The sequence below is a fragment of the Frieseomelitta varia genome, unplaced genomic scaffold (assembly GCF_011392965.1).
Source record: "Frieseomelitta varia isolate USP_RPSP 00005682 unplaced genomic scaffold, Fvar_1.2 scaffold_60, whole genome shotgun sequence".
In the NCBI taxonomy this organism is placed as follows: domain Eukaryota; kingdom Metazoa; phylum Arthropoda; class Insecta; order Hymenoptera; family Apidae; genus Frieseomelitta; species Frieseomelitta varia.
This window is the reverse complement of record NW_025110368.1, coordinates 273175-344824: the sequence shown is the minus strand read 5'-3', so window position 1 is coordinate 344824 and position 71650 is coordinate 273175. Positions and strand designations below refer to the sequence as shown.

The 71650-nt window shown below is 38.2% G+C and overlaps 4 protein-coding genes across 11 annotated transcripts in view; 2 read left to right on the top strand and 2 right to left on the bottom strand.

Annotated features, from left to right (window-relative positions):
* The window catches only part of LOC122534474, a 3622-nt gene extending 997 nt beyond the window's left edge, over nucleotides 1-2625 (bottom strand). Inside the window, exons 1-3 of the mRNA XM_043665134.1 lie at nucleotides 2415-2625; nucleotides 1604-1933; nucleotides 588-990 (exon numbers count right to left, since the gene is read on the bottom strand). Coding sequence (XP_043521069.1) covers nucleotides 588-990; nucleotides 1604-1933; nucleotides 2415-2625 — 944 coding nt within the window. The remainder of the gene's footprint in view (nucleotides 1-587; nucleotides 991-1603; nucleotides 1934-2414) is intronic.
* A 16393-nt stretch (nucleotides 2626-19018) lies between these two features.
* LOC122534473 (two pore potassium channel protein sup-9) lies at nucleotides 19019-26339 on the top strand. 2 transcript variants are annotated; one of them, XM_043665132.1, is made up of 5 exons: nucleotides 19019-19552; nucleotides 20842-20997; nucleotides 21466-21809; nucleotides 22085-22203; nucleotides 23008-26339. In XM_043665132.1, exons 1-5 carry the CDS (start codon nucleotides 19426-19428, stop codon nucleotides 23264-23266), a joined length of 1005 nt encoding a protein of 334 aa, XP_043521067.1. In that variant the 5' UTR covers nucleotides 19019-19425; the 3' UTR covers nucleotides 23267-26339. The 2 variants fall into 2 exon arrangements, with proteins under 2 accessions (XP_043521067.1, XP_043521068.1); XM_043665133.1 differs by lacking the exon at nucleotides 19019-19552 and adding an exon at nucleotides 20001-20182.
* On the top strand, nucleotides 26303-30614 carry LOC122534471 (potassium/sodium hyperpolarization-activated cyclic nucleotide-gated channel 1-like). The gene is made up of 7 exons (XM_043665123.1): nucleotides 26303-26484; nucleotides 26608-26830; nucleotides 27173-27397; nucleotides 27492-27626; nucleotides 27946-28405; nucleotides 28496-28719; nucleotides 30073-30614. Exons 1-7 carry the CDS (start codon nucleotides 26303-26305, stop codon nucleotides 30331-30333), a joined length of 1710 nt encoding a protein of 569 aa, XP_043521058.1. The 3' UTR covers nucleotides 30334-30614.
* LOC122534472 (papilin) lies at nucleotides 27450-70517 on the bottom strand. 7 transcript variants are annotated; one of them, XM_043665124.1, is made up of 37 exons: nucleotides 60328-60407; nucleotides 58581-58731; nucleotides 58120-58243; nucleotides 57823-57903; nucleotides 57537-57709; nucleotides 56297-56432; nucleotides 55300-55643; nucleotides 54631-54810; nucleotides 54216-54389; nucleotides 53367-53549; nucleotides 52917-53058; nucleotides 52619-52737; nucleotides 51677-52013; nucleotides 51054-51290; nucleotides 49913-50536; nucleotides 49231-49579; nucleotides 48655-48779; nucleotides 48456-48572; nucleotides 47814-48212; nucleotides 47010-47366; nucleotides 46506-46682; nucleotides 45986-46165; nucleotides 44860-45039; nucleotides 43585-43755; nucleotides 42662-42877; nucleotides 42231-42401; nucleotides 41399-41803; nucleotides 40563-40775; nucleotides 40111-40278; nucleotides 39133-39375; nucleotides 38341-38663; nucleotides 37726-37876; nucleotides 36710-37219; nucleotides 36003-36158; nucleotides 35808-35921; nucleotides 35311-35535; nucleotides 27450-27652 (listed from the first exon to the last, which is right to left on the bottom strand). In XM_043665124.1, exons 2-36 carry the CDS (start codon nucleotides 58683-58685, stop codon nucleotides 35333-35335), a joined length of 7887 nt encoding a protein of 2628 aa, XP_043521059.1. In that variant the 5' UTR covers nucleotides 58686-58731; nucleotides 60328-60407; the 3' UTR covers nucleotides 27450-27652; nucleotides 35311-35332. The 7 variants fall into 7 exon arrangements, with proteins under 7 accessions (XP_043521059.1, XP_043521062.1, XP_043521065.1 ...); XM_043665127.1 differs by lacking the exon at nucleotides 27450-27652 and adding an exon at nucleotides 70463-70517 and having other exon boundaries at nucleotides 30759-35535; nucleotides 60328-60410; XM_043665130.1 differs by lacking the exons at nucleotides 27450-27652; nucleotides 43585-43755 and adding an exon at nucleotides 70463-70517 and having other exon boundaries at nucleotides 30759-35535; nucleotides 60328-60410.
* Between the last annotated feature and the right edge of the window lie 1133 nt (nucleotides 70518-71650).

The window sequence follows — 71650 nt, the reverse complement described above, 5'->3', positions numbered from 1 at the left end:
AATACTTTATCTTTCCTATCGCATTGTTGAATCACGTACCATCTGTTCTGATCTATTAAAGGTGCTCCATAAGTAATGTCTTTTTTTTCAAGTTTAATAAACATTGCCATCTACTGACAATTTAAACAAAATAATTTAAATTAAATAAAATTTCTGTACTTAAAATAAAGTAAAATAAAATAAAATAGAATAAAATAGAATAAAATAAAATAAAATAAAATAGAATAAAATAAAATAGAATAAAATAGAATAAAATAGAATAAAATAAAATAAAATAGAATAAAATAAAATAAAATAAAATAAAATAAAATAAAATAAATTTCTGTCAAAAAACGACATTACTCATGGGGTACCTCTTTTATTATCTCCCTCCGGAAGCTTCGTAATCGTTCCCAAAATTTCTGCAGTTTACATGCAAATCACGAAAGAAACTTTACAGGGGGGACCTCCGATATAGATTGATAACTGATAATCTGTCGAGGAAGAACATCTCGAAAAATTAACTCAGTTCCCAGAGCTTCCGTAAATCTACACGAAACAACGAGGGACACAACACGAGAGGCACGTGTGACGTCTAAATCACTAACTTGTTTCTTCTCCTCGTGTTCCTCTTTTTACCATCTCGCGGAACACGTTCCGTGGGACCCCTCTTTCTGGAATTCTTTTTCGCTTGGCTCGAATTCTTCGTGGTCTTCCTCCTCTTTCGCGGAGGAGTTTCCGGCCTCGGTGTGTCCTCGCGGCGCGTGATCTTCTTCCGTTCCGAGTTCCACGGCGGGGTCGGTTGATGATCGTTGGTATCGGGCATCGGATCCTCTTCACCTCTCCTCGCTCTTTTCCGCCTCTTGCGCGACTCCACGTCGCTCCTCTTCGATTTTATCAACGTCGGGGATACCCGTATCACTTGCCCCTGGGGATCGGTTGGAATTAGGTAGCCGGACTTCACGCCGAACGAGAGCGCCTTGCGGATGTACTTTTTCGCTTGCCGTTTCCCTGGGTGAAGCGTGAGAAAATGTTTTTCTTATAGCGGCGGGACTTTCCGTCGAGAAAGTGATAGAAGAAGCGAGGGAGGGGAACCGTGGATGGAATAATAGAATTCTGTAGACTTGAGAATAGATGTAACTAAATATTTAATCTAAGGATTTAGATTTAAATTTTAAGTTCCAGTTTCAATTCAAATACTTTTCGAGTTTGCGAAAGAATTAAAATTTCATTTATATTCTGAATTTTGTTTCCTTAGTTCAATCAGAATTTAGAATTGCAATGAAAACCTATGCTTGTGTCAAAAGGACTTTTGACAATAATCTTGCAACTATTATTATATCATAACTATTATATATGTTATATTATATTATATTATAGCTATTAATACATGAAATCAACATAGAACTATTTCTACCAGAAATCTTCATGTAACATCCAAAGAGATAAATTAATTCAAAATTTAAATTGAATTGATAGGTTAACAATTTAATTTAACAACAAAATTCCAAAAAAAATTCCATTTCCAGGTAAAGGTACCAAATATGTTATAGAAGTCTGTTGTTACCCTGGCTCGCAGCGTATTTTAACAAATATCCGGACTAAAAGGTCGTCCAGATGATACCTTCCTCGATCCCAGCCTTGATGTAGTTGTTAATGACTTGGACGAGGGACTTTTTCTTCAGCAAAGCTCTAGTGTTATCGATCGACTTGGCGAGAACAATCGGCTCCACGGAGACATTCGATACGCTGCTGTTCTCGGAGCTGCTGGCTGCCGAGCTATTAGCGACGTCCATCGACAAGTTCTCCACGGACGTTGCCACGGATTTCGTGTACTCGGAGTCGTCAATGGTGGGCGAGCTATCGTACGAGTACTCTCGTGTATTTCGATATTTCCGCCTTCTCCCGTGGTATCGATCCCCCTTGTACCTCGAGACTCTGTTCTGCACTTTCGCTGAGGGAAGATTTCTTTTTTTTTTTCCTTGATATGCTTTGGTACGTTTCATTTTAAATAATTATGTTTGCAAAAGTATGAAACTTGAAATATGAAAATTTGTTCTGCATAATACATGGAAGATGGAGAATTTGAGGGATGTTAGAAATTAAAAAGGAATTGGTTATATTTGTCACAGAAGCTTCTCTTTTATTATAATTTCTGTAATAGTAAAATAAAAGTTTATTGTTTTATTATTCTAAATTTTATTACTCAGAAATTGACAATTCTCCTTCCACTTTAATTATTACAAAATGTCGGAGTTAATTTAACGTCGACAAAGATAAACTATCAAAAGAAAAAACCAAGAAATTAAATTATTATTATTAGAAATAATCGTTAGACTGTGATAAATTGTATTATTATTATTGTTATTAAAAGAGTAAACGTAATATTGCCTCTTCGGTAGTTCGGTAGTTTCCGAAAGATCGTAATTGAGAACCCGCTTTCTGCAGGAATAAAAGAGGAATGGCATTATCCAGAGAACTCGTTATGACAATAGCACCTTGGTTATGTTTGTCGTTGAGCAGTCTGTAGACCATTTCTCGGCGTGCAATGTCCGGTCGTTTGCGATATTGCCGATTGATATAACGCCGTTTTGTTATCCGTTGTTTCCGGGGCTGGCCTCCTGCCTTCTTTTTCGGCGGTGCCATTATTCGGTAATGGCACTTCTTTCGTCGCCCCGAAGATTGCTGCTCGCTGAAACAGCGGAGTCGCGGTTGGCACCGAAAAAGACGCTCGTTCATCTGCCTGTCATCGATTAGTAGCTACGTCACGTAGCCGGTATAAAGTCACGTCGTTTGCCATTTTCGTTCAGTTTGCTAATTCATTCCCGAACGTTGTGAAACCATTTGTATTTACGGCGGGTTCTCCTCCTCCGAGTAATTGTTAGAACGAACTATCAGAACCAACTATCTACGTAGATGGGCCACGTAGATGTTTATCGCAGTCAGATTTCCTAATACGAAGGCGAAGACGTCAACCCTTGGCTTGCTCAACCACACATTACCGAAGCTAAGTTTAGCAATCCGCCGTGAATCGTCTCTGTAAGGTTTCCCCGTTGCGGAATTAACGATATCCTGTCCTGTAATTTCGTGCTGTTTCGCAACGTTGAACTCGTTGTCTGAAACGCTGTTGTCTGACGTTCCTTCTGCAACTGTTTCTCGAATCAATTTATCAAATTCAAATTATGAAATTCCGCTTCTTAACACTTTCGGCAACGTAGTCCTACGTCATTTCAAATTTGGCGCCACTTCTAGCCACAATGCTTATATATGTCGCATCAGACGGTAAAATATATACTGTTGTATTAAAATTCAGTATTATTAAATATTGAATGATATTGTCAAACTTGTTAAATTGTTATTATGTTTTCATTCATAATAAATATCAGTACACGTATACGTTTAAATACTATATATTTATGTATAGTACATTTATAATAAACATTAATACATTTATTTCAATAAACTCAACTGTCAATAAATTAAAAAATTTTTATAAAGTAATTAAATCTATATTAATTTTAAAAATTAAATATATATATTTATTAAATTATATTATTTATTATTAAATAAGTAAAATAATACAATTTAATTCTTCTTTATATATCTATGCTTTATAATATTAATAATAATTGATAATTTTGATAATGAAACGAATTATTTATGAATTTTCAATAATTTTATTAATTAGTCTTTTAAATATTATACGGAGGAACTTTCGAGCCTTGTTCTTGAAACCGTTGTGAATTCAATTCAGTTCTTCGCGCTCGACCAATCACGGCTCCGATCGGTTGAGATCATCAGCAGATTGCGTCTCGTTGCTATAACGAAGAAGAACGCTCGATGGCGAAAGATCGCGCATCAGCTTTGATTCGCTCTTTGAGGAAACGCTTGTCGGCAACGAGCGCGTTGAATTATGGCCAAAGAAAGTTTTTCTTTTTTTTTTTTTTTTTTTTTTTTTTTTGTTCGATGAACGATCGCGCACCGGCGCCGGATGAAAAGTTCGAGGGTGTCAGGTGGTGAGAATGCAAAAGAGATTGGAAAGTAATGGGTCGAGCGTGTAGAGTGCAATTCGAGGTGTATCAAGGTGTTAGGAAGTCGAAGATTTATCGCCCGAGTGGAGCGGTTCTATTGCTTCGATTAGACACCGATGTAAAATTGCTAACTAACTTCAAAGAAGTTTTTTTTTTTAGAAAATCGGCCGATGCTCTTTGTCGATTTGATCAATCAATGCACGCTGCTCGAAAAATTACGACGCCCAGAAAATCTGGAGATTCCTTTGATATTGAACTATTGAAATTTGGTTGAAAGACAAAGAGAAATATTAATGATAATTATTAATCGTTTAACTTTTCATTCGAGTTTCGAGATTTATTTATTTTCTTAGCGAGTGACTAATCAAAGAATTGCGCGATTTCATTTTTTCTAAGCACAATATGTCCTTATGTCTTAGAAAATTTGAAAATCATGTTTCATGTGTTGGGGTTTCGATTGTTGGGGATTGTGAAGCGAGTGGTCATTCTGGTGATCGAAGAAGTGGCAAGTTAATCGTTCGAAATTGGGATGATTTCACGATCGTGACGAATCATCACGAATCGTCGATTTATCTTGGCATTATCAAATGTAATTTTACTTTTATTAACACAAGTGCAAGGCACATCATTCTTACCACGGACACGTACAACGTCCGAACATTTCTCGAAGGAATAGCTCCTCTTGTATCTTTCCCGTGAAACCAGCAAACCAGGATATTCCATTTCCGTATCACCGGAGAGCAATAACGTTCGAAGGTTTAAGAAACGTTAGCAAATACAAAGAAATGTTACATCCTTACGTATGCAGTACAGGTATTACAGGTATTACGAAACCGAAGGGCAGCAGTACAGAACAAAGTCGAAATTATTCGAAAGAGGGCTCAGCTTTTGGAAAAAAAATTCTTCTAAAAATTCGTGAATGCTTGCGATTCGTTCGTAGGTGCATTCACGATTTTTTTTCTACGTATTTTCCACCAAAGGAAATTTACATTGGCGGACATTAAATGAATATTTGCCAACACTTAATGCAGCCAGTTACTGAACAATCCGTGAAGGATGGCGAGCGCATTAAGGAGAATGGCTGTTCATTTGCGTTCTTGCACGTTTGGTTGGAGATAAATGACCATTTGCACCATTCCCGCAACAAATACTCAGGAACGTTCGCTTTTGTTCAGCAACGTTATTTCGCGAAGATATTCAACCAAAAACTTAACACCTACTCTGAAAATCCAATTTTTTAATTTATATAAAAAATTAAACAATTATCGAACACTCATGTGAATGTCTACAATCACTCGTTTTCTTGAGAACACATTTGTTTCGTGGATGCTCAATTAGAACCACGAATAGGACTAATTTTTATCAGAGAAATAAACCGATAATAAATTAATAATGCAACAAGGGACACGAGCTGTACGAAAAATCGTTTAGAGCTCTGAAAAATTACAAATTACAAAGTTAAAGAAGCAGAATTATCTGTAATCAGTTTGATCAGTTTGTTTAGAATTCTAAGCATCGTTGAAAAACGAAAAAAGAATTACAAATTACAAAGCTAAAGTAGCAAAATTATCTGTAATCAGTTTGATCAGTTTATAATTCCAAACATGCATCGTTGGAAATTGAAAAAAGAATTACAAATTACAAAGGTAAAGTAGCAAAATTATCTGTAGTCAGTTTGATCAGTTTGTTTAGAATTCTAAGCATCGTTGAAAATCGAAAAAAGAATTACAAATTACAAAGTAGCAAAATTATCTGTAATCAGTTTAAAATTCCAAACATGCATCGTTGAAACTGCAAAAAAAAAATTACAAGTTACAAAGTTAAAGTAGCAAAATTATCTGTAATCAGTTTGATCAGTTTGTTTAAAATTCTAAGCATGCATCGTTGAAAATGCAAAAAAAAAAAAAATTGCAAGTTATAAAGTTAAAGTAGCAAAATTATCTGTAATCAGCTTGATCAGTTTGTTTAGAATTCTAAGCATGCGTCGTTGAAAATTCAAAAAAAAAAAAAAGAAAATTACAAATTACAAAGCTAAAATAGCAAAATTCTGTAATCTGTAATCAGTGTGGCTAATATATTTTAGTCTATTAGTTCACATCGTTTTAAAAATTTCCAAATATCGTACCACTCGCGTTGGCAAACGACCGGTGATATTCGCGGACATTCCGAGCAGATATTTAGCCTGTTACGCTCCATTTTAGAAGCCATACGATCCCGTCTGTTCGCCGTAAAATGCGTTCTAAAGGACGCGCGCGATCCACAGACGAAAGTTCACCGTGATGGCTAGAGCAATGTCCCGTGAAAATGTCCTGCTCTCCTCGCTCCTCGAGCACACGATATATCGTAAGCCGGTGGCTGCGGGTGAATGACGAGGAGAGCAAGGAGAAACACGGCGTAAAAATCCTTCTGGGAGGCTTTTCTTCCCTTCGCGCGGAGGCATTAGGGGGGGTGTCTCGCGTTACTTCTCACCTCTTAAGGTCGACGTTTCACAGAGGTGAGGTCGCATCGGAAAGTAGGTCGAGCATCGAACGATCGTCCGATCCAACGTTTCGCGTCGTTAACGGCTTGATACAAACGTCGTCGCGCCTCGTTTGCGAGCGCGTACACGGCTCAATTCGAATCGTGGGACAATGAAAATGAATTCGAGAGTCAAGGATGGACCCGAAGGTTGCAAGCGCGTTCGAAAATGTGGTGAAATTCGAAAAGAGAAAAGTTTGAGAATGGACAATTTGGAGAAAGATGAGTGAATATTTGAAAAATGGATGTTTTATTATTATTGTAGTATCGTTGGTTATTATCGTAGGCTGTTGTTAAGTTATAACTTGTAGCTGTAGTTATTATATCTTTAGTTGCGTTTAATTATACTATAGATGTAATGTGATGTTTGCTGATCGTAGAAATGCATGAAAAAAAAAAAAAAAAAAATATATATATGAATGTAGTGGGAGAAGGCGTTTTTCTTTTTAAAAAAGGAGAGTGTCGAGCGAGTGTTGTTCAAAAAGAGCTTATTTGACCGCGTATATTAGTTGTTGATCTAATTCATTACCTTGTTTCATCACCTGTTGCTTAATCCCCAACAGTGTTGTTAAGTGAATATTATTTATATTTAATCTTTGCAATATATTCTGAAAAGTTTCGCAATTTGGAAGATCCGTGATCTTTTTGATAAAATTTTGCGAAAATATATACGCGATATGAATTTTCTGAATAAATAAAAAAGAAGTAAGTAAGTAATTAGTCGGAATTTTGAAGAAAAAGAGAAAAATTAGAGGAAGTAATTTGTCGGAATTTTGAAGAAAAAGAGAAAAAATGACATTTATCTTTGTGTTGTCTGTATAGATACGGCTGTTTTGAATAGAGTACGTGAAATATAATTGCAGATAGATATAGTTACAGCGATTCTTATATAAAGGAACCTTTAGGATCTTTGATGGGAATATTGGATTTGTGGCAGTCTCTTCTCTGTGTGTAAAGACACCAAGGCGAACGTTTAGGATCTTTGATGGGAATCGAGTTTGCGTAGTCTTCTGTGTGTGAAGATACTGTGGAGTGAGCGTTTAGGATCTTTGATAGAAATTGAATTTTACTGGCTCTCCTCTGTGTGTAATGGAAGGACGAACGTAATTGCTGAATTTATTTGTCTCACGTATCGAAGAAAGAAGAACATCCCCCCAGCGATATTTTATTTGCCGAGCCTTTTTCGTTAATCGAGATTTATCTTAATCAGAAACTTCCACGCGAAGTGGAAATTTAGTGATTTCAGTGACCAATTTAATATCTATTTATTCAACGATTCTTCTTTCACAATCATTTCTTTCCACGCAAGCTCACACACGAAGCACTGACATTGTAAATTTACAATTTTTCAACGTGTGCAAATTCATATTTGAAAATTAACAGTATCCTTTGTTTTAAATGTACGTGAGTACGTACAAGGAAATCTCGATGACTTTTAAATAGAGAAAAAATTACGAAAGTATAACAGAATTCATCTCAATTTTTCTCTTCGTCGCCAGGCTACTCGATCGATTTAAATTCTGCAGTCCTGTTGTAATTCCGCCAGAGACTGCAAAGATCGGCCACAGACTCGACCGATCTCGATTTTCCCTCTTCATACATCTCATACATCTGATAAACGAAACGCGTGACGATATTTTCAGTCAGCTCGACGCGCTGCTTACGCTCTCGCCGAGTCGATAAAGCCATCAGGTGCCACTGGTGGCACGTTGGTTTCCTCGACTATGGTCGTTGAAGCAGATGGAAGAGTAATTGAACTTGACTCCTCGCCCGTGTGTCGAGGCCTGTCCTTGAATCTTACGGCAAGTTCGTGTCGCGGGCGTGTAATAAATCACCGTTGGCTCGATAGGACAGGCAGCCGCGTCATGAATTAACCGCGAGAGCTTCATTTCATCCGCCTGCATTTCCCAGCGAGGAACGAGTGCTGTGCCCCGTCTCGTTTCTCACAGACAGAATCCCATCGTTCGATGAAAATTCAATGTCGATCGCTGCAGTGATTACACGTTCCGCGTGAAATCCACTGGCTGGGTGTTCGATAGTTTTTTTAACGCCAGTCTCGCGAGAATCGTTGATTAACGTTAGAACCGCTCGACGATCAAAGCGTAGCGTTGCCAGCTTCCATCGAGGAATCGAGGTTTTTTTTTTTTTTACGTTCGTTACATTTTACGCGTACAAAATGCATCGCTGGGAATTTTCGTGACAAATTTTGCATAGGTAAATTTTACAAAAGAAAAACCAAAAAAAGAAGAAAAAAGAAATAAAAGACACGTACACGTCGATGTTGAAACGACCGATAATTAGAGTGGTAAAGTTAACAAAAGTGAAATGAAATTCGATTCGAAACGAAGTTGATTAATAAAAAGTGAATGAAAAATATGGCGAGAATTTTGTAAAACGAATTGTCCAAAGTTTGTAAAATTGCGAATTCGTCAGTCCCGATGCAGCAACGATGAATTTCTCGTTTCTGCGATATTTTAATCGCACCAGAACGTCGAAACGCTTTGGATAACAGCCGAGACACGATTACGCGGCGAAATATCATTATCCCGGAACAATCGAAATTACAAATGTAATAACATCCGAAAATTATATTACAACCGGCGGAAATTCCAGTCATAACAACGTACCAAAAATTAACTGCGGGTGTGTTTGCTTCCACCTACGCTTCGACAAAGTCCAATTAACAAATTAAACAACTTAGAAACGCCCGATAATGTACGCCGATGAACGTAATCCTTCGTTCAAATACGCGAATTTCACCGGGGCTCGAAATATATTTTTAAAAGAACTTCTAAAAAAGAAAAAAAAAAAAAAAAGGAAAGCGCCACGCCAAAGAAACAGTGGTCGCGAGACGAAGGAAAGATTTTGAGGCCGGATATTCGCGTTACGTGATTGTAACAAAACTCGGCGAGCCTGTTAGGTTGGTGGAAAAGTGAGCGTAATGACAGGAATGTCGTTAACCGACGATCGCAATTAGAGTCTCCCCCATTTAATTACATGGAGGATGTCTGCAAGTGTCGCGAACTCGCGGCATTCTGTCTCGTTACGCTCCACCCGGGAACAGGAACCGTAAACCAATGCCTAAATTACACGCCTGACTGCTCCTAGCCCCCCACGCTATTTCTTCATTAGCTAATTTTATTTCGACGAATAACGTGACGTGCGTCTGGAGATATCCATCTGGCGGACTTGTGATAAATGTCAAGTGAATATCGCCAATCAATTATTCGGGGCGATGAAAATAAAATATACGCAACTGCGGATTTTTATGTATTTGTGGGAAATTCACGTTTGACGTAAAATGCATGGAATATGTAAAATACCGAAAGCAGAATATTTATAATATTTGGCATTGGGAACTTTGCTTCAGCTAAACTTGAAACTTCTTTGATACTTGAAGTTGCAGAAGTGAAAAATTTTTAAAATTTGTAATTCTGTTTTATAATTATGGTATATTATTCGTGACATGTTGTGGTAATACTTGTACTAGTATTACTTTTTAAACACTAATATATTTCTGTACTAGTAATTATATAACTGATGAAAGAACATAAAAATATAGTACACATTTATATTCCGTACTAGTTATATTCACACATATATAGTACACATTTATATTTCGTACTAGTTATATTCACACATATATAGTATACATTTATATTCCGTACTAGTTATATTCACACATATACAGTGCACATTTATATTCTGTACTAGTTATATTCACACATACATAGTACACATTTATATTCTTCACTAGTAATTCACACATATATAGTACACATTTATATTCTGTACTAGTAATTCTGTACTAGTTATATTCACACATATATAGTACGCATTCATATTCTGTACTAGTAATTATATAACTGATGAAAGAACATAAAGATATAGTACACATTTATAATATATATTTACTGCAAATTTTAATATACTTTTGTCACCAACGTCGTTAATTGTTCTTTCCCAAAATGATCGTTTGCAGATGTTCGCGTGAATTGTAATTTCCAAATTTACCTTTCAAAAATCATCATTCATCGCTCTCACACACGGCACTGTATCGGCGCCGGATTCGAAACGTTCGATTGTTATTTCGAAATTCCTGCTCGTCAGTTAACCTATTATCATTCGAGTTTAGCGATGCGCGACGATTTACTCGGTTTCTATTTTTGACGACTCCCACGATGTTAATTGAACGACCGACCGGAAGAACAATTCGTAACGGATGGTCCTATGGGTTGCAAGCGGCGCGATATTTTGGAACCGTGCCACGTGGCGGCGCAGCAAATATCGATGGATTGAATTTATTTGAATAATTTTTCAATAAAATCCTACACGGGAGGATCAGTGGGCGTTTAAGCTCGGTGTGTATCGCGTATAAGGAACCGGTGAAACGTAAAAATCTGGTTTACCCTGCCGAGCGTAAGGAACGCTGAATTCTCGATAACAAACACCAACCTTTTTTATTTTTTTCTGCCGGGATTTCACGGTTCTTAAATTAATTTTGTCGATTGTATGTAATTCCTTTCGTCTCGTTTTTCTTTTTCCATTTTTCATTTAACCGGATTGAGGGAGGTCCAGAAATTTTCATCGTGGTGAATTAACGTTATAAAATTAATTACAGACTGATCGTTTCGGATCTGCTCGTGATACCTGCTACAGTTGTTGGATTTAATTTTTCGTCTGTCAGTGAAAACTTCCAATTGCAGAATAAGCTACTTGATATCTGTAGGAGACTGCGGGCAAAAAATTCAAACGTAAACGAAAAATATATGAAACGCGTATAATACTAAAAATGTACATATTCGAACTTCAATAACCGTTGGAATATTTAATAAAGTTGAAATAAACGTAAAATTGAAATGTATTAACAGGCTTCACTTTGTTCGTCGTACAAGTAGAAACATGAATTTGCACGAATATCGGTATTAACGACTTAGATTTCCTCTTCCACTCCAATTGCTCAAAAGGTACGAGCATTTTCTTCAAATCAAAATCAACGTCGACTTTCGTGTTTCGACAAAAAGATAATTGTCTTTTAATTGTGTTTATTTAAATTACAACGATTTGTATCCAGAATATTATTCCCAGTGTTGAGAGAGCACAAAGAGAGCAGGTAAATTCTCTCTCCGTTTCTGAAAGTGGCTCGAGATATATATACGGTAAACGGTAAGATAAATTCATCGCGGGGGAAGAGAGAAGAGACGTACTTTTCAACGTCCCAAATTGCCGGAGCATGGCAAGTCGCCGAGTATAGCCCGTTTCTCATCGTCGCGGCTGCATCATCAATGTCAAGCTTTTGTACGGTGCAAAAAGGGTGTGGCTGGTCCCGGCAAATGCACTCTCAGCCCGCCAAGAGTCGAGAGACCCAACGGTGAATTTATCTGGTGAATTGATCAGATCACCCAAACACGTCACCGACGTGCAAACGAACTTTTTTCGTTTAGGTCAGTGGTTCCCAACCACTTTCTTTCGGCCGTGTGCCACCTAAGCTCTCTAAAATCCTGACACGTAATTCTTAAAAATCTTACTATTGTACGGATGAAGTATAAATAATATTTATTCAACAACAATGCTGGTAAACAATAGACAATTAATTTACGCGATCACAACTGAAATAAACTTTGCTTTCTTGCAACTCGAATCGACTCCTGTTCTTCATTCGCTGGATTCTCTTCTTTTTTGAGAAAAAGAAATGCTTTCTTTTCATGCATTGCTACAGGCCATCTAGTGTAATTAAACGCAACTAAAGATATAATAACCACAACTGCAGGTTATCAACGACAGTGAATTTTTCACTTTTGTGAAGAAAGCCTGAAAGGCCATTGACTTCAAGAACATGAAAGAGAAAAATTAGAGTGGTAAATTTTGATTTAAAGAAATGTAAAAAATTCACTGTTAATAACTCAATTTCTCGAATTATCTCTCCCCTAGAAAATCAAATTGCCCCTATTGGGTCTCTTCCACACGTGCGATTATTCCTTCAGTCGCGTTAATTCTTCGCGTAGTCGATTTTCAATTGTCGATTTACATTCCGCGAGTGTAAAATTTGTTCTTACTCATTCACTCTGTATTATACATTTGTGTTTGTTATACACCGAATAATAGAACATTTATCGGTGATTTCATCCGATTTTTCGAGGATTTGTTAGCCAAAGATTGTTCGATCCACTCTGAAAGCATAGAACTGGGCAGTATTTAATTACCTCGAAGTGTAAAATTCGAAAACATTAGAACAACTTGAAACATTCGAGCCGCGTGGAAGCATATGACTGAATAATTAAGCTTCGAAGGCATTAAAGTTTCAAACACCGCCGTTTAAACTGGCTACTGTTGTTTATAAATAACAAATAATTGAATTTAATAACGAATAATTGAATTTAGCGTTGAACAATTTCTCCATAAGATAATTATACAAATATTAAACGTGTTGAGTGTTGCGAAATGAAAATATTGAATATTCAAATCGCTGTTCATGCTCACCGGGAGAATCGAATTCCAGATCCACAGAAAATCATCGAAACAATTTCAATTCAAATCGTCAATGCGCGGGATTGAATGATTCGGCGTTACGAAAACGCGAAAACGCGGAAACACGGCCATCGGAACTATTTATAACTGGTGATCGATCGCGCTTTGAAACACAGAACGAAAGCGTATCAATGGCCAAATACAACGAACCCGGTGTAAAAGTGGGCTGTTACATCAACGTTTATCGAACACGGGGCAAACAAAGCCGCGGCGGATGTTATTAGTTCCCAGGCTTTCACCGAGAAGCGATTTCGATTATTGTCGTTATTGGCGTGTTGCACCGTTCGCCGTTTCCTCCACCTTTTGTGTCTCGTTTCTGTCCGTTTGCTGCGACGACAAGAGCCAAGTTCTATCATGTTTCGGGTGCCACTCGTCAGTCCTCCCCTTGAGAGTTCTGCCTTTCGCTCGATGCACTTCTAGCTGAGGAATAGACCTCTCTCCACGGTCATTTGTTTGCCACCTTTGCTACGCCGAGTGTCGATGTTGTAGAAACTTGCGTTTCTTTTTCATCGACAGTTTGTTCTCTGTGCCAGACCTCGTTAAATTTTGTCATTCAACAACGAGCCCTCGATTTTTTTTTTCACATCGAAGTCGAAGGCTCTCCCTTTCACGATCGAGGAAAAAGGCTCTCGACGATGAACCTGAAAAGTTCCTCGCGATGAAATTGGAATGCGAATCTCGCGTGTCTGGTATCGCGTACAATTGAATTATTTCTTCACCGTTTCGACTTGATTACCGATACGACCTACGTTTTATGCACAAAGAGGAAGAGTTCGTTCTTTTGTTTCAACCCCTTCGTAAATTTTTCTGGGGAAGCAAATGTGTATATTTCGATGTTGGAAGGTATTGTATATTGTTCGATTGTTTTGCAACAGCAGCTAGCCATATGTATTGTATGTGTATGTTTTATCACATGCATGGAGGTAACATAATTGCCATCACTATTATCAATTCTTAGTCTTAATTAATAAATCTGAAAAAAAAGGTGTCTTTTCTAACGACAAGTTCGTTCGTTCGTTCCAATTTAGGCAAATATTAAAATACAACTTCGTTATGTTATTGTCAACCGTGCACACGCGAGCAATAAAAATACAATTCCCGAAAAGTTCGCTACGTATCCCCCCCCCCCCATCGATTAATTGAATATCGATTTGTCCAGAGTCAGAGTTCTCGGTTAACCAGCCAATATCAAACTTTTAATCACCCTTCCCGCCGTTTCACCATCGCTGCACAGAATTATTCTACGCTTTTTTGCTCATTGTTCATTCGTTGAAAAAAAGAAGAGAGAGAGAGAGAGAGAGAGAGAGAAAAAAAAGAAGGACGAAAAGAACAAAAAAAAAAGAAGAAAAAAAAAGAAAAAAGGGAAATAAAAGATTCTATATAACTTTTTCACGTTCCATGCCACGGAACATTCGGAGCGTGTCGCGTTCAAGGCGAGCACCCACGCACAAGAAGGCTGCAATTTCCTTGACAAATAAGGCGATAGCTTTAACGATCGACGAAACGTACGGTAATTTTCTTGCTGCTTCACCTTGCAAGGCAGCCCCGTGTGGCGTTCGTTATTAGCGATGTAGCGAGGATCGTTCGTTAACGGGCCGCTCGTGCAAACAGGATCACTCGTCCCGGATGGTATCTGCATGCAAATAGTGCAACAATCGAGATCAAAGCGTTGTTCCGTACGAATGTCTTCGATTAACCGGCTCCCTGCTGAGATCAGCGGGCAATTTTCCTGAAAATATCGCCCTCGAAGGACAAGACGGGACGTCGTTTCCTTGCGAGAGCAAAAAGTTACGATCGTCGGCCACTGGAATTAGGATCGCGAGCGAGTGTACCACTGTTTTAAATTGCAAATTGTTCCTAGTCTAAGTTAAACCAGCAGCGATTGCGAACGGAGAATTGGATTTTGAGAATTTAGACTTTTCGGCGAGTTTCCTTGAAGGCTAAATAATTTCGTTTCGTTGATCCGATGGAGATTTCGAATCAGATAATCCACGTGGTAGACGCCACCGCGTTATTTCTATTTTGTAATCATGTTTCTTACAAATTTTTGTTACTACGTATCTGTAGCAATTGCGAAACGAGAATGTAATTCAGATTTAGATTTTTAGTGAATTTTTATCAGATAATTGACTGGAGATTATGTCAGATTATTTTTTTCAGATGGTTTCTACTAATCTTTACTGTGTATTTTATGTCGTCATCTCAAACACAGAATTTCGACTGATAAAACTGCTCATATAATAATTTTCTTATAATAACTCTCACGAACAACTTTTGGGAATTTTTATCGTATACTTTAGACATTTAGTTATTTAATAACAATAAAAATTAATTTCACTAATTAATTATTAAATTATTAGTTATTTAATTATCCGATACGTAGTCGTTTCTTAATTTTACTGAAAGTTTATTAATCGAATGATCGAATTCTTTAAACATTCCCGGTGGTTGTTATTCCATTTTAACTCGTTCCATTAGTTTGTTCGAAATGTTTCCTTCCGTTGCAACACATTTGTCACGATGAAAGGAAAATAATTGCACACCAAAGATTCGCAACCCCGAGTGAAATACCGATGGGAATTTCAGTATGTAAAATGCGTGGGACGAGATGCAAAAGCAAAAGTCGAACGTGAACTTCACTCACTCGACACGAACGTCGTCGTTGTGTTCTAAACACGTTTTCGAAATTGGAATCACGTTTTACCAGTTCATTTCTGCACGTGTCTCTTGCTTTCTTCGCGCTTACGTACGAGTCTTGTATAACTTAATATAATTTAATTAAGTCGGGTCATTGCTTGGTACAGATGCCTCCATGATCGTCGAGTCAGAAATTAGTGAAGCAAATCAATTTAGTTAGCCACGTTTCTAGAAACGAATGAAACGTTTATGAACGAGAAATTTATGGAATAAATAATTAGAAACCTGAATCATCTTCAAATTATATCCGCGTGGTATTGTTAGGGAAAAGTTCTCGAATTCTCGAGCTCGCTGATTTAAAAGCATGGAAAGCTCGAAGTTCCGTTGATGCTTCCTTCACATTCTGTCGAATCAAAAAATTAAAAGCAAGACGAGAGAATCGTTCCAAGAAAAATTGGCAGAAATTGCTAGCAAGCGAAAGGGTGTTGTTCCACTTTGCCAAATTTTCAGCCTTTTATTGTTCTTTCATTGAACTCCGTGGTAACTCGAGTGTTACCACCAATGAAGAATGAACAGACGATAAATTTTTCGAAATATTCAACTCGAGCTCCGAGCATCGTAATTCCGCGATAATATGGAGTTTCCGAGTATTAAAGGACTATTTATCGCTGTACGCGAGGCCTTTCTGTTCTCCTCAGCTCGTAAACGTCTTCCTTTAAGACGTGTAACTGGAATGAAACAATAAAACGCGCGAGCCTGGGATCGTTGCGCGATTTGTCTAACAACCTTGAGAAATTTGGAACGAGTTGTGATTTAATATAAATTTAATACACGGTGGCTACAGCGGATATTAACACTCCATTATGTATATTTATTGCAGCACTTACGAAGCAATTAATTAGGTACAAGTATGATTCGCTAGAGTGATCGATTTATATAATCGTGTAAAATTGTTCAGAATTTGGCGAGCTGTTAAATTACATTTATTGGACGTCGATTATTGGAGCTTAAATCTTGTTGAATTTAACATGATCGTGAGGGAGATGAATTACGAATCGAAATGAAACGCGAATGATGATTGAATTCGGATTATAAGAATTGAAATTTCGATTCGATGAATAAAAATTGTTTGCATTACCAGCGAAGAGTTTTAAAAAGTTACATCAACAGAATAGATAATCTAACATTCAAGTGAAAAATTTAGAACAAACGAGCCAATATTTAATTAAAGACTTTTACTATGATAATTGTAAAATTGTTTCACAATCACCGAATCGTGATCGAACGATGTGACGTGAGTCGACAAATTTGTTTCAACGTTATTTTCAAAAAAATTATAAACGTCGAGACTTGTGATTACAAAATTTGGCCCCCAACAGTTTAATACTTCGCACGTGACTATAATATTTAATACTGTGAGACTACCTTTTACATTTACAAGAAATTGCTCGCGATTTAATATTGTCAAATATTGAAGAATTTTAGAAAACTTTTATAAATTCGATTCAACAATGTGTGGTTAACGTGGAATTCTTTTATACATAGAATTTCATTCGCATGCTTGAACGCTCGATAAAACGTACCTACGCTTTCATGGTTTTTTCACCTTTAACCCAGATTCAAAGTCACCGCTGTACATTTTTTTTTTTTTTCCTCGACTCCCACGGGTCTTGTTTCTGTCTTTCTCTTCACTGGCTTGAAGGGAATTCCGTGCCGGTCTTGAATATCATATAACATTCTCTGTTTAAACGATCCATTGGTTTTTCGAACAGACAGTAAGGGATTACAACTGAAAAAAATTTTTTTAAAAAACGTGTACAATTGAAATGATCGACAAAAGTATCTACGACTTTAGCGACATGATTTTTTTTTTTATCTTTGATGATCTAGGCGCCGTGGAAGTTGGAACTTTGAAGGAAACAATCACGGTTTATGAGCAGGAAATAATTGTATAAGCAACAACGAAGCTTAACTTGCGCCAGTAGAGCGTCAGTAATTCGATTATACGTGTGCCAGTTCGAGAAGTTAAACTGGAAACTCCGAGTTAAGTGGCAAGTTTCTTTTAATTGACACGATCTCCTCGAGAAGAAGTAATATAAATATCTTTATTAATCCTTTCGATCGGTAAAGATGCACCTGAATTATCTGTCGTTGAATTATCTGTGGAAGTTAAACTGAAAACTCTGGGTTAAGTGGCAAGTCTTTTAATCGGCACTTTCTCCTCAAGAAAAAGTAACCTAAGTGTCTTTATTAACACCTCCCGACCGATAAAGATATTCCTGAATTATTCATGAAAGTTGAACTGTAAACTCCGAGTTAAGTGGCAAATTTCTTTTAATTGGCACGTTCTCCTCGAGAAGAAGTAATGTAAATATCTTTACTAATCCTCTCGATCGGTAAAGAACCTTCTGAATTATCTATAGCAGCTGAGATATAGTAGCTTTTCCATCGACAATCCACTGGCGAGTTCGTAAGCTTCACTAAGTCTGACCAATGGTCAGCTCGTACTACTGAAAATTGAGATATTTATCGATAACAGGTACTTCTCAATGGATAATTTTTTAACGAATTGTCGTGACGATTATTTGCTAGATGTTGATGTTATTTACTGACGATAATATGATTCAGTTAATTATACGAAGAGTTTTTAAGTGATCTGTTTCATTAACGAGAGTCACGTTCTCGTGATTCAAAATCCGAGTTTTCAGCGAGATGTAACTTCTGGTTCTCGAGATATTTAATTGTAAATAACGGAATGTAATTGTTATAAATGTGTGGAAAAATCAGGGAGTTCAATTACTGTCCCTTCACATTTCTGTATTGAATGTGAAACAACACTAATGGGTTTCGAAAACCATATTCCTGGCGCATTCATTACTTGACCAACTTCTATCTAGTTTTACTTGATGTAATTCCCCAATTCGCCTTTGTTTAAACGTAGAGCGCGCTAAAAAGCCAGTGATTCTTTACCATGCCGGTATTTCAGGAGCCAGAACAAAAGCCGAATAAAAAATGTACAAAATAAATGTAAAAAATACAGGCCACGAAATCTAAGATGCTGGGTCTATTCATGTATCTCGTCTATTCATATACCTCGTCTTATCATTAAATCTACTTTACCAGTCGCCAAAATCAACCCATCCGCAGAAACGAGTTATACGATCAGAGTTATACGACAAATATACTTCATCTGTGATCCACTTTACGAGCCGTTCCGCCTGACTATTAGTCGACTCGTTCTACTGGAAAACCGCTTTTACCGATAGCCAATCACGTCGTAACGACGCTGGCCACGTTTCCATGGAGCTCATCCGCGGATCAATACTCTCCCCTAGGCCGTGTGTCGAGCGTCGTCGAAGTGGAGTCTGGCGTCCGGTGTTGTCCTTCGCCTACGCGTATTTTCTCTCTACGTTTTCCTCCTCGAATCTCCCAGTCCGTGACATGTCGTCGAAGAATCGATAGCGTTGCGCGAACAAAAAAGAAGAGAGAGAAAAAAAAAAGAAAAGGAAAGGAAGGGAAGGATACAATGTTGCTTCTTGTTCGTGCGGATCTGCAAGAAGCATGAGCGACGTGTGGCGCGTGTTCGTGCGGCCGAGTGCGTAGAAACGGGGAAAGGGGGGAAAAAAGAAGAAGAAAACGCGACGACACACGGATCGGTGGCGAGGTGTGTGCCGGATTTCGCGGCTCTTCGACGCGAGCCGATCGGTTCTCGTGATTGACCGACTGCGTGAAGATGAAGAGGCAGAATGTCAGGACTCTGTCGTTGGTAGTGTGCACGTTCACTTATTTGCTGATCGGCGCCGCGGTTTTCGACGCGTTGGAGTCGAACACGGAGAGAAAGCGCTGGGAGTTTCTGTCAGGTGAGCACTGTTTCGACGCTTTCACGTGTGGATAGACGAGCGTACGATTGATAGAAAAGTGTATTGAACTTTGACGATGATAAAAATGTGAATAGGAGGGAGGGGATCGATTTCGTAGAAGGCTGAGAGTATGATTCGTTGCTTTCACGTGCGAATATAGTAGATAGAGAATAATTGATGAACGAATGACGACGAATAGGGTGAGGATATACATAGTATACATATAGAACATTTTTGAAAAGTTCTTATTGGCTGAATATTATATGTGAGTATTTGAATCGTGGAAAAGTGGATGTGTGTAAACGTGCAGACTATGGATATTTATAGAAACTCATATTTTCATTAACACGATTGAAAACATTAAAGCCAGGTAGCAGATTCTTTTGTTTACTAATTATCATGACGACTGCGGTATTTTTTAATATCGTATTGAGCGGAAGCTCACGCAGAATTTTCATTAACGCATAAAAATCCGCATTAACGAGATTAATCTTGTCTAACGAGATAGATAAAGAAGAAGATCGAATGTCTCTATTCATTGTTCTCACGTGTGCACATCAGAGTGAGCGATTGCTAGGAAGTGAATAGACAAATGAACGATATGTGGAACGTTCACGATAAGAGATGAAGGTGAGAATACATAGAGGAGTACATACATACGTACACATATTCATACACACGCATATATCAGATGCATTGACTTTGATATTTTCATGTGTGGATGTTTAAGCGTGGGACTAAGGTAAACTAAGAGCATAATGTTAGGGGTTGAAACTAAAGAGGAAGGATATGATATTTAGATTTGATATTTTTATAAGATGATTAATTTAACCGTGTGATCCAGTATAATGATAAGATGATGAACTTGATCGTATGATATACTAAGCATAACGATAAGATGGTTAATTTAATTTAATTGTGCGACTAAGTATAATGTTAAGAATTAAGTACGGTGACGTAAACGAGGAGGCATAATTATTCTTAATTAACAGGAAGGTCTGTGTAGCCGTGGATAGTAAAAGATTTGCGGTATTAAAAAATAATAAAGTAAACTGAATATTTAAGTAGAAAGTCAACAGAGTCAGACTGTTGTAAATAATTTCAGAGTAAATGTTAGAGATGACAATAGAGAGAGAGAGAGAGAGAGAGAGAGAGAGAGAGAGAGAGAGAGAGAGAGAGAAAATACAGCGTGAGTTTGATTTAAAAATTATAGTTAAGTGTAAAGCAAATAGAGAATAGAATCTTTGCACAGTCGTATGCCTATGTATATTTATGTACAATGATTTTAGAGGTTCGTCGGAACATGATGAAGAAGTACAATATCACGCAGGAGGATTACAGAATGCTGGAGATTGTTATAATAGAGAACAAGCCGCACAAGGCAGGCCCTCAATGGAAATTCGCTGGTGCCTTTTATTTCGCCACCCTGGTGCTTGCTATGATAGGTGAGTGATCAGCAACAGTTAAATATGTGTCGTAGGTAATCGATATTGAACGCTTCAATCTTCATGTTATTTATAAAATAAGACGTTAGTTTTTTCGAGAGAGAAATGAAATTACAAGCATTGCAAGCATTGAAAATAAATACACATCGCATATTCATTACAACAATTAAAAACCGAGTCTTCTGCTTTTAATTCTGTTGTTAATTCAAAATTAATACGTAATTAATCGCTCTCATAAATTTTTGAGTAGAATATTAAACTAACTTCTTTTTAAATTTTTATATTTTAAATTGTACAATACCTTGCTGAGTACCTGTTTATATTTTCTTTGTTATTTTAGGATGTTAGAATTCTCTACATTACTCAAAAAGAATCATTATCGAGCGATTTTGTAATCAGTTCTCGTTTCGTTGTTTAGCACTGTTAAATTATTCAATTTCGTCTAACGATTGTTTCAAAAATTATCAGGATACGGACACTCGACGCCAGTCACCATAGGAGGTAAAGCGTTCTGCATGGCGTACGCCATGGTAGGCATCCCTCTGGGTTTGGTGATGTTCCAGAGTATCGGTGAACGTTTGAACAAGTTCGCCTCCGTAGTGATCAAGCGGGCGAAAAGCTATTTAAGGTGTCAGAAAACAGAAGCAACCGAGATGAATCTAATGCTCGCGACTGGTTTACTCTCGAGTATAATTATCACGACCGGGGCCGCTGTGTTCTCGCGTTACGAAGGCTGGAGCTACTTTGATAGCTTCTACTACTGTTTCGTCACGCTGACTACCATCGGTTTTGGGGATTACGTTGCCTTGCAGGTAAATTCGTATTGCCTGATAAATTTATTATTTCGTCAAACCTTTACCAACACGTTGGAACTTACTGAAATCTTATCAGAAAGAAGTTGGAATTCGTTGATATTTTCAGTGAATTAGTGTAAGATTCGTGGAAATTTCACTTTCATTGTTTCTTTTTTGTTGCTTCACTGTTGTAAATCTTCGATGAAAAATTAATTAATGTCCGATTTCCTCGTGTAATTAATAATTCTACACAGTTAATAATTTCTACAGAATTACTAACATACATATTGCAGAACGACCATGCGCTTTCCAATAAACCTGGATACGTGGCCTTAAGCTTAGTCTTTATACTATTCGGTCTGGCCGTCGTCGCTGCCAGCATAAACTTACTTGTCCTCCGCTTCATGACCATGTGAGTACATGCTTCATCGTCTCAAAGCGTGCGCATATATCTCACGTGTCCTCTTTCACTTATCGCCACTCTGTCTTTTAAGACTGCGCTGTACATATAGGTCACGTCGAAGATGTCACTCTCCGACAATTTTATTCACATCTCATGAATTGTTGCAATTGTAATTATTTTATAATTATTTTTCAAGACGAGTTGAGTTCGAAATTTGATTGATATTATTCTCAAGAAAGCTGTGAATATTGAGAAAATTTCTCCATTTCGTCTGCGACAAAACAAGAATTATTTTACAATTATTTTTCATGATGAGTTAAGTCGAAATTTGATTGATTGATTATTCTCAAGAAAACTGTAAACATTGAGACTTTTATTTTGTCCATTTCGTCTGCAACAAAATTATTTTACAATTACTTTTCAAGACGAGTTGAGTCGAAATTTGATTGATATTATTCTCAAGAAAGCTGTGAAATACTGAGAAAATTTCTCCATTTCGTCTGCGACAAAACAAGAATTATTTTACAATTATTTTTCATGATGAGTTGAGTCGAAATTTGATTGATTGATTATTCTCAAGAAAACTGTAAACATTGACACTTTTATTTTGTCCATTTCGTCTGCAACAAAATTATTTTTACAATTACTTTTCAAGACGAGTTGAGTCGAAATTTGATTGATATTATTTTCGAGAAAACTGTAAGCCTTGAGAAAATTTCCATTTCGTCTGTAACAAAACAAGATTCCAATTCCATGATATCGAGCTGTATAAAAAGCACGGTTCTGTAATTAAACGTTGAACAAATTAAACAGGAACACGGGTGACGCTCGTCGCGACGACGAGCTTCAGCCAGCTTCGCATCACGTTCTAACGTTAGACGGCGAGGTGGTCGCCGTAAATGGGAAACTGTTGGCTGGCCACGTTCCGATAGTTCACGACACCGACGACTGCGTGAGCGTGTGCTCGTGCACGTGCCTCGGGCCACCCAATTCCGAGCTTCTGGACCAAGGCTACCAAGGATACAGGCCACCTTCGACCTCGAGCCTTCGCGTGAAACGCGCATCCGTCTGATGGAAGGAGTTCCGCCGTCGCAGTTTACGTCGTCGATTGTCGAGAGCCGACAGCAGAGAGCTACTTGGCATCGACGTGTAAGAAAATAATCCGACCCCGAGATAAACCAGTATAAACCAGAGAAAGAGATTGAACGACGAAGATATTCCGGAAAAGTTCGCGTGTCGATGGGAGAGATGGCGAAATTGAAAGTAATTTCATCGACACACCCCCGATGGAATTGTTCGAGGCGACTCAGATTGGACGAACTGAGTTGGAAACTGTGTTCTTACAAAGATCTACCTTAACTCGCTCGAGGACCCCCCGTTCGCGCACGTTCATCGATTTTTGAAGATGTATTTTGATGGGAGCCAGTGACGTTCGAAGGTGATTTCAAAGTTGAATAATTACGAGTAGCCGTAGAGAGGATGAAGCCGGGAGGATGGTGTTTGATCGTTTGTAGACGATTTTGTAACGATTTCGTACGTTTTCATATGTCGTTCCACGGAACATTGTCCCAAACACGGTGAATTTTGAACGCAATTGAAATTCGCAGCGCGGCGTTCGTGCCGCGTTACGTTCATTGGACGATTATATTGGAAATATTGAGACTCGTAGAGTAGTCGTGACAATTTGTATTTGTATCGGTATTGCGAGTTGAAATCGAAGAGGGTTGCTTCGTTCTGGAGATGAATTGAATTTCTTTGAACCAAATTTCGAATTAATTCTTTCGATTTTCGCCATGTGTGTTCTACGTTAGTAAAAATTTTTTCTATGCTGTAGAAAATAACGTAAATTACAGCAAAACGATGCAATTGCTTAATTTTTTAAGCATAAAATCCTGCTTATTCATTATGTCGTTCATTAAGTTCTGCGAAAAGATTATTGAAACTTTTTAAAAAATTTTTAATTTTTTGATTCACATACGAAAGTGTTTCTTTTCTTCTATGTATCAAAATTTGTTAAACGAGTCAAGCTAGTCAAGAGGAGTATGTTTCTAAATTTCAATATTTGAAAATATTCTAAGGACAAAGCAATCCTCGTAAAAGGGAAGATAATCTCGTTTTGATGAAAGTCGATCAAGTAGAGATATCGATCTCGGTTATTTATATGCATACCGAATATATAAAGTATAAACAGAACAATACCCAGGCCTCGTTAGCGTGATTGTTAAATACGTATTATACAACTCGATGTTTGTACCAAAATAGATGTAAAAGCTGAAAAACGACGATTGTAAATCGTCGATCGGCGAGAAGAAGAAGAAGAAGAAGAAAAAAAGAAAATCGAATTTAGAAGGTAGCGTGATTTTGTAGCTACGAAAATTGCGATCGTACAATTTTCTAGAATCGTAAAATGATAAAAATTGAATAACAATTTTACCGTACTCACGACGCGATTCACCAAGAAACATATACGTACGTACGTTCGGGCGTTATATTTTTTAAAGCTAAGACTAGAGAGTACACCAAACGACAAACAGTAGTATCCGGGAAGACTGATAGTTGAATTAACTGGCTAGTTGGTACTTTTTTAACAAACGTTTCTCCAGCCGCCTGTTTTAACCCTCCAGAGGTTAGAAAGCGAAGTATACCTGTAATTTCAATACTTGTATCTTTATGTTATTTGCGAATTGAAATTTGTCAAAATTATATGTTAAATAACATGGCAATTAACATAGTGGTTCCTAGGTATTTTAGGTGTTCAAGATACCGTTGAAGTTTTGAATATTAAAGAAAATTTAGGCATCTTAGGCATTAATTTTGAATAATTTCTATAGCGAGTAGGAGAAATTTAAATTCTCAGAAGACTCGAAAGTTTCGATATTCTAAATATCTGGAGGAATGTTGAAATATTTAGTTGAGGAAAGCATGTTCAAATATTCCAATATAGAAGTCAGACTGATCAATGCCAGTTTCTGAATTTCAGTATCAGAATACGCGATTTAAATGTTTCTGTTTTCACAGCCATTGGTAAAAGATTGAAGCCTTGAAAATAAAGTAATAACATAACTATATTTTACTCGGGACTTATTTTTCTGAACTTCGGACAATTATTATTTAATTAAATTCAAAGAGATAAAAAAGCAAAATTGATTTCCACGAAGTGAAATGTTGATTAGTCTGACTTCAGGCGAAAAATTGTGATGGCGAGAAACGTGCTCAAGAATCAAAGTGCATTAAACATAATAACCAAACTGGATTGGAGGGTTAAAACATTTTATGTCCCATTGTCTCTTTTGAATTCGAACTTGGAGTTGCCATCGATTACAATATCGAACGCTTCCTTTTCTTCCCAGTGACGTTCTGTTTTCGTCGATTATCGAGATTCGATCGAAGCGATCGACACACGCACAAGAAAAGCAGAAAGCAGAAGCATTCTGTTCGTTCGGCAAAATCAGGATCGATCGTTATTGAAAAATCGCCACAGCATGCACACAGAGTAAACGATAGCGCGCACTCGTTTGTATACATGTACCTTAGTTCATAGGTGCTCGCCGTATTCTAGCGATAGCACAGAATTGGGTATATTTTTTATCATCGACAGTTTTTTAATAAACGACCGTTCACTACCTTGTTCCTCACGCTAATTTGTTCTCTGCCTGTTTTCAGTTGCGTCCAGTGGAAATTGACGAGCTTCGCGTCGCTATTTTGACAACTGCTCTTTGGCAAAACGTTTTAGTCTGTGAATTTTTGAGCCGAGAGTTGAGAAAGAGCTGCTTGTTGTGAAAATAAGACAATATCGAAGTAAAATTCTCAGAGATTTTAGATTGTATAAAAATTATCAAGTTCAAAATTTGAAAATTACGATTTGAAGTTGAATGTTCAACCTTCGTGGGTTAAGATTAAGTCAAAGTGTTAAAAATTATAGTTCAGTGAATCGTAATTCAAAAGTATAAGGGATTCAGTGTCTAAAGTTATAACTGGGAATTGAATTTGAAGTCTAAAATTGCAAATTACAAATTACAAATTTCAGCTCTCGAATTAAAAAGAATTTATATCCCCATAATAAAACTTACTAGACAGATTAAAGGAAGCAGTTGGAGGAATTTTAATCATGGAGGAGCATATATGTGGCTTGCAGAACGGTGAAAGGAAAAAGACGTTTACACACATTTTTCAAATCGGTGGAAACACGCCGAGAACGAAGATGCACTTCGACAGTATGGCGCAAGTGTCTGCCGAGAGAGAAAGACACGCCGCTTACTGGTGTATCATTCATCCTTTTAGCAATTGGAGGTATCTGTGTGAAATAATTAAAAGAAAGAAAGAAAAAAAAAAGAGAAACAAATAGAAAGAAATTGCCTTTTTAAAAAAGCGATTAAATAGATACCGTTTTCGCATTCTTGAGAAATTTTTTAGATTTTTCTGGGACTTGATAATGACGGTGATATACCTAATCGCATTTCTGACAATCCCATTCTCAGTTTGCTTCATCATAATGAGCCACGATGAGGTTCTAATGGATAAATTCAATATTTCAATTTATACTTTCTGCTGGCTCGACATAGTATTCAACTGCTTCACTGGATATTACGATAAGAACAGCATGCAGGTGGAATTGAATCCCTCGAAGATATTCCTGTAATTTGTTTATGTTTTAATACTGTAGAATTCTTGTTAAGTTTTAATCGATTTGAATCGAATCTCATGATGGTGCAAAATATTTTGGACGAAGGTTTAAAAGTTCAGAAATTCGAGATGAATGATATTTGGAATGACTTTTTCATAAAAAGATACATTTGATTTAAAGTTAATTACAGTTTTGCGAAACGTCGTTCAGAAACAAATCACTTTGTGAGCCAATTTCCAGTTTCCATTGAAATAACGTTTTATTTTGATTTTTGATCCAGAAATTTTAGAACTACACAATTGAAAATTTAAAAATAACAGGAAATCGTTCGATTTTCGTACGAATTTTTAATCGAGAAAAATTTTTTCTCCACACAGAAACTATCTTAAAACTTTTCTCATATTGGACGTCGTCTCGTCATTGCCATGGGATCATATAACTTTGCCTTGGCGAACTGTTCCCGGAAGAGAATCTAATCACTTAGTCGCTTTACTCAATCTCCTACCTTGTTTGAAGCTGTCGCGTTATGGCTACGTCAATAAACAAATTTCCGAGCTTTTCATAGTAACTATCCTTCTTTAAACTCGAATGAAATTCAAAAGACATTCAGACAAATATTTAGATACAGGTATACACCATTGTTACAAATAACTTTGTTTCTCGAACATTTTAGTATTTCGAAATTATGCACTTCTATTATGAAATGTTCGCCACCCTCATGATGGGATTTTACATAATGTACTGGTCCTCGTGTCTGTGTTATTTGATCCCAGTGTTGGTTTTGCACTTCAGCAACTCCTCGCACGACGTAAGTGATCAGAATAGTGACAGAACCTGCCGTATTAAGTTCAATTTGTGTACAATGATTTTGCAATTGATCTTGAAATACTATCGTTAATGAAAATTCACCGGAGTACGGCTTTTTAAATTTAAAAATTAACGAAGTCAAACAAAATATTATATATTAGAAATGATAGGAAAATTATATTATATTTTTACACAAAGCAGAACAATAATATTGCTACAAGTGAAATTTCATTCGAGGCAGCCTTAACAAATTAAACAGAAAATTTGGAGAAATTATGATACATTAAAACTTTGTGCTAAATCAATGAACGTTACGTTAGGAATGTCCCGAATGTTGGATGACAGGATTAGACAGTGACAGCATAGCCTTCAGGTTCCAATACGCGCTGTTCATCGTCGTGGAAAAATTGTCAGCGAGTGGTTACGGTGGCTACGTGCCAGACACCGACGGGCACATAGTACTGAGCTGCGCCCTTATGCTCATTGGCAGGGTGCTCGAGTGTTATATCGCAGGCATGGACATTTTTATCACTTTTCTCGAATCGCAATCACAAACCTCCATGATAACGAGACTGATTAAATTTCAAGTGATGCTGATTCAAATAAAGGCGGGAAGGATGGCGTCGAAATTGAAGTTCCAAGAAATAATCAATCAGTTAGGCGCGTACACGTGCCAGAAGCAACTGCCGGCGCACATGAAGATTCGTCTTCTAGCTTATTATTATTGCCGCTTTAGAAATAGCTATTTCCGCGAGAAGAATATTCTGTCCCAACTGTCAGGTAACGAGATCTCCAATTGTTGGAATGTTGCTACGTTGTTAAGTTGTTAATTTGGCGAGGTTCAGGCGAGTTTGAATCGTTGCGATTTAGAGAGGCTACGTCAGGAGATTGCTTTCCAATCGAGTCACCGTTTGATTGAGAACGTAGCGATATTCAAGGAATTGCCCAAGTCCGTTTTGCGATTGATCGTGAAGCATTTGAAGTTCGAGCTTTATCTGCCGAACGACGTGATCGTGAAAGCTGGAGCTGTCGGCGATTGTATGTTCTTTCTGTCTGCCGGAACCGTGGCTGTTCTAACACCCACTGGGAAAGAGGTATTGCTCCAATTACTCGAATGTATTTTTAACAATATTATTAACAACTCGAATGGTGCGTTAATTCCATTAGTTATCAAAATTGACCTTCTGAAGAGTAACGTCACGTCGATTTCATCTAGCGAAAATCAAACCTCATGCGTTCGATTTTCCTTTCTGTATGAACCTCTGATCTCTTCTTGCTTAAATTATACACGCATTAATGCAGAAAATATTTAGAAAAACCACTTGCTTTTATTAATACCACTTTCTTGTCTTCAAAATCAAATTCCTTCTTATTTACATTTCCAATGTCTCCTCCTGCTCCAATTACACTCCAATTATGATAATAAAAAAAAACTATCGAGGAAATATATCTGCTTTTAATTTTATTATCAAATTGACACCATGAAACTTCATTCTATGTGCATCATATTTCTTCTTAAATAGGAGCACTTTCCCGGTTCGGATTTTACTCGTACTCGGTATAAGAAAAAAGTTCGAATCTCCCCCTTTAAAATGCCTTTTGGTTTATGGTTCTATGATTTTTCGTTCCCGAGATATGCCAGTTTGAAGTGAACGATAATTTGGAGCGCTCGGTTGTTGCTGTCCTTTTCGCACATTTCGGACCTCTCTCTCTCTCTCTCTCTCTCTCTCTCTCTCGCACGCCCCCTCCCTGACCTACCGCATGCGCGCAGGTCAGTTACGCGTGGGGGTAGCGTACTACGCGCGTACGCACGCTAGAAACTATGTCACACCGTTTCCGGGAATTTCGGTCATTCATAAAATTTTTGCCAATTCGCACGGATCGCTTTAAATCGCCATATCTCCGGAACCACACGAGCTATCGACGTGAAACGAACAGCATTTTAAAGAGCATGCTCCCCGCTACATTTCTGACCCATTGGCAATTAAATTGAGCTATCGGCGCGGGTGTAATCTTTTGTTAGATTTTCAAACTGCATTGTTGATAGATTGGACGAATTTTATGACAATCAAAAAAAAATGAATTTAATGTTTAACAGTGGAGAGCGTGCAATGTCTTTCTGAGGTTGCCAACGATTATAGTTTCTTAAATTTATTAATAAAGATTTAATTGGAGCAAATCACGTGGCAATTGAACAATAAATTTAGAAAGGAACCAATCAAGATTAGTTATTCGGGACTGAAATGAAATGATCGTTGCAATTTGTTTAATTTTCTTATCATATTTCGCCAGCAATCTCTGTAGCAATTGATGCACCAATCATTTACGTAAGACAGAATGTTCTTTTGACTCATTTTCTTATTTCCGTTTCATAAAATTTAATTGCTCGAGGGAGACAACGAGTGTTTGAAGTAGATCTTGCGATTTTATTGTCGATCGTTTTCTAGATCTGTCACCTGAATGACGGAGCCCATTTCGGAGAGATAGCGCTTCTAGTTCCTGATCAGAGGAGGGTCGCGAGCGTGATCGCGATCGAGGTGTGCGAGGTGTACCGTTTGGATCGTAAAAACTTTCGGAAATGCATCGCCGTGCACACGGAGTTATTCGCCAAGATCGAGAAAATCGCGAGCGAGAGGATCGAGAAAGCTATGGTCGTCGAAGAACAGCATAAACGTCATGCCAGTGTTATGCAAAAGACAGTGTTATGAAAAAAAAAAACTCTTCGAATGAAGAAACGAAACACATTACTGCAAAAGAAAATTAATTCAGATAACGTATATACGTAACAGTGTGTTCAACAATAGCATGCGTAATGATATGTTCGATAATAATAAGTTAATGTAGCAATTAAGTTAGCAATAACGTTTGTGCTTGTTAAATATACAATATGATGACGAGGATTTATGTGCAATAAAACGTCGTTGAAAAAATTCGCGTGTCTGTTAATTACGAGGAGGATTGAACTCTTTTGGCAAATTGTTTTGTATATTTTTTTCTTCTGATTGCAATATTGCACGATTTAATGTTAAAAGTAATAATAGTCTGACTGAGTAAGAGGAAAAAGAAAGTGATTTTCGTGAAATCGTCGCAGTTGACAGAAGCAAAAGTTCCTCGACAAGAAAAGTAATCATGCTAATCGTTTAACCATATATTTAAGGATCTTATATATTATTATTGTCCATACAATGTTTGTATAGTGGTATTCCTTTACATCTACCTTTATTTTATATATAATTATATATTTATATTTATATTATATTTTAATCGTTACCTAAGGTATAACTTAGAGTTACAAATACACTCACTAAAATCTTTAGCGCTGTCGCGATGTGTGTGTTTGTATGAGCTATATGCATGTATAGATAATACACTGGGAACACGTATATACGATCAATTCGATCTCTTTTTCGCCCCTTTTGTTTCTGACAAAGTTCCTCTTGCTTTTCTTCTGGTAATTTATGCTTAAATCCGTCGTCGGTGGCACTCGTAGCGACAATCGTAGACACGATCGACTCGTCGACGATTTTCCTTGAAAATTGCTTCTCTTTAGTCTACATAAGAACGCGCCGGAGAAAAAATTTTCGTCGGAATGATCTCTGTCGATTCTACGCGAGGTACGTTCCACACACTGTTTGCTTAGCAGTTATCCTACAGAAATTGAAAAAAAAAAAAAAGAGAGAACTTCTTACCTTTCGAAAATCGTGAAACACGGGGAATATAGTTAAAGAAATAGAAAATTATTCGGTTAAAATGGTTTCTACTTGCGCTTGCGTCTCTCTCTACGAAAATGAAATCCACGAGGTCCAAGCTCCAAGTAATGTAATTAAACTAGGATTGATTAGTCGCGTTATATTATCTTAGTATGCTTCGATTATCTGCGTATATAATTACAATATCGTTACAACTATCATAGCCATTCTAAACATCACTATAGGGTTAGTTATCGTTACGTATCGTGACTACCTTTGCGAGGAGATTACCGAAATATGCAGAAAACGCAACGGATATACCGGAGGATATTCTTTCGATGACGTGATCGACGAATCAACCGGTCACGATCGTTCCTACGAGTCTTACAAAACTGTCTCACACACCCGAGCAGTATGCCCGGTATGATAGATCGATTACACGAGTGTAGCACGTAATACAGGGGTATAATTATATACATGTCTAGCGTGTAACGTGTGTAAGTGAATGCGTGGCCATTGTACAGACTTAAAAATCACACGGTAGAAATATAAATTATTTACTATTAGAATATAGAGAGAATCTACCAAACGTTACCGAACACCTTTTCCTCTTTCCTTTCGACGTCACTTCTCGATAAAGACGATACACTCTTTTCTACGTTCCTTTTTGTTTCCTTTTTTTATATATATATATATATATATTTTTTTTTTCTGTTATGATATGCGATCGGTAAGATATATACCTATATGTAAACTAGGAGAATTTATGCTATTTATACATTTACTAAACGATGTCGTGTTGCTACGTTATTACGATCGTGTGTCGTGTGTCCTAGTTTGGTCACCATCTAAAGGAGCACGGAGGAGAAGAGTACTCAATATCTTTTCATCTTTGCATTTTCATTTTCTTCACTACGATCCCTCCGAACGAGGAAAAACTCCGAAATTCCGTGATATTTGCAAGAATCAATTGCACTGCGTTTCTCGTTTCTCTTCGAGGCAACGCCGCAACAATTTTCGACGATTTTCACCGTTTCGAATTTTTCGCTGGATAAGGAAACTCAATGTATCGGAGGGATAGTTTTTATCTAGGCTATTATAAATTCCTGCGATTGAAAAATCATCCGAGACGCTACTGTTCCGCTTATTTTACACTAACGTGGTAAAGTCTGTATGTAAAGTTTTATTTAGCACTCCTTCCTCGAGACACTTTACGAAGGGCTTCTAATAAGGCACTGTCATTTACTGTGACTGAAACGATCAGACGAAAGAAGAATGTCTTTTCCATTGTTTTCCCTACGGTTCCGTGGATTCTTTCCATCATCGAGTGAAACTTACGCTTATATACGCATATATGTATATAATATTTATAATATAGTTGTATAAATGCTTTTGGTACATTTCCCTTCGGAAATAATTTTGACAAGCTACGAGCTACTGATATTTCTGCCACGTGTTTCAAGATTAAGAGAATAAGCCGTCTGTCGTGCAAGATTCGTCAACGACACGTGTATCATGCATTTTTTCCCCCCCTATTTTATACGTGCATATGTCAATTATTGGAAACACAATTTTTTCTTACATTAACCTTGTAAAGAAATTTAGATCAATTTTGCCGATGAGAGATACGTTTGTAACTTGTTAAAATTACACGCAAGCATCGGTGCAGGGAGAATAATTTTAATTTCGAAACAATCAAATAATGAATTCAGAGAAATTACGTTGACATATCTTCAAACACATACAACAAGCTTCAGACTAATTTTCAGGCGAGTTCAGAACCGACAGAACTTACGCTCTTATTCCGATAAACAACGAGGACCCACGATAGATGATACAGCATACATAGTAACAGTGTGTAGTTAACATTATACGATTAAAATGCTCAGGAACAAATATATAAATGCAACACGTTAATATGGTGAAAAAAGGTGCGTATCGTGATCGAATAATCGATGAATTTGTCATTAAACTCGACACTCTTTCAATAAGCTCCGCAATCGAAGTTCGCAACTAGATGGAAACTTGCAACACTTTCGTGCTCTTCTCCTAATTTCATCGTTATGTTCTAACCGACGGTGTCTGTCGAGTACAGTTTCGCAAACGAAACTACGTGGAATTGTCGGAGAATCGAGACGATCGAAATTTCTTCTTGCTCGTTCTTCGCGAGACGAGTTTTATCGTCGTTTACGATGTTGCACCCTCGCGTTATCGACGATCGTCAAACGTCGTTCGATCAATGATAGAGGGCTAATAATTCGTGCTATGGCAATAATATCGGTAAGGAATATAAGTAATAACAATATCATAGAGTATATAAATGGCGTACTGCGTAATAAACTATTTATATTGTACAACGTAACGTGCGTATATGCTTCGTACAAATAGGTACAAGTTCCCCGTCCCGCCGATTCCCTGTCTCTTTGTTTCTTTTCTTTTCTTTTCTTTTTTTTTCGTATTACTCGATCGGTTTGGCTTTAGATGTTGATCCGACTTGAAAGAAAAGAAAGAAAGGAAGACATAGGGATCTCAACTCGTTCACTCGCGACACTTTCTTTGTTCGATTGAAGCTCTTCCATCCGCGTTCATCCGCGTCGGTCAAATTGATCGATAGATCGCGTGGACCCTCTCTTAAAAATCCTCTCTTCTCTTTCTCTTTCGGGAATGAAACATTTGTCAAAAATTTAAGAGAAACGCGTGAAGAATTTCGGAAGAATTTGCGAGACTGAGAGGGAAGATTTTGCTTCTTCTCGATTTAAAATCTCTTAAATTGAATTAAATGGAGACAGTAGTAGGTTCCATTCGAATCGTTTACGTTAGAGGAAAATAAGTAGATAGAATGTCGATGTATCTTAGAACACCGATGAATACACAGATTTCTAAATCTACTCCAACTTTCGGCTTCTAATATAATATTTCGTCGCGTGATTCCAGGCTTCGTTCCGAGATATCCAACGTGACAGTAACGCGAACGAAATAGAGGGTTAAGTGAAAAGAAAAGCAAATACCGATCGATCGATCGATCTGTTGCGGCTTCGACCGACTAGGATTCTAGCGTCAGATCGTATATACATACATAAAACGAACAACGACGAACGACGACGACGTTGAAACAAAATTGAAGAAAGAAAAAAAGAGACAGCAGCGATTAAAAAGAGAGAGAGAGAGAGAGAGAGAGAGAGAGAGAGAGAGAGAGAGAGAGAGAGAGAAAATAAGTCATCTTTTGCGTCTCGTCGTGCGACTCGTCCTCTTCGCGCACCTCCGTCTCGCTGTTGCTTAATTATATATTAAAGGTATCTATGTATAGACGTTCTAAGGCTTTGGCAGTGAATTAACGTCACGTTCACGCGGCACACGCTCGAGACGTTGAATCGAATCGAATCGAATCGAATCGAACGATCACACGGTCTCGTCGTCGTTTTCCTCCGTTTCTCTACCAACGATACGTTCAAGAGCCGGTTCTCTCCCTCTTTTCTTCACGCGTCCAGGTCCTCTTTTGCACAATAACTTACTTTAATTAATAACATTATCGAATCAAGACAAGTTACAATTTTGCATTTCGTGCACTTTCTTTCCCTCTGTATACGCGTGTATATGTAATGTTACCGCACAATCCTGTTTTCAATTCTTAATAATCTCACGATCTCATCTCTTTTCATTGGACTGATCGCAAAATTTCAGAATTTGACAATCTCTCGTATCGTGAAAGCTTTAAACCTTTTGATCTTGCAATTTCTTAGCAAACTGACAACACACGCGACATCCAAGGTGTTTCAAATAAACTCTTCGTTATCGATTTGAAAACCGGACAGAAATCTCGTATCAAAACTTAAAATTCGCCATGCCTAAAAATCCGCAGTATATAAATCCTTGTTTGCTTGTTGGCGCAACGTCGATGACTTGTAACTTGTCGAATTTCACTAACGATAGTAATCAAATTATGCAAGAGAGAGCTGTTAATCGTTAATTGTTCTTCGTTTTGCTCGTCGGTCTCACCGGATATGAACGAAGAGCTGTCTTAGACGAGGGTCTTCAGGATGTACCTTCGCCTCCTTCTCAACGTGTTCAGATGAGGCCCTCTGGAAGGAAGTTGGCCAGCCTCGGTGCACGATCGACAGCAGAACTTCGCGTAGTATTTGTGCGTGCAGTATCTCGCTTCCACGATCAGGTCGCACTTCGCGAAGAACGAGTTGTCCTGGCAATTCGGGTGAATGAAGATTCCTAGTAAGAGAAATTGAAATTGATTTCTTGAGAATTCGCGCCCTTTTAGAGGTAATAAATTTGAGAGAACAATCCGAAGAATAATCTTTCACGCGTGAACGCTTGAAATTTGAAAAATTCTGTGACGACTTCGAATCGATGTCAATTAACAGATTCATTCGAATAATTTTAAGATTAATTTTAATTTTACAGATTTATCTGAATAATTTTTAAGATTAATTTTAATTTTAAATCTCGAATATACGCAGAATACGGATGACATAAGAATTTACCAGCAACTTGTATGTCGACTGTAGAAGTGGCGGACGAATAATCGTTGTTCGCTTCGCAACGATATCGGCCGGAGTCTTCTCGATTCGCCACGCTGATCACAAGTCTGTTCAAATCTGTAAGTGAGCGTTCCAGAAATTTCGCAGTGAGTTGTTTCACAATTTCCTTTTATTCTCTCGGATGGTGTTGCTACTCACCGGTAATTTGAATCCGATTGTTCGGATGAATCAATTCGTTGTCCTTGTACCAAGACACTCGAGGAATCGGATATCCATCGACGTTGCAAGCGATGGTGATGTCGCTGCCTTCCGGGAATTGATTCTGTCCTATCGATATGTTGGCTGTGACAGGCACTGTGAAACAATCGATCACGTTACGTTAAGAAACATTTGCGAAAAAACATAAAAATCAACTTGAGCAAGTTGACTGTGAACTTACCTTCTTCATTAGACTTCGTTCGATCGATGTAATTAACTATTGTTAACAACGTGCATGCAAGTGTTACGGTGCAGCGTAGCATACAGTATAAGCGAAGCATATCGAATTGCTTTCAGAATTGTTAAATTCTGAAGAGAAAAGAAATAAGAGAAAGAGAAACCCCAGTTGCACTGTAATGTCGAAAAATAGACGTCAAGATTCGGAATTCATCGTAACGTGAAAGTGAACAAACATAGTTTTACAATAGAAATAGCAAACTTGAAACCTAGGAGGAGTCCCAACGTCAAATGAACAATACTACAAATTTTTCTCTTCTCTATCTTAATCTTAAACTATTTTAATTTGCAAAGTAACAGAGAAACAGATTGATCCTCTCCTCTTTAAACTTTCAGAGAAACTTCAGATCCCGACAGTGCAACGAGGAAACTCTGAAGAAGAAAGAAACCGCCATAGATCACTCTCTCACCTCTAAACTTGGTACCATAGTCCAAAGTAGTGTATCCAATGGGACTGGCCGTAGGAACGTGAAATTGTCTGGTGGTGTACGCGGGTCCGTACGTATGGGAGTCGGAAGTTTGAGTTCTGTTAGGTCTGTGGGGATACTGAGGTCTCTCGTGCTTTCTAGGCGGATCGACCAAGTACTTGAGATACTTCTCGTACTCTGGCTTCACATTGTACACCGGGCCGACAGCTTGCAACGTCACCGACCAGGACGCAGCTCTGCCGATCGCGTTGAACGCTTGACAGGTGTACACGCCCAAGGTTGGCAGTGTGACAGACCGTATCAAAAGCGTGTACTCAGAGTCTTGCTCGTAAAGCTCCGAGGTAAGTGGCAGCATGCGATCACCTTGCCACCAAGTGACGAAAGGCCTCGGCCAGCCCCATGCGTAGCAGTGCAGAGATATAGGCGAGTTCATGGTGACCGTTACGTGAGTGTTAGGCTCTCCGACGATGGCCGCGGCCAGTTCTTTCGGTTCTGCATAGTACGTGAGAGAAAACAGCATGCAGAAGTGTGAAACATTGGTTGGTTGTCAAGAAGAGGACAGATCTGAGTAGTTCTTTTCTTTTTAACACCGAATTTTTCTTTAACCTCTGGTGAAATTGTATCGACGATGAAGATACTTTTTTTTTTTTTTTTTTTCAAGAGTCAGTTTGAGAAACAGAATTTGGTTATTTTTAGTAGAGAATTAGTATTTTTAAGCTCTGTCTTTTTTCTTCTTCTCGAAGTTAGCTAGTGAAGTGGAAGATAACGTGTAAACTATGTGTAAACTACGGTACAAGAAGAAGCACAAGTGTGGAAATATATTAAAAATAACATTTAGAATCAGTGATTTCGCAATCCTCTGGAACGAAAAGATTCTATCACTACGTTATTAAACACAGGAAGAGGAAATTCGTTAGACTAGCTACTGAGCTCATGATGCAGAACACATCTACCAAACACCATCAAGAGAGTATTTACTTCAAATAATGGGTACGTACCTGTGACCACCAATTGGTATTCCGCTCTTACCGGTGGCCCTAAGCCATTGTCAGCTGTGCAGACGTAAGTCCCGCCGTCGTATCGGTCTAAATTGATGATCTGAAGAGAACCGTCCAGCAATATGCGACGCCTGCTCTCTGAAGCTGCAATCTGCAGACATCAATCCTCGCTTGTTATCAAAATTCAATGTTCGATATATCAATTTTCGAACACGGAAATTGATTATTTTAATAAATAATTCCATTTGTTTCCAATGAGTTTCGAAATCATGTAAATTTCAATTTTATAATTTAATTATATGTATATTTGATAATTTAATTATATATTTTGTGAACTTTTTTTTGGTCAATTTTGTAATATTTAATTATATCTTTTGTAAACTTCTTTTTTGGTCAATTTTGTAATATTTAATTATATATTTTGTAAACTTTTTTTGGTCAATTTTATAATATTTAATTATACATTTTGTAAACTTTTTTTTTTGACAATTTTGCAATATATATTTAATTATATATTTTGTAAATTTTTTTTGTCAATTTTGTAATATTTAATCATATATTTGATTCGAAGCTAAAATTTTATTTTGTAGTAGTCTAGTTAGTAAAAAATCTTACCAGCGTCGTGCCCTTCCTCCACGTAACGGCTGGTTTTGGATTTCCTAGGGCGATACACGTCAATGTTACGTAGCCACCCTCTTGAGCGCTGACTTTCGGCTCTTCCGGTTGCTTGATCGAGGCTGGTTCCGCTCCAACTGGTGGTACAGTGACCGGTACTCTTGGAGAAGTTGCTGGAACATCCTCCGCAGGTGGTTCGAGGCAGGATGCACCGCAGCCATTGTTGCAACATTTCATTTCTCCGGCGCAATCCGCGTCTGTTAGACATTCCTGTTCGCACCTTGTGCTGTTCGACACGCTTGGACATTGGCCTGGTTTCGTAACTGGATGGAGAACCATGTCGTTTGTATAATAATTCGTTAATTAAATTCATTATATTGTAAATTCATATATAACGGAACACCATTCGTATGATAATCCATTAATTAAATTCAATTCATACAATAATTTCTACTCGTATAAAATAATAATTCAATTCATATAATAATTCATTGCAGTTGAAGTAAATACATTTAAAAGTATCATGAAAGTACCAAGGCTGATGAATAATCTCAGAGCAAGAGACATTTGGAATAATTTGCACTTGTAATTTAGAACTTAATGACTTTTTAAAGTCTATATTATAACAATTAATACTGTGTGTGTTATTTATATTGGTATTATTATTATACGGATTTAATCTAATTTTATTCATACAAATTTCAATAAAGATATTTTTCATTTGCTTCTTCAAAACATAAGAAGAATATAGAGAACTTTTTTTTTTTTTTAAATATAGAAACAGAGAGTCACCTGATCTGCAAACTCCCTTGTATTCGGTTCCATCCTTGGTAGCGACCAGAGTGATGGCGCATTTCGTGTTGTCTGGACAAATCTGCGTCCTGCAAGGATCCACGCAACGACATCGCTCACAATCTTGAGAATCTACGAACGCCTCCTTGCCGTAAGGGCAACGAATGGTGTTGCATTCCTCGCGAGCTTCCGTGCAAGGATCCTTCGTGTCCTTTCCGGAGTCTACGTCGATCTCGTTGGTGGCTATCAGAAGGTACGTTACAATCACGTAAACGATGCAAATATTTTTCAAAAAAGAAATATACAAAAACGTAACGACAAAAGAGTGACAAGAGAGAAAAAAAGAACACATTGCGATAAAGGCAATATTACAACGTTGCTTCTAGCAGGATTTCAAAGCTCAGGGGACAATTAAAGCTGACTGGATGTACGATTGAGAAATAAAAAATCTGGAAAAATAAGAAGCGTGGTGTTTTTTTGTAAAATCACGGGGGAAAAGACACGGCACGGATATATCTAAACAGACATTTTTATCTCGGAGAAATTATAACGATGATTAGGTAAAAATAGAGGAAAGTTTACAACGCAATAGAGAACATAAGTGATTCTTAATATCAAGAAAAATACGTATTTAGCTAGAGAAAATAATACAAAACAGATAATGTAACAGATAATAAACTCTAAAATTAATAAAGAAATATAAAATAATATAAAATGAAATAATTTTCGCAAAAACTGTCTCCCCATAAAAGTGACAAACGCGAATTATCCTGTTCTTCTCCTTGTAGTCTTTAGAGATAGAGAAAGGACGTTAGGGAACAGGATTTAAGACAACATCGATATAAAAACATCGAAAGTACAATGTACAGCTATATACAACAGCAAATGTGTCCACGATGTTCGAAGCTGAAAATTGATAATAAAATTGAACAAAAAATACTAGTTGAATCGTCGGTGAACACGTTCTTCTCGACTTACTGCTAAGACAAGTGTTAATGCAAGACTCGAAGGTCTTGAATCGGTTACGATTTCCGCCGCATCCGGTGTAAATGAACGCTCGACACGTTTGCAGTTCCTCGTCGAAGTAGAATCGCTTAGTAGAACCGGACGTGCACGATCCAATGTCGACCGGCTCTTTACAAATCGCTGGATCACCATCGTACAAAATTATTTTTCCTGCCGCGTGTTAATTTCATTCCCTCGGGAAGAACTTCTCGATTTGCTTAATTCATCGAGAGGCGAAACAATTTTAAATTAAAATTTCACAATATCAGTTGGTTTCCGAATGAATTAAAAAAATTATAGAAATTCTTTCCGAGCGACGTCCTTTCACGTTTCGTTCAAAGATTTAAAAAAAAAAAATGATGAATTTCAAGGAACGCGAAAGTTACGGATGAAATTCTGTGAATCGAATGAGCGAAGATACATACACAGACTGGAAAGGCTTGTGTCGTTTCCAGATGGCACGGGCTCCTCGTGATGAATGCAAATCGATTCGCACTCTGCCATCGTGCTGAATCTGTTCGCGTTGCCCTCGCAACCGCCGTAGACAAATTCGCGACAAATGCGACTGACCGGGTCGTAGTAGTATTTTTGGAAGGAGCCTCTGCACTCGCCAGGATCCACCGGTAGATTGCAAGTATCTGCGGAAAATAGAAAGTTTCTTACATAATAACACTGATCAATTCGATCAAAAATCAAACAAATCCACAATCCACAAATGGAAAGTAATATTAAAGTTAAACATTCTGCAAATTAATTCTAAGATTGTCGAGTGAAATTCATACTTATGAACTCGTTTCAATATCACTGAATTTTAGAATATTGACTTACTAAATATTCCAAAATAAAATAGCAGAGAAAAAGAAAGAAAGAAAGAAAGAAAGATGGAAAGAAATTATAAAACGAAAATAAATCTTTAAAATTGTCAAAGACTCCTAGTAGATTTCTTGCTTGAAACGCTAGTTAAAAAAGTGACTTCGTGACTTTACATAGATCAATAATCTTTTAAATACCACAGTGTTTAAATATCGACGCTAGAATAAAGCATAAAATTTCCATCAGAGACGTTAAAGTGAAAGAAAAGAAAAAAAAAAAAAAACAGAAAATCTTTAGAATACAATAGGATACACAAGCTTTCATTTTATGAAGAAATTATTCAACTCTCCAAAAATATTGTTTTATATCTATGAAATATCTAAAAATATTCAAATGGTCATTTTGACCATTTTGGTAGTTGTAGCGTTATTAAGAATCGCACGGTTACCTTGTCCATGGAATTTTCCGCAGAGACGTTCGCACTGTTCCTCCGTCTGGAATCTATTCGCGTTTCCTTCGCAACCGCCATAGATGAACGCCTGGCACATCTGATTGTGTGCGTCGTAGTAAAACGCGGTGATGTCGCCGTTGCAAGAGCCAGGATCGACAGTCGCGTAACAAATGGGACTCTTCGAGCTAGTTTCCACTGGAGCAGGCGTGACGTGCGCGGCTACTTCTGTTCGACTACGTCTCTGACACTTGCTCTCGCATGATTCTTTATCCTGGAAGCGATTCTTGTTCCCTTGGCAGCCGCTGTACTCGAATTCGTAGCAGGAATCTGACTGATGATCGTAGTAGTATTGCCTCACGAAACCGTTGCAGGGGCCGACAACTTTGGGCAGAGTGCACGGATCTGGGGATAGAAATAAAGAGAAAAGGATAGATTGTCGAATCGTTGGAATAATGATCGGTGTGGTCTCTCTTGGACTGAATTGTTAACCAATGGACAAACTCGTGACGTACAACGATAAATTGAATACGATAAAATAAAGGAAATAGTTGAAGTTAGAGTGATTTATACCGACTAATTTCGTACGATTCACGAGTCAAAATGTTCAGTGTAGTAATTAAATATTATACTATAACAATACTAAATAACTTGAATATTGAAAAAATTCGTTACAAATCGTTAGAGATTAGAGACTAGTTTCTCACTCATTTGAAAGTTGCACAATCTAGATGTTTGTAAATTTTATTTTATCATCAAACTTATTGCTATAATGCAAGAAGATTTATCAGGCTCAATTCTCGGAGTGAATGCACGATGTAACGTTGCAAACCTTGCACGTCTCCACATCGATATTCGCATTCTTCGCGACTGTTGAAATTGTTTCCGTTGCTCTGGCAGCCGCCATATCTGAACTGTTTGCAGACACCCTCTCTGCTGTCGTAGAACCATTTGACGTGTTCCTCCGAACATGGGCCGTGCTCGTCCGGAAGGAAGCAGAAGTCTGCAAAAAGTTTCACGTAAATTTAAATCTAAATTTTTCATTCGTAAGTTGCATCTGCGACACGAGATAAGAAATTATAATAAATTATTTTACAAAAATAACATAATAAATGGCACTAAATAATATAGAATGTAATATACGTGAATGTAGAATATATATACGTAATATAAAATACGATAATAATAGACATTACTAAAATGACATAACATACGGTTGTCCATTGAAATTTTCATTTGTCATCTGTTTGAATTATCAATTACCAGGTCTAAATTCGACTTCTCTCGATGGCGCGGAGGTGGTGATAGTAGTTTGGCATCTGTTAACACAATCCTGTTCGGTAATGAAATTATTCTCGTTCCCACCGCAGCCACCGTAGTAGAATTGTCTGCATTGTTGCTCGTACGAGTCGTGGTACCATCGTTGGGTATAATTGTGGCATTCTCCCAAAAGCGCGGGCAAGAGACAGGTATCTTGCTCTGTATTTAAACGAAGATAGTAATAAGAACGTGCCAAACATTTGGATCACGGAGAAATGAAAAGTTCCGTGAAATCAATCAAATATTACTTTGAATCTTCGTCCAGTGCCAAGGCTAACACGCGTATCAAGTTTCGTACAAATTTTGCACGTCACTAATAAATGTATTGAACGTGTAAGAAAGAAATTATTGGCTAAGCTGAAAGCTAAAATATATAAGTACAAGCCAACAGAAACTTACGAAAGAGTATTTTCTATGTATTTTCATAAAACGCGGCGTTTTTTAAGGACAGTTTATTCAAAATTAGCTTGGCACTGAACGAAAATGATTCTTTCGAGATAACACCGCACGTTTCTCTCACTCTTCGACTCACAGAACTTTCCACCACACTCATTTGTTCAACAAATAAAGCAACACACATGAAATTAAAATAATACAAATATATCTACGTGATAGACGTATACCAAGAGTATACTGTTCTTGCACACGAGACGCGCGTTCGACATGTAATTCACAATACAACACAACATCTGCGTGCACGGGGGCAATAGACGTAGCAGAACGAATCACGCAGGAAATGAAAACGGAAACGATACTACGAAACGATTCAACGAAAGTCTCAAAAGAAGCGGCAACAACAACATGTTAATGTTAAGTTAGAAGCAAGTTACGTTAACGAAGACAGAACAGAAGAGGTGAAGTCTTACCAATTTTAGCCGGGCAATCAGACTCGCATGCGTCCCTAGATTCGAAATTATTTTTATTCCCACCGCAACCAGTATAATAGAATGGCATGCACCGATTCTCCGACTGATCAAAGTACCATCGAGACTGCTTCTCGCCGCAGTTACCTTCGGCTCGCGGCAGCAAGCAACTATCTGTTAATCGCATTAATTATAAATACTCGTGCAGTATTAGATACCATCTAGTGTGCATCGTTATTGACCATTTGCTGTTTTTCTGTAAATTAATGGACCGTTCATAGTCTTTGATCTACTTGCGACACCATTTAATAATTAATAATAATCGTATTATCGGAAGATTGTCACATCGCAAAATCGCAAATGGTCTGTTCACTAGCAACTACTCTTAAAGGTGAATGTTCTTCCAGTTCCTGAAAATACAAGCGTTGTTTCTGGCAGCTGTCTTTACACGATCTAAACACGATCGATTGGAAAGTCTGGTTTCTCTGAGTACCAACGCGAGACGAATTAATCAGGTAAAACGATTGCTAATGAAGGAAAATCGCGCTGCTCCATCGAGAGAACTCGTTCGAGGCCAGACAAAAGCCACGATTTGAACGATCGTTCTCTCGAGATGAGAACCCCATCCGCAATACGACAAAGTCGAGCCCCATCGATTCGAATGACTCGTGAAACGCGACGACAGCTTCGTGTAATTCGAACGAGACGGGTGCTTTCTATCGTGCTCTGACAAAAGGGCAACGCGTGACACACCATGATCACCATAACAAATAAAGTGATCCAACAGACTCACAGAGACTCATTAATATATTCATTATTAATCCTTGAAGACTAACGTGTGAATTTCACTTCAATTCTACTACTTTTTGAATATAAAAATACTTTTCGTATTGTTGAAATTTCTCTGTAGAAATTAGAACGAAAGCAAGTGAAGTTCTCTAACTAAGTTAAAATTGATCGCACGAAAATTTAGCAGGGAACGTCTCCACGTGCCAGGGGATTAAGCGTGTTTCGTGCCAACGAGCAGAGACAACGATAAACGAACCAACACCAACGACAACGTCGAAAGAGCTGTTTCTCGATTGTCCAAACGAGAAACGACTCTCTCCCTCTCTCTCACAACGTATTGCTAGCAAAACACCGTCATTCAAGAAGCAGACAAGCTTGTTCCTCGTTCATTCCTTTCTTTCTCTATTATTCTTTTTTTTGGTCTTTTGTTCGTTCCCCTGATTTCTCTTTTTTTTTTCTCTCTTTTTCTTTTTTCCTCTTTTTTGATACCTTTCACAGGGCAGCGCTGCTCACAGGCAGCACGCGTACGGAATCTATTAGCATTGCCTTTGCAACCGCCGTAAAGAAATTGGCTACACGTCTGACGCGCGGCGTCATAATGCCAGCGTAACACAGAGCCCGGACAAGGGCCGGTATCTTTCTCCAGGCGGCACACGTCTGTCAGTTTTACTGGAAATACGTATTTTCATGGATTACTTTGAACAGCTTTGGGTATCGTATATACGACGATGGTCAAGTGCCAATTGCGTGCTCTCGGTGACCCGAATGCTTTGCTGATTACGGTGATAGTTTGGTGTTTGATTGAAAGTGAACGTGTTATCTTTCAGATGAGTACCATAAGTCGCCGGTGTTACGTTAGTTCGTGTTCTTTAAACGAATGTCGTTGAATCGGTGGAAAATCGTGCGTTCAACATATTCGAGACCGAACGCTAAATTTGACGAGATGAACGAATGATCTGCAATATTGATGACTTGTAATTTGTAAATTACAATTTTAATTGTATATACTAAACTTTTCGTTAGCTGATTCAGAGCGGCACGTTATTAATATATAATTTGCTCTCGCGTTCTCAAGTAGATTAAAAAATAAACATCACATACAGTTTCAAATATGTTCAACGAAAATGATGAAATCTTCCGGCGATTTAGTCTCGATTATCGTTCCTGATTTCTCCTGATCAGTAAATCCTGCTCGCAGCGTCCAGTAAAAAAATAATTAACTCATCGATTGGCTAATGAATTTCGTTCATTGAGCCTTTTGATATATCCTTCTAAACAAATTACATAAATTTCTGCATTCTCCTTCCGCCAAAATCGACAACAATCAACTGCAAAAATTAAGTCGCTTAAAGAAAAAAAAAAAAAAAANTTAAAAAAAAAAAAAAAAAAAAAAAAAAAAAGAAAAAAAATACGAAAGTGAAAATGAAGAATAATCTGTCGAAAGTGTTGCAACACGAGATCTACGTTCTACAAGTCAAAAACAAAAAACAAAAAGGAAAAAAAAATCTGAATACACTTTCAAACGAGTCTAATAAAAGAAATGGGTTCAGGCAGTAGAACGAGCATGATACGTGCGAATGTTCGATGAAAGAGGGATCGCATTGGATGAACGTACCTCGTCTCCTTCCTGGTTGCAAGCATTGTTGGTGGCAAGCGATTTCCGTCGCGAAGTTGTTATCGTTTCCTTTGCAGCCGCCGTAGCGGAATTGCTCACAGGCTTGCGATTCTGCGTTGAAGTACCATCTGGTGAAGTTGCCCTCGCAGGGACCTGGCTCTTTCGTCTGCTCGCAAGGATCTTCGCACATAGTAGAATGCAAGAAATCTTAGAACATCGAATTTTGTAGCAACGAAATTTTAATCAACTCGAAAGATCTTTCACGAACTGATTCTAATAATTTAAATGTAAGCTCCTGTTATTTAAATAGAAAATGAGATCTATTAAAAAATGTACGTTCAGCGAAGGTAAAAATAAGAAAAATTGGTGAATTGTCCATTTGCATCCCAATAAGTTTGGATAAAGAGTTCAGTAAGTTAAAATTGTACTGTGTAGAAAATGTAAATATAATTTTTACTGAAATTGGAATTAAAGTTGGAAATATTGATCGCCGTGTTAAAGGACCAGTCAATTGAATTACCAAGATCATCAGGAGTGACGCAGAGTTCTTCGCATTCTTCCCTGGTCTTGAATTTATTCGCGTTTCCGAGGCAGCCACCGTAGACGAATTGTCCACACTGCTTTCTACCGGTGTCGTAGTACCAAGTAGGGAAATATCCCTCGCATGGCCCGGAGATCTTTGGCAAGTTGCAGGCGTCTGCAAAATTATGTTTTTTAATCTGCTTAACGTGTAACACGAGAAGAAAAATCAATCGTTTCAAGTATTGCACAAATGCTACGACATTACAAAATCAGCTGAACTATTTAAAAAATTTAACGCTTAAAATAAAAATTCTAGATGTTACAACTTCTGCAGAAAAGCTGTATACATTATTAAATAAATTAATAATATAATAATAATTATAAATATTATATATATTATATTATATAATATTATAAATATTATATTATATTATAAATATTATATTAATAATATAATAATTAATAATATAATCGTTTCTCTTTGAATTTTCAATGTTATTACCTTTGCCTTTCGGCTGCACGCACACTTCTTTGCACTCTTCCTGGGTCTTGAATCGATTGTCGTTACCCTCGCAACCACCATACCAGAACCGCGAGCATCCACCGTACTCCGTGTCGAAGTACCATTTGACGGTAAAGTCTCGACAGGGTCCTCTGTCCCTCTCCAGGGCGCACGCCGCCCCAGGAGTAGGTGGAACCGACAAACAGCCCTCAAAGTTCTCTCCTTGAGCTTCCTCGGACCCATCCGGGCAACATCCGTACTTAGAGGCGTCGCAAGTGCATCCGGCGAAGTTCGGACCCTTCGCCGGCGTTCTTCCATCCGAGCAGCACTTGAATTCTGTGTTCTCGCAACCGCAGCCTGCGTGATACGAACGCAACACGAAAAAGCTAATCAACCAATTTTCGAAGTTAAACTCTGCACGAAGAGAATCTGGATTAATTCGATCAATTGCATTTCTATTTCTGCCATTTTTCTAACTTTCGAGGATCTACCTCTGTAATTGAAGGAGAGTGTATCTTACATTTTATTGTAATATTTTCTAGAATTTAAGGATTTTTTTTAAAAGTATCTGCTATTTTTCTAATTCTTCATTTTTAACGAGGATGGTCTTTTGCCCCTCTGTAATCAGAGGGGAGTATATATATATTTTATTATATTATCTAGATTATAATTTTCTAGATTAGTAATATTTTCTAGAATTTGGGGATCTTTGTAAAAATATCGTTGTAAGATAATCGCCAATAATACTCCAATATTAATAATTACACAAGTGATTACCAAAAATTATATTATTCTCATTTATACCTTGTCCGTGAGGTCCTTTGGCGATGGTGACACCATCGGGGCAGCAACCGAACTGATACGTGTAACAGGAACAACCTTGGTAATTTGGTCCAGTGGCCGGTGTGAAGCGATTTGGACAGCAACCGTGCGGCGTGTACTTGCAGCCGCAACCCTCGTTGTTTGGTCCACGAGCGGCGGTGCTGTTGTCTGGACAGCAGCCGAATCTCGTGTATTGGCATCCGCAACCGTAGAAATCTGGACCGCGAGCTGGCAGTATGTTGTCTGGACAGCACTTGAACGGTGTCGACAAACAACAACCCTCTCTGTTCGGACCGTGTGCTGGAGTGCTACCGTCGTCGCAGCAGCCATAAGTGCTGTTCTCGCAGGGCATGTGGCAGCCGTCGTTGTTCGGGCCAAGAGCTACGTATTTTGTTATTTTAAAAAATTTGAGACAACGAGACTTTTTTTTTTTATTTAATTTACTTCAGCACAGAGATGACAGTATTTTTGTTTCTTTTCCATTTCATTGTTTTAGAAAATTAGGGGATTTATCGTTAACTTATTTCAGAAAATTGATAAAAATAGTGGAATCGTCTGATTCATGGAAGTGAATAAATTTTCGGGAACGTGTGTTCAATATTTTTTTCCAATATTGTAACGTACCTGGTGTGATACCGTCGGGACAGCATCCGTAAGTGGTATTGGCGCAATCTTCGCGCAGAGTAGTTCCTTCGTACTCTTCCGTGACAGCCATGACAGAAGTAGTTTCTTCCTCACACCCTATAGCCGTTACATTAATCAAATACCTCAGTATATTCTCTTTTTAAGTATAATTATTTTTGAATATCCTCGACAAGTGTACCTTCTTCATCAGGTCCAGAAGCAGGCTTAATTCCATCAGGACAGCAACCAAATTCGGTGGCGTTGCAGCATCCCATGTTATCCTTTCCGCTGGCTGGTGTCTCGTTATCCGGACAACATCCGAACCTGAAATATTCATTCCACATCATTATCAAGCATTAAAGTATTTAAAAAACTTGTAAATACCGAATATTTCAATATCTTAGTAACATTAATAAAATTATCAATTCTACCAATTCGCTATTTTTTACATGTCCTCAAAGTATTTTAAAATCTATTTTATAGTATAATAAAATCCATTTCCAAGATATTACAAAAAGTTACCAAAATATTCCAAAAAAAAAAAAACAGTATTTGTACCATAATATTTCACATATTTTGCTGTCCAATAAAATTATTAAAAACGCTCCCACCCCCCCAAAAAAAGTGAATTTGTCGGTACGATGCAAGAACTGAACAATGAAACCACTCTTCACTTTGAATATATCGTAGAGATTAAACAGCAAAAGGTTTAAACCGTGTCTAGGTCCATCTTGCCTCAAATATCATTGTACGAGTGTTAATAAATTATACTAACTCCGTTTCGTTGCAGGGTTTCTTGCATCCCTCCAAGTCGTTGCCCTCGGCAGCGGTAACTCCGTCGGGACAGCAACCAAATAACGTCTCCTCGCAGTGTGACTCGGGACAACCTTGGTTCTCTGGGCCAGTGGCTGCAGATACACCGTCCGAACAACAACCGTACTTGGTCTCGTTGCAAGTCTGTATCGTGGGGCATCCTTGGCCAAACGGCCCTTCTGCCGCGGTGATTCCATCGTAACAGCAACCGAAGGGCGACGTTTTGCAGGTCTTCTTCTTCTTCGGCACTTTGCACACGCGATGCTTGCGCGTGGTCTCTTCCGGGCTAATGGTCGTCCACAATTCAGACACTGAAACAGAAAAATGTACGATTTTGAAGTTTAGGTTTGTCAATTATTTGATTCGGATAATTAGATCTCGCAATTGAAATCTGGATCACTTTATTTACCGAAATTTGAAACACCGAGTCATAAAAATTAATTCTTTCTTTTATTCGAAACTTTCATTTCTTCAATATAAATATTAATGTTCGAATACTGCGTTATCAGACGATATTATCCAATGTTTGAATCAGAAATCAATTCTCTATTAAAATCCAGATTCCTCTTTAAGACAAATAAGCCGAGAGTTAAGACTACAGGAAGATATATCGACAAATGTTCCGACAAAGTGGAACAACTTACCGTGCGTTGTTTCAGTAGTCTCAGTCTCTTCCTCGTCAGTGGCTGGTGTCAATCCAGAGACAGTGGTGTCGGTCACGCCAGACACAGTGGTCTCACCGCTCTCAGTAGTCGCGCCAGACTCTGTAGTTTCCGTAGAACCAGACTCTGTGGTAGCACCAGACTCCGTCGTCTCGCCAGAAACTGTCGATCCCTCGGTTGTTGTTTCACCAGATTCAGTGGTCATACCAGACTCGGTAGTTCCCGTAGATCCAGATTCCGTGGTTTCGGTAGTTGCTCCGGATTCTGTTGACTCTGTGGCCTCCGTGGTGGCACCGGATTCTGTCGATTCGGTTGCTTCCGTAGCGCCAGATTCTGTAGTGCCTTCAGATTCGGTCGTGGCACCAGATTCTGTCGATTCGGTGGTTTCTGTCGCGACAGTTTCTGTTGTAGCACCGAACTCCGTAGTAGCACCAGACTCCGTGGTTTCTGTAGCCCCTGACTCTGTGGTCATTGTTGGCTCTGTCGATCCTGATACCGTGGATCCTTCGGTGACTCCCGATTCCGTCGTTTCACCAGTTACCGGCGATTCCTCCGTTTCTTCTTCTGGCTCGCCTTTCACCTCTGGCACTGTAATTGTCGACGCTCCTATAAAGTTGATCGACAGTTAGCAATTAGTGTTTAGAGCGCAACGTGAGAATCAGAATTTTTGAGAAAGAAAGAGTTAAAAATTTGATAAAATACCTTGTCGTACAATGTCCTATCCAACAATTAAAATTTCGTTCACAATAATTCTCTTCGATCAATTTCCATTTTGTCAAATTTTATTTTTTCATAAAAAGAAATTTCAAGGTATTAGATATTTCTCCTATGAATATCCCATAATTAAAATTTCATTTACAATAATTCTCTTCGATCAATCTGCATTGTCAAATGCTATTTTATATATGAAAAAAAATTCCAAGGTTCCATTTGATATTTTCAAATATCAGATTTTATAATCTTATGAAACTTCAAGAATTTTATTATAACAAATTACTGCCTGATCCTTGATTAAATTTTTGTCGTGCTATTATCTAATAATTGGCTATAGATATAATTGTCTTTTTTATTTAACGCGTTTAAAATCTATGGCCTCTTATATAATAATGGAACTCTGATTCACCAGATTCTTCGGTAGGTGTCACTTCCGTTGAAATAGTCTGTTCGGTGACGGTGCTCTCAGTTTCCGACGAAGATGTTGTTGGAGCCGATTCAGTGGATTCCATCGATCCACTAGCTTCCGTTTCCGAGGATTCGGTGGTAACTTCAGTTGCTCCACTCTCGGTGCTTCCTAGCGTTTCTGTCGTCTGATCGCTTGTTGTCTCCTCGGTTGCGCCAGATTCCGTTGTCAGATCCGTTTCTGTATTAAAAATGGTAAAGTTACACGCACAATTATCAAACCTATTAAAACCTATTAAATCACGCTTCAAGAGTGATTAATGTTGTTAATTCAGCAACTGTTTAAACATTCTATTACATATAGGATGATCTAACGTACAATGTAAAATCAGAGACAACAAAGGTGAACTTTAAAAAAAATTGAAGAAATGTCGTCCTGTTCTTTCAGAAAGATGACGACACATGTCGAAGTCGAAGGTAGAAATCCAGATGTATAAAGTTAGTTACGCAACATTATCTCTTTTTAAGGCTATGTACATATTACCTTTAAAGGTTACGTACACACGAAAGTGTGTACTTCGCAAGACTTTTGTGTAAATTGTTAACGACGAAGTTACGGTGACTTACCGCCGGACTCCGTGGTTTCCTGCGTCATCGATTCCCCGGTGGAATCCTCGGTGGATCCTTCGACGGATTCCGTTGTTCCGGATACCGTCGTAAACGATTCGTCGGTAGTTTCGCTAGTCCCGCTGCCTTCGAACTCCGACGTGTAAGTGAACAGCGGATCTGTATAGTCCGATCCGCTTCCTTCCACGGTTTCCATTGCACTCGGAGATATGTCGCCCCTGGTAGGCCCTTCGTCTCCTTGCATCTTATCGTATATGTCGCTCGAGGTGGTATCGCTGGTGTCTGGCGAGCTCAGAGGAGTTGCCTCCGTAAGGTCAGTCACTCTGCTCGATTTATCCTGAACGAGCGAACGAAATTTGCACTTTAACCTCTTCGCGGACAAATTTTTAATTTACGTTGGATTTGATTTTTGGCGAATGAAGAAAAAAATTAAATTCACATTTCAGAATTTCAAGAAATAACTATTTTTGTTTCGTGAATGGAAGTAGCTTTCTTACAGAACGTAAATTAACTGTCTATATATATGGCCAAGGACGTTAATATGGGAGGAAATTCTAAAATTATTCCAAGTAATTCGACGAAGGGTTAAAAGAAGGAAATTTGTAACAGACATTCTCAGAAGCTTCGATCCTAAATCTAGATTCTAAGGGTTTTAACTTCAGAGGAAGTTCATTGATTACCATTTTTTTACAATTCGTAATTGTTAACAAAATATATTGCTAATGATTGGAAACAGGGCCAATTCATTAAAATTTAATAAAATTCTGATTTTCTTTTGAACTCTTAAACTCTATTACGAAACTTTCCAATAACTCCTTGCCGAGAGAAGGAGAGTAAAATCCTGTTGTATCGACACCTGTGCTAATAGAAGAATCGTAGGAAGGTGATGTTTAACGTAACGTTCGACGATAAAGTTACGAAACACGGCCAAGTTTCACTTACGCTAGGCGCGAGGCTCGAGGATACGGTCACGAAGTCTTCGTCCTCGTATACTTCGCACTCGTCGTCCTCCTCCTCGGCGAGATCTTTGATCTTCTCCGGCTGCATTGGTATCACTTCGTCTGGAAACGAAATTAAATAATAAATCCTCCGCGTCCAGTGAAGTCACGTTCACGTTAATCCGATTGGAAATCAAATTTCTTTCAAATGAAAATTAAGAATCTCCTTAGCCTGAGATGGAGCGCGATCGAGTCGCGATTGTTTCAATTCTTCTAGGATAGTTCTCGATTTCCTTATATACCTTCCTCGCAAGCCTGGTCGTTGCAATTTTCCGTAGAGAATATGATCGTGTTGCTGTCGCAGTTATTCAGCGGTACCGTCTTGTTGGCCTTCATGCAAATCACCTTGCGGGTCATCGTGCCGCCGCCGCACGGTTTCGAGCACTGGAAATACGCGCGTAAGATGATTAATGGAAGAAATTCGACTCGGTGGGCTTTTTGTTAAGCTCGCTACAAAGCCGTCGAATCGTATTGGATTTCTCTCTCAAGGTCGATCGAGGGAACTCTCAGCACGCGGCGGTATGCGTTTCTCGCAAATATCTCGCGAAACTCTTCTCTCTTTCGTCTTTGATCGTGTGTGGAAAATCGTTCGGATAATTGCTTGGTCGGAGTCGTTTGGCGGAGGGGAAAAAAAAGGAGCTCGAACGAGAGAGGAGAGAAATTCCAGGGAGTTTCGAATATATGCGTTGTACCTTGCTCCACGGTCCAGCGAACCACTCGCCTTTGCACTCCTCCTCGGCGGTGCAGTTCTTCGTCTCGTTGAATTTCCCGGCCGCGTCGCATTTTTCATCCGGCGCTTTCTTCACCGTTTCGTCGTCGTACGTGCCGCAGAACACCTTGCGTGTCTGCACGCCTGACCCACATTTCGCTGAACACTATGGGGACCGAAATAATTACGTGTCAAATTGCGCGCAACTCGGATGAGCACGAACGGGGCAATTTCCGAACAACGTGAATCGCTATTATTCTGGATTGTTTGTACTTGTAGCGTTATCAAACGCAAAACTGCGTCGTGTACGTTCTTTTTCCATCATTTCTACGCTTTTTCCACTTTCAACTTTCAAACATTTCTGAATTTTTCGTTCTCAAGCGTATTTCTGTTTTCGACAACAACCATTTCGAAATGAACTTTTCTTTTAACAATGAACACAATGTAACAGCATTAAACCTAACGTATATTCTATATTCTTATATTTTATTATATTTATTACGTTTTTATTATTATATCTATTCTGTTGGATGACCAACCAACTCTGACAATACTGATTGTATGTCAGTAATAGTCTCCCTGAGACAGTTATTAATAAGGCAGATCTGCGAATAGTTCATTCATAGACAAAATTTATAAAAAGACGTGCTAAGAAAAGAAGAACACTCTTTTCCATCAAGCAGACCTTGCAACATCATGCCTGACCACGGTTGCAACGTGGAACAAACCCTCTTAAAAATGTCAAGTGTCACCTTTACGCGGAATCCAACAATTCTATAGAATTCTATACATCTTGTATAGTTTTAAATTATATTTCGCAATTCAAACTCACGTTGCTCCACTGAGAAGCGAACCAGAGGAACTCGCAGTCCTTCTTCGCCTCGCAGTCGCGCGTCAGTTCCGGCTTCTTTTCGCCGTCGCATTTCTCGTCCGGATAAACGGTGCCGTCTTGAGTGGCGCAGTACGTGGTCCTGGTCTCCTCGGTCAGTCCGCATTTGTCGTCGCACTAAACGAAAAGCAGTGACCCAGAGATTCAAGCGATGTAATCGCGAGGAACGTCCGCGAGAGACATCCGGGAAGGAAATTGGGACGCGTATTCATTTCTGTTAGTGATCGCAGCTTGCCGAGAAGTATATCAACGAGAAGATTTTTACTTTCCAGCCGCGGAAGGAGGAAAAATAATTTTAATGGAACGCGGTTGGTGGTCTTACGGCGTGGCGGTATCGCGTGAAAAATTACGAGCTTACTCCACTCCAATCCGACGTGACCCAGTCGAGGCCGGCGCAAGGTCTCAATTCGCAGGGTTTCTCACGCTCGGGTGCCTCCTCCTCGCAGGCCTGATCCTCCAGCACTTGAATCTTTCCGTCAACCTTCTTGTAACACGTCACTCGTCTCGTTTGCTTGCCCGGGCCGCACAACCGGTCGCACTGTTCGACAGAGAATGAACAGTTTCCAGAGAATTTTAAAAATTGGTATTACTGGTTGTTCAAGACTTTCAGTATTGAAGGACGTAACGTTATACAAAAAAAGTATACTCTCAAAAGTGTACCACTGAAAAAATTCTGTCATTTTTGTTTTTTAATTTTCGAAATTTCGCTGTTTCCGTGGTTCGTGCGATAGCCATATTTATACTAATTAACGTGCATTTTAGTTTCTTAGTTTCAAATGGTTCTGAATCACGTCAGCCATTATAGCGAATCCGTTTTTAAAAACATGGCTATATAATTTCCACAACTTTCGTTAATGTCGTTAAAAAAGAAAATTGTACAGACTCCTTAAGTATGAATAAATCTGTGTGCGAAAACTGCATACCAAAATGTGTCATGGTTTCCTTAGAAAATAATCTCCAAAAAGTCGATTTTTACAAGCCGGATTACCAGAATACCCCCTCTTAATTTAATTGAAAGGTTGATTACCGGTTTCCAGGGCCCTACGTGGAACTGCGGGCACGCCACGTCCTTGTTACACTCCTGCGTGGTCGGCCCTTTCGGTCCCACCTTCTCCAGGCATTGACTATCGTCCACCACCGTTGGTATTCCGCCAGAGACGACTTGCTCGCATTTGATCCTTCTGCTCTGCTCGCCTCCTTCGCCGCAATGCTTGCTACAACGGCCCCATTCGCCTTCCACCCACGCAGGTGGACACGGGTCCACGTTACAGGCCTCCGTGTCAGCTGGTTCCATCTGTGGATCGCAAAGGCTCTCATCCACCGGTTGCCTGTCCCTTCTTCGTACGCAGGCCACTCGTCTCGATTGATAACCTTTCAAAACGGTTTGTTCAATGGGGGTTGAAATCACCTTTAACTCAACTCAAACATCTTTAAACATTTCTCATTAAATTATTACTGAAAGTTTGTGTCGCGCATACTGTGACTCTTTTGTGAAGATTGGTTCGTTGGTTAGAAAGAATCGTCACAAGTATACGTGAATAATGTATACACTGTAATAATTCTAGAAAATAATGTAACTTATAATTTCACTCTCGGACGAGATGTACGCGATATCAATCTTTTCACTGAAATTGTACAAATCAGTAGAATGAAATATTAATTAAATATATGTAATAGAATAATGCACTACACACTTCAGAATAGAATTGAAAAAAAAAAAAAAAATACAGTTTCAGTAAAAATGGATTATGTTTCGAAATTCGATTCTCGACGCAATTGAAAATGCAATGATTCGACGGTCCAACGATGGATATAAAATGATCTGTTTTAGGCAGGTTAAATGAAAAGCATATCAATTAATAAACGTTCATCAAACCAGGAGCGTTCATCCGCTGGCAAATTGCTCTATCAAATTTAGAACCGGCGGAACCTCGCGTTCGGTACACTAACCGGCCAGGCTATCCGATTATTGATTACATTCGCCCCGTGTATTTAGGTAGCTGTATTAATTTTGGAAATACTACCTCCGCCGCAAGTCGCGCTGCAGCTGGAAAATTCATCAGTTATCCACGTGTAGCTGTCCGCGTCAGTATGACTCGAGACTCTTTTCGGCACGCTGTATTCGTAATGCACTCCCACGTTGTGGTCCTGATATAAAAGCTGTCCAGATCAAAACAAGCGAAGAATTATTATTCTTCCTCTTCATCCACGATAGTTAACAAAATTGTTGCATAAATGTTTGACTTGTCGATAAACTAGAGCATGAAATTGCTCGTTACATCAGTGAAATTAAAAATAGGATGAGTTTATATAATTAAATGAGTCTCTATCGAAAAACACTATCATTCATCTGACCACTCATTTTTGAAACAATTGCACCATTTGTGCAATTGTTTCAAAAATTCTTTTCTTGCCAAACAAAAGCTCTTTTTACTGATATTATTATTCTTAAGTTTTACGCTTCAACTTCCATTTCAATGTTTTCGTAAAAATTAATTTCACATTTCGCAGAATTCTACGGTATTAATGTTCGTTCACACAGTTCACATTCAGATTACTGGATTCAATTGACAATGGTATTAGTTCATCAGGTATCAACTAAAATTTCGTTTCAATGAATGCAGTCGGATAAGTCGAGTATATAAGCCTACTAGAGAGAATCACTAAACTCTAGTTACATGAACTCGTTCTCTTCTCGTGATGGATTCGGGTAAACGGATTTATTCTGCATTTTACTGTAAACTTCAAGAAACTTCAAGAATCATAAAATGAAAGAGAAAATTGTTACTATTAAAATGAAATTGTTTATCGAGAAAGAAGAAAGGTTAAACGAATCGAATAAGATTTTAAATGATCTCTCTCGAAGATTTAGATGAATGATACATTTTAAATGATACTACTACTACCATAGTAGATATATATATTAGAAGAATACTACTACTATCAGTAGCACGCAAGAAATTTTCTATCAAACGCGAGTATTCGAAACGAATTGTATTCAAAAACATTGAAATCTTTCAATCGACATCGCTAATTTTGGTTTTCTCGAACAAGTACAAAAATATATTTCATACCCGAAAGACTTTAATGTTGTTTGATCGATTGTTCTACAATTGCCTGATTAATTTCTACGTCGATTGAACACGAGCAAGGTATGTCATTATGGTGTTTAATGATTCTGCTTATTTTAATGGAAAAGAAGCGAACTCTTTTTCGACTAGATGACGTTGTAATTTTCTATTTAAGGGCGACGCAGCCACTCACCACCACGTAAATTGGTTCACTCGTCGGCCCCAAGGCGGTAATGGTATCGGGTGCCGAGAAACCTTGCGGATCTCTCGAATAATGGAATATGGTCCCGGCAAATTTCAAGCTCCGTGGAAAATCTATCCTCCAGTTTCCATTTAGATAATAGTTGCCCGAAGTGTTTCTAATAGCTGCCGGTAGAAAATGTATTAAAACGTCAAGGTTCAAGCGGGTGTCTCATCAAACGCTTTATTCGATGACCGTCGATGATAATCACGGTGTGCACGGTTAAAACATCACTCACCTAGATAATTGTTCGAGGGTTCGATTTCTTTCACCACCACGTTCGTCGCACCCTGGGGTATCAATATGATATCGACGTATCCTGAAGAAATAAATTTATAAATAATCGGTAAATCTCACGCTCTTAATATCGCAAAATTTTCTTGCGATCCATTGAAGTGTGACTCCTTCGAGGATATACTTTGAAATTTTTTATCATTTCTTTCTTCCACCAATTCGCAACAATTTTCAGTCAGCCTTCATCATTCGACAATCCATTGAAGAGAAAACGAAAAAAACATGGAGATCCTCAGCTTACCCGCTTGGAGATCATCGGTGTCAAACAAACCGGAAACGGTGTTGCAATTGGACCCGTCACCACCGCATTCCCTGCATACGTCCTCCCTCACGTCGCTTCCAAGCATCATATCACATCCAACGTGCTGATAATAAAGAAAGTACACGTGTCATGACACACTAGTTTCCAAATAATCCAAGCAATCAATCGTGACACTCTTTGAATTCTATAAAATTACAGCATCCTTAAAATAAAAGCAAATCCTTCGAATTTCCTTCCACAACTGTAACGTTGAAAGAAAAAAATTAGCAAATCCAATATTGATCCTCGATCGATTTTAAAATTCATATTCTCTGCTAGAAATTCTTTTTATCAAAGATAGATCTTTTTAGTTGTTTAACTCAAGTCAAATGGGTCGATTTAATCGAAGAAGCGGCGAACGGAAATAAAAGTCGCACGTCGCGATGACCGCTGAAACTCACCATACATTTGCCTCCGACGCAAACGTCGTTCTTCTCGGTTTCGCATGGCGTCCCATCGATCACCATCTGCCTGTGCCGGTAGAAGAAACGCTCGCCGCGCGGCATGCAATTCAATTCGCACTTGTTCGGCCCACCGGTGTATGGGATCCAACTGCGAACGATTTTGCGCGATTAGTCTCGCCGCGAGCCATTCCCCAGAGCAGAGATTCAGCGATCGTCATCGATCTTCTCGATAACTAGCCGTTCTCCTCCGGAGAATGGTACTTGCAGCTTTTCAAGTCATTGAAATATCATTTAAATGATATAGAGAAATTAGTACGAAGTATAAAAGTCAAAAAAGGAATTAGTATAGTGTAAAGAAATTGGAGCATAGGTCTTTTTCTGTATTTCTTGTATTTTAAGTGATATTAATTCTTTCTGTATTCCAAGTTGATTAATTCTGTTTTTCTTCTTTTAAATTAATTCTTGAGTGATAATAGTTGTTTGCTACGAAATTCATTTTATGGGACAACAAAATTTGGAGGTGTCTACAAATTAATTTTGTAGGAAATTCGCGAGCTGCGAAATTCATTTTATGGGACAGAAAATTTCATATTAGTCCACAAGTTAGCTCTGTGGGAAATTTGTGAGACAACAAAATTCGGACTACAAATTAGCCGAGTAAAAAATTTGTGGGCTACAAAATTTGAAGACGTCCATAAATTAGTTTCGTGAGAAACTTGTCGGCTACGATATTCTGCGTTTTGTGAGATAAGAAAATTTGAACCAACTCACAAATTAGTTTTGTCGAAAATTTATGGGCTACAAAATTCATTTTGGAGGATAAAAAATTTATAACTGTCCACAAATTAGCTTTACAGGAATTTTTTCTTTACATCCTAATTGGGAAGGGTGAAATGGTTGAACGGGAATGTGGAAAATGGAATGTAAAAATGTGTGTATCATTGGGTGCAAACAGAATATGAGACATAAATGTAGAATAAAAAAGTGTGGTCTGTGGTGTGAAATATGAGACACGAATGTGTGATATTGTTTTAGGATAAGGAGTGTAAAAGATTAAAATACGAAGTGTGAGATGTAAAAAGTAGGTTACAGAATAACCAATTCTTTAATACTAAATACGGAATGCAAGATGTGAAGTATGGAATATAAAATATTACGTCAGACGAGAGACATGGAATGTAAAATGTAATAACATTGAATGCGATGTAAAAAAAATATGATACAGAATACGGAATATCGAACACAGGATACGGAAAATGAAAATTGAAATGTGAGATATGAGAAATAATAGGATACGAAATAAATATACGTAAGTATATGTATAATATAGGAATATAGGATAGGAAATGCGGAATGTAGGATGTGAAACGTGAGACGTGGGATGTGGAATATTGTGCAAGGATAATGGAATGTGAAACATGAGATGTGAGACAAAATATAAGACGTCGATCACGCAACACATGGTCTGTAGATCATTGCGCGCAGATTTTTCATGAATTTTGAACGCTAAGTCCCGTTCCCATTGAACGGGAGTTCAAACGAGCATGGATTTCAACTTCGAGCGGGCTATTAGATTCCGTCGGAGATGGACGAAAAGGCCGTGACTTCTCCCCGTCGGATACGACGTCGACGATAAATCACATTCAGCCGCGTATCCAGCAACTCCATCGGGATTCCAAAACGATCCCCGACGAAATGCGCTGACAGATCGCGTCACAGGGGCCGCGCGTTTCGCTATACTCACTCGTAGTAAATTCCCTCGAATGGCACGCCGTTGAATTCAGCGCACTGCTCCGCGCGGAAGTCCTTCTGTTCGCCGGGACATTCCTGAACAAAGAAACGAAGAGAGTTGCGTTAATAAAATTTTTCACGTGCATTTTTATCCCTTTAGGCAGACTTTGTAATTGAACTTTAGGAGGATTATTGCACGACTATAATTGGAAATGAGAATACTCTGCTACTAGGTAAAAACAATCCTCCAATTAATTATATCTACGAGAATGTAAATTCGCGCAGATACACGTGGTTCAACGATGAAAATAATTTCGCGAATTTTCCGATCTTAATGTTATTTAGTAATTAGAAAGGAATTTATTTATTTAGGCCAAGGATCAACAGATGATAAATCCACGAAACGAAGGATGAAGATCTGCAAATCGACAAACGCTTTTCAATGGAAGAAAATATGTTCGTAAAGTGAGAGTAGTTTTACGAGGATTTTTAATCATCGATTGTGTTAAAAAAGAGAACGAAATTGATTTCAGAGAATGATACATCGAACGCTTCGTCCACAAGTATAACTAGACTAGATTCACTTCAGAACTAACCTACTAGATTCACGATCTGTGATTAAACTAGATTCTAAATCTAATCTCCCCCCTTCCCCCTCCCCTCGTTTTCGCCACGCACATACCACGGACCAGACGGGGACCAGTTTTCCAATTTTCGTCCTTGCTGAATGCACGCGTATATTTCTTCGCGAGGAAAGTAGGGTCCGTCCCCTACTGTTAGGTTACAATATTTATTTCGAAGTCTCGCAGGATCACTTGGAGGGGAGAAGTGCAATATCGTAGGCGGAGGAAAGGAAGAAAGAAAAGCAAGCGAACACACTTGTAATCGTAACCTCGAGCTTTCCGTGCGCTCTCGCATCAAGATTTTTTTCTATTTATCTCAAATTCCCTCGCGATTCCCAGTGATTCATCCTTATTCTCCCACGTTTCGGTTTCTAAGTGAAGATTTATGTATCACGCAGACCTCATTTATTCTCGATAATACACTGTTCTTGAAATATCAATTTTTAATCGTAAGTCAGATTCGCTGGCAATCGATGTTCCCTCGATACTTACTTTTTCTTAGATCCTTCACGATAGTTCTATTTCTTTCCGTACTGATGCAATTTCATTAAATTGAAAATAACATTTTGATGAAAATGTGAAGTAAAAAAAAAAAAAAATTCACCGTGAAGTAAAAAGCAAATGACAATTTCTCCCTTGTTAAAAGCTGACAATACTAAATTTCGGAATTTGGAAAACTAACAATGTCCTTGTGCGTCCGCCGCAAGCCCGTGAGATATTGAATAAATGTTCGTTAAACATCCCTTTGCTCGACAACGTGCAGTTTCCAAACACCGCAAGATCCAGTGTTGTCAAACCCAACGCAACGTCCCTTCGCTAATCGAACAAGCAAACACTATCTCGATAACAATCTCCCTCGACCGATCTCTCGCCACGATCCTCCGTGTCACATTATTTTCCACAGCGAGCGGTCGCCAAAAATTAGATGGCTCGAGTCACACACGGGGCAACGTTGTGACTCGAGTCAACAGGAGGAGGCTACGGGGAAGTCGGCCTGTTCAGGTAATGCCGATAAATCGAGCGTGATAAAAAGAACAGCACGATTCTGGAAGGGGGACTGGCGCAGCACGCACGAGGATATGCCGGCGGCGTAGAATTTATGACGGAGACAGTGGACTGAGAAAAGGGGAACGGGTGGAAAGGGGTGGGTCCATTGGTGACCGCAAAAGAAAAAGGATCGAAACCCGCGATCCCGAAACGATGCCAAAGGTCCTGCAACCCTGCTGATTTATGGCGAACCACTTTTCTGCGGCGGTCCTGCGATTGACCTTGAACACTGGCTGGCCAATCGATGGTTCAGGGGGCACCGTTGCAGGCTCTTGCGATCGCCGCGGAGTATTTCTTTATCGAGAGAATTGTGGCTAATTCTTAACTGGAATTTTATTAAGCTTCTATTTTTTTAATAAGATTGTGATTATCGCAATTTATAACTGGTTCAGGAGTCTTTTGTTTCATTGAATTTCGTCAATAACTTCTGCGACGAAGGAAAATGTAAATTGAAGCAAGTAAATATGCAAAATTATAATCAAAAGACTACGATAATACTATCTGACAGATTGTTAGGTTTCAATTCCAGTTTCAACTTAACTTAACGACTCAATGAATAAATAAAGTTATTTTGGATATGATAGATGGGAATTTATAAAAAAGTCTTCTTATTTATTAAAAGATCTCTGATGTGTTTCGTAAACTGTGAAGGTGGAACGATTATTATTATTTGGGCAAGTAAGAATGACTTTTATTAAATAAACGAAATAAGAAGACCTTGAATGGAGTTTTTCTACAACGAAAGTGTCATGAATTATCCATGACGATTGAAATCCAGAAAATTTAGAAATACATATTTGTATTTCCATTATCTGAACGATTCAATTCTCTGTTCTCTTTGTTGTGTGATTTATAGATATACGGGAGTATTAAAGTATACGATTGCCCTTGTCATTTTTCCAGGATAATGCGATCATAATCCTCAAAAGAATCGCAATATCTCACGTTTGGGACAAGAATGTGCGGAATGTCCGTTTCTTCGGATCTTTTATACAGCATTTTCCTTTACCAGGTGTCGTTCATTCTTCCAAACATCAACCATTCAATCTTCAACGTAGAGAGGAAAAAAGAAAAATACACGCGTATGCTTAATCTCAAAAAAATGTTATCCTCGGTTCGTTGGTAGAGTAGAATAATAAATCGATTATTTTTGCGTGTTCAAAATTAGATTTGCGAAAAATTTAAGGCAGGAAATACACCTTCGAATTCTAAATAAAGGTTTCTCGTATTTTCCATGTCGTTCTCGAGTATCGGATGTAAGGAAGAGGAATTTATTCGATCACACGTTCAAACAGCTCGATTGATAAAGCAATCGAATGGAGGACCTAGATCGAATCCATCGATCTTTTGTACTTTAGATGTCTCTTGAACTTTTCAATCGGATAAAATATCACATCTCATGAATGCATGTGAGACACAGCATTACAAAATTATCTCTACAAATGTACTTTTCTATTATTCAAGATTTATTTAAAAATTCAATTCCTAAAATGTTCTGTAATTTGTTGACAATAACGGGGAAATAAATCAACCAAATATTGTAAACACTATGAAAATTGCACCAATTGCACTAAAATCTGTAATAATAGTTATATTATTATGTATACAGATAATAATTATTAACATGTTAACAATTATTATTAGTAGTAGTCAATTAACAGTCTGATACTATTAATAATAGCTAATAGTTATACTAGTTTGTTAAATTATTTATTACTTGACAGTATAAATAACAGTCTACATTAAATATAGTACAGTTACTAAATATAGTAGACTATTGCTAGCCTACTAAAAAATATACGAGAATTTCCCACAAGACTCGCAACAATCTCCCTCCCCCCCAAAAAAAGAAGCCAATAATTTCCATTATTACAATAATCTTATATTATATCTTACATTATCGGACTGCAATTCCCCAAATTCCTGATCTAACCCCAGCCACAAATCGAAGAAAAATTCGGGCGAGAATTCAGTTTTATACAAAATACAGAAAGTAGTATTTCCCGCAATTACGAAGACACGCAATTAAAGGAATCCGTCTCGTTAAAGGGATCCATCTTCTTCGACTCCTTTCCCATTTCACTTCCCCCCTTACTCCTGAGTTTATTCCTCATTCCGGCCGGGCTTTCATCCACCAAACTCCCCGCGGGGAGTTTCCGCCGTTCAATAATCTCTGTTTAGCCGGCAGGCATTGTTACTAATTACGAAATGTTTCGCGGTGCCGTGACAAAGGGGGCAAGAACAATGAGCGCCGCTCTCGGCGAGAGGGAATTTTTCCAACGAAATGGGCGAGAGCAATTCGGTCCTGATATTCCAAATAGCCTGGGATAGTTCGTTCCAATTCCCTTGGAATGTGAAATTCGTAGCTACGGCATGTCGCTTTGCCCGGCTGGTAGAACCGGATTTACGCTGCTGCTGCTGCCGACCGAGCTGCGAAACTTGCGCCGGTGAAATCAAAGTACGAAACGATTTGTAATAGAGTCGAGAGCCCGAGGTTTCGTTTATCCGCTCTGGGGAAAAATTGTTTAAACGTCCGGTACAAAAGTTCCGTCCGGCACAAAACTACGAACCCGGTCGTTTTACCTCGCGTGAAAAGATTTTGGAAATCGGTAAGAAATTTCTGAAATAAAAATTCTTTGAAATAAAGAGCAGCATGTAGTGTGAAAATTTTATGAAAAAAATTACAAACTGGTAATTTTGGGAAAAATTATTCAAATCTTTGATAAGAAGTTTCTCTAATGTTGAAGAGAATGCTTAGGAGAAATTACAAATGATCACTTTCGATGTTAAATATTAATATTATATTTATTAAATATGACTATTTAAGTCAAAATATTAGTATAAATATTAATTTTTACGATACGTTGTTTAATTTAATTTTCTTCCTCATTCTACGCGTAAAAATACGCGTAGAATTACTGACGATTAAAGCATAAAATTTCCGTCAAAGACATTGAAGTCAAAAAAAAAAAAAAAGAAAATAGAAAAAAATAGAAAACTTTATAATACAATGGACTGTATAATCTTTTATTTATATTTCGTAAAATATCTAACAAGAATTATAAATTGGTCATTTTGTTAAACGGAGAGACTGTGGCGATTTTCTTTGCTTTTTCATTCTCTTTTCATCACTAATATTTTCATAAAGGGAGAAGTTTGGATAATATCGAAGGTACGTGTACTCATACTTGATGCAGAATCTGATTATCCATCGTGGGACAGAATAAATCAACGATCGATATCCATAGGCCGAGGACGCATAACAGCGACGCAGCTTGTGGCTCGTTTCATTTAGCACGTCGCTTTAACGAAGTTAATACTTCGCAAGTCCATGCCGTATAATGGCCAGCCGTTCATAAATTTTAGCATCTCCGACAGTGCGCTGCGTCCACTATCCCGACGACGTTGCTTTCGAGGATCTCATTAAAGGACCTTTAAAGGTCCACGCGAGGATTTCGACGATCCACCTCCTCTCCACTAATAACACGATCTATCTTTTCAACGTCGGAAGATTTTGCTCTTCTGGCACTCGTATTCTAATTGAGATTAATCGACGAACATTTGTGATCACTACTCGCGAGCAAGTATCCGCTATTTAAGTCAAAATTCAATTTTAGAACGAAAGTTTTCGTATCGTTTTTAAATAAAGATAAACAAGCCGTTTTCATTAAAAAAAAAAAAAAAAAGAAAACATTTGCAAGAAATTTCATTGCGAAGCTCATACATTTTATTACCGAAGAAATAAAGAGATTAATTAAAAGCTACTTTGAAGACGGAGATTAAAGTAACTCGCAATTCCAAATACTACTAGTTACTCCTCGAAACACTTTTATGAAATAACCTAAGCGTTTCGCTGCAAAGTGATGGTATTATTAAACTCTGAAACCTCATAAACCAACGGACAATTTCATAATTGAAAGAAACCTGTTCCTCGTTCTCCCGACCATTAAGTCGAAAGGATATCTAAAAGTTAAGGGATTGAAAGATCCACGCCGACGGATACATTTCCGGCGGAAGCGCGATCTACGTGCTTAATGCCGTATGGAAGTTCCCAAGTCAGCTCGATTCGGTGAGAAAAGTAACGCGAAAGTAATCGAAGCACCGCAACTTTTCTCTCCGAGCGACGCGATGGAAATAATTTTTACGGAGGCTACGTGACTTTCAGAAATACATTTTCGCTGCGTGATGCTCGAGCGGACGAGGGGTTGAAGCGTGGGGATTGCTTCTCCGCTCTCTCAAAGTGATATTCCCTGTATCTCGGTAAGCCAACTGAGCGAGATGGACGATTCGTGATTCAGGGAAATGAAATTAGAGCCGTGCGGGATCGGCGATTCGATTGGCGTGGCCAACAGCATGCCTCGTAAAAATTGATGCGTCCCAACTTCGATTATTATTATCCGGGGGCAGTGAAACATCGCCCCGGATCGTGCGCGCGCGAAGAAGGAGAAATTAATTTTTAACACGCGAAAGAGGGAAAACCATCTCGCGTGGTTTTCTCGAAGTTTGTTTCCGGCTCGAGTTCGGGCTCGATACTTCTCGGGAACGGAAATTGGCTTTGTTGTTTCTGCCGTATGAGCAGCACTCGAACAATACGCTTCGACACTTCAAAGTTTCTGCTGCTTATGTTTTAATGATTCGAGAAAGGGCTGATTATGAGATATTGGATAAAAATGAAACGAGGAGCAAAAACAGGACGAGATTCGCTGTATTCGAGCTCGGCTCTGTGGTCGAACGAATCGACTAAGCTAATCATGCGAGCGTTGGCGAATTTAAGATTGCAGCTGTAAGAAAAAGGATAAATTAAACAGATGCTTCTTCAAATAAATCCTCTTCGATATTTCTGTAGAGGAAGGGAACCTACAAATCTACAAACAATTAATAAAAATCCTACTTCTTGAAAAAAATCAATCCTTAATCATCCATTTCCGAAGCTTTACCTCTCTAATAAATTTTCATTTGTCAATGAAAAAGAATCCTACTCAAGCAAATTACAAAAAACTGCGTCCCTTAAAAGAAAAAACGAGAAAATTATATATTAACTGTCGAAATTGCCAAAGCTCCAACTTCTAAATTCCTTTCCCCCAAAAATTCCCTCTATCCAAAGAAGAAAGAAAATTATCTCAGCCATCAATCATTAAAATTTCACCTCTTCAACAAATCCCTTAAAATCCGGTCGCAAAAAAAAAAAAAAAAAAAAGAAAAGAAAAAGAAAGTGAAATCTCGGAAAGAAGTTTCGCCAAACTCTGGCCCCTGTCGACCACTCTACTTTCCTCGGAGGCGACGGTGTACGTTTCCGCGTGTATTTACGAGTGCCCGAGCGAGATCGCGCGGTTTTAGCCCGACCGACGTTCTCGAATACACCCTCGAGCACCCTCGAGGCGAAGATTTAGTGTCGGAGTGCCGTGGGAGGGCGATCTTAACCGGTGGCTATAAACTTTTAATCCCTGCTCGCGAATTCTGAACGGGTCAACGCGTCCATCAAGCGGACGAACGTACTGGGAGAAACGATCGTGGCTGCTGCGAACGCAAACCTGAAACCTGGGGGTTTTACGGCGGCGGCGTCCCGGTGACCTCGTCAGCTCGCACAATCGGCTGGAATAGAGTAGGAAGCGGGCACCGTTCCAGGGACCGGTTGCTTGTCACCAGCTATTAACCCTTCGTTTCGCCTGGTTATTCGTCGATAATGCAATATCGTTCATTTCGGTTTGAGGGTTCATCGAAATTGAATTTCGCCTTTGGTGGAACGTGGTCGTTCATTTTTTCTTTTCCTTTCCTGATTACGTTTCTGTTGTTTCTGTACGAATCTGTTTTATATTATAGTTTTGGCATCTGGTCCAGTGACAAAAAAGGAGAGAATAATTTCAACCACCGAGAGAGGTTGCGAAGTCTAGCTCTGTTGATTTACATTTAATTTTGGATAGTCTCTAATTGCAAGTTACATTTCAGTACTGTTTCACTTTGCGAAATTACACGGACGATCTTATTTTTAATTTAAATTCGAATTTCTAATTGAATTTTGCATAGTTTCTAATTGCATGTAACGTGTAAATATTTGTTCATGAAATTTTATTTTTAACTAAATTTAATTGTCGTATGAAAGTAGAAAGCTTCTTCAAATTGTACTGTTGTTTTAAACGTTTTTAAATGATGTTTTTTTTTTTTCAAATTGACGAAATTTTTAATATTACAACGCGGGATATTGAACGTTTTCAATCATTAAAAAAATAAGTAAAAAATAGAACTTGAAATAGAAATTGAAACAAAATAGTAATGATTAAACGTAGTTTCAGGAAGCCTTTTATAGTTGGTTCGCAATTTTTGGTTTCTTCATATCAGAAAGTAATGGAGAAACGTAATCTTAGCTGTCTCGTGGCAACGCACGTATGGAGAATGCAATATCCAGTATAGTTCTCCAGGATTAAAGTGGTAAAGCACGTTCGTGACCTGAATACATATTTGGCCTCTTTAAAAATACTCGGAAACAGATAAGACGAAATTATTCTTCAAAAATAAAACTCAAATTTATGTTTGATGGTCTGCTACACTTTTCACGCTTCTCATCACGCGATATATCTACACGTACATTCGCGAAACGAATAACTTGTAAACTCAGTAAGATTGAAAGTATATTCGCAAAAATTTCGAACAAACGAGAGAAATGTAAAAAATATCGCGTATCGTAATCACGGAGCATGTCTGAACTTAAAACTTTAATTTAAATCAGAAGTACGAAAAGTCAGTATTTTCACAGAACGAAACAGAACGAAACAATTGTCCTGTCGCCGAGAAATGTTTCATCCCGCGGATAAATTTTCAAGCAAAGTCCCTTGAATCCGTGACTTCTCTTGCCGATTAATCAATCAGCGAATCAATTTGTCAAAATCAAGAGAATCGGACAGAGAGGGGGGAGATAGAGATCAACGGGCAACGGGTTTGATTAAGTGGTTTTAAATGAAACTTGGACGGGACGTGGCGCGTGTGAGGGGTCGTTCAAGCGTCGGGGAATGATAGTCGAGGATCGATTCAGGTTAAACGGTGGAAGCACGAGGGAACGTGCCGATGAACGGACGAAAGTTTCTTTCGAACTTTCGGGCCACACGTGAAATCGTTCGATTGCCCGATGGGAGATTCGTACGGTTCGGTTGGAAGTTCAGTCGGGCTGCGGCTGACATTTAACGAACTGAATTAAATAATGGTATAAATCATTTTATTAAACATCGTCGAACCGATACGCGAGAAATTGACCGACATATTTAAAGGTTAGGGACGTGCAACGCGTACACAACTCGTGCAGCAGAGCTGTTTGTTTGACGAAAGATCTTTGAGAGCGATCGCCGAGAGGAATTTAGTCAATGACACATTGCTGATAAATTTTAATAATGAACAATTATTTCTTTGAATTGGAGAGTTCTTTCTAAGAAAAATGGAATTAAGTTTTATCGTGTGATGAATCTTTGTATTATTTAGTATTAACTTGCATTTTAGAATAATTTTAATTGTAAGAAGTTTATTACGCAAATTTACATTTTATTCGTTTTTCATAGACAGATGAACTTTATATAAATGTACATTATGTATTGCAAAATTGTCATAAATCTGCAAGGATGGGAAATTATTTATTTGGATTGGAAAGTTCTTTCTTAACAAGAAAATTTAAGAAAATTGGAATTAAATATCATCGTTTGATGAGTCTTTGTATTATTTAGTATTAACTTACATTTTAGAATAATTTTAATTGTAAGAAGTTTATTATAAAAATTTATATTCTATTTTATTTTTTTATAGATAGAATACTATATTGCATAATATATTTATATACTCTACATATGAATTAATAGAATTTTCTACTAGAATTTCCGTAATGCAAATTTGCACAACATAGAGATCTCTCGGAAATTATTTATTAGTGTTCCATATAGCGTGTGTAATGAAAATGTAATCAGTAGTGAATGTATTAATTCGAGTGTTTATATAATTACTGCTGTCATGATATGAAATTCCTACATAAACGAAATATCGAAATTACCCAGGTATCGGTTCATTGAGATTAATAACGATCGAATGGAATGTAACGACTGGACAAAGTGAAAATATCGGGCGATCCTAGATAATAGAGAACGAAACTCGTTGATCATGCAGATGGGAATAATTGAACCGTGCATCACGTGTCGGTGCCTCGTTGTTACAGATAGATTGTCAAGATTATTTGATCTACTAAAACAGATCGCATAAATCTTCTCTGGCTGCATGGCTATTAATGACGAGTAACTATGCATTTGATTCGTACACATATAGTCGTATAAAGAAGGAGAAAATAGAATTAACTTACGTATTACCGAGTCATTAAATAATTATTGAATAATACTTGAAAGATTTTGAAAATTGTATCCGTATTTTTTTTATTATATTGCTGTATTAAAATTTTATATTTATATTTTAATGTTTAGAACAGAATGACTATTACAATACCACACTCACCTGGATGTTACAAGAGAAGAATCGCCTCGACGCACCAGTGCACCTGCTGTAGCCATTGTCACTGTAACGATGAAACGTTTTTGTAGCGAACCAAGTTACAAATACTGACTTCACGAAATACGATCAAAGAACATCAACGTCAAGTTAAAATTGTTGGCAAAAATTACTCTGTTTATTCATTGGAAATTTCGACTTTAAAATGATCAGAAATTTACGTAACGATGGTCAAAGTAAATTACCACTAAAAATAATACTATTTCCATTATCCGTAATTAATTTTGTGACTGCTCGTCACTGAGAATATTGACCAAACTCCGAAATTTCAAGAAAGGACTGCAATTCCTACAAAACGTGAACAAACAATTCCGCAATGCCGTAATCTTTTACAATTCGTTCCGTTTGTTCGCGAACACACAGATGAAAAATCCGATTTCGTTTCGGATCTCGGAAAAATGGCGGATCGTATCTCTAATCGGAAATTCACACTCCGTTAAATTCTCGCGCTGGTCGTGCCTCCTCCTCGTTAACGAGCTTCTTTCGGGGGAAAACTCGAAGGAAAAGTGGAGCGACGAATTTTTTTTCGCCTCGTAAACCGCCAACGTTCCGCAACTCGACACGCTTGGAGAGGGAGAGGGAGAGAAAGAGAGAAAGAGAGAGAAAGGGAAAAAATGCGATTCGCCAAGGCTCGGTTTCTAAATAATTCGCGCGCAATCCTTTCGGTGAAATTGCGTTCCCTCGCTTTGCACCGTGCTACCATTCGAATGAAATTTTCACACGAAAATCAGACGGAAGGAATCTAACGTATCAGTTTAATGCACTTGTAAAGCGCCGCTGAATTGCCCGCCTGAATTAGTTACATCGTGGCAATTTGAACTGTTATCCAGGATTTATCAAGTGAGCGCTCAGTTCGAAGATTTGAGGTTCGTCTTGGATAAACGGTATCATGTAATATAATAAAATTCGTCCATTCCTTCTTTTTCTTTTTTTATTTTTTTCTTTTTTTTTTTTTTTTTTTTTTTTTTTTTTTTTTTAGAGGGAAGGATTTTTTTTCAGCGTTCCATGCTCTTTAATTGAAAGACACACTTTTTCCAGTGTTTTCTCTTTCTTTTTGAGCTTTCTTTTCATTGAGGAGAGTCGTTTCTTTAGAGTTGTGTTTTGAGGTCTTTCTTGAGTGAGAAATGGCGGAAG

What these genes read in the sequence shown, in the direction of transcription:
- LOC122534473 (XM_043665132.1), top strand. Translation starts at nt 19,426, where the DNA reads ATGAAGAGGCAGAATGTCAGGACTCTGTCGTTGGTAGTGTGCACGTTC. An exon ending in GCGCTGGGAGTTTCTGTCAG is followed by an intron (nt 19,553 to 20,841) that starts GTGAGCACTGTT and finishes CAATGATTTTAG; the next exon opens with AGGTTCGTCGGAACATGATG. An exon ending in CCTGGTGCTTGCTATGATAG is followed by an intron (nt 20,998 to 21,465) that starts GTGAGTGATCAG and finishes AAAAATTATCAG; the next exon opens with GATACGGACACTCGACGCCA.
- LOC122534472 (XM_043665127.1), bottom strand. Translation starts at nt 58,685, where the DNA reads ATGCCGCGCGGCGAGCGTTTCTTCTACCGGCACAGGCAGATGGTGATC. An exon ending in ACCCTCGAACAATTATCTAG is followed by an intron (nt 57,710 to 57,822) that starts GTGAGTGATGTT and finishes TTCTACCGGCAG; the next exon opens with CTATTAGAAACACTTCGGGC. An exon ending in TTCTGGACCTGATGAAGAAG is followed by an intron (nt 48,573 to 48,654) that starts GTACACTTGTCG and finishes TAACGGCTATAG; the next exon opens with GGTGTGAGGAAGAAACTACT.
- LOC122534471 (XM_043665123.1), top strand. Translation starts at nt 26,303, where the DNA reads ATGGAGGAGCATATATGTGGCTTGCAGAACGGTGAAAGGAAAAAGACG. An exon ending in CATCCTTTTAGCAATTGGAG is followed by an intron (nt 26,485 to 26,607) that starts GTATCTGTGTGA and finishes GAAATTTTTTAG; the next exon opens with ATTTTTCTGGGACTTGATAA. An exon ending in TAACACCCACTGGGAAAGAG is followed by an intron (nt 28,720 to 30,072) that starts GTATTGCTCCAA and finishes ATCGTTTTCTAG; the next exon opens with ATCTGTCACCTGAATGACGG.